The 72,089-nt window shown below is 38.5% G+C and overlaps 2 pseudogenes across 2 annotated transcripts; both read left to right on the plus strand.

Moving 5' to 3' along the window:
- Positions 1-41,711: 41,711 nt before the first annotated feature.
- LOC311615116 (ubiquitin-conjugating enzyme E2 L3-like) lies at positions 41,712-42,167 on the plus strand (annotated as a pseudogene). The gene has a single exon. The product of its transcript is annotated as a ubiquitin-conjugating enzyme E2 L3-like (transcript).
- An 877-nt stretch (positions 42,168-43,044) lies between these two features.
- On the plus strand, positions 43,045-45,158 carry LOC311615443 (COP9 signalosome complex subunit 2-like; annotated as a pseudogene). The gene is made up of 2 exons: positions 43,045-43,052; positions 43,883-45,158. The product of its transcript is annotated as a COP9 signalosome complex subunit 2-like (transcript).
- The last annotated feature ends 26,931 nt before the right edge of the window (positions 45,159-72,089 follow it).

A 72,089-nucleotide genomic window follows, 5' to 3' on the forward strand; every position in this document is an offset into this window, starting at 1 on the left:
ATTACAGACACATCTGCCCCAGTATCCAATATTCCTTTAAAAATTTTTCCATTGATATTTAAAACCAACTCTGATCTTTCCTGTTTGATGGCCTGTACCCAGTACACATCTGAAGACCCAAAACTCTGATTCCCTCTTTGACAATAAGTTTTGGTTTGCCCTGTTCTTACTAGTGGAAGCAAGATGAGCTGTGCAATCTGCTGTCCTGAATTAATGACTGTTATAGAATTTGGAGAGTGAGTCATAACCTTAATCTCTCCTGTATAGTCCTGATCTATCACCCCTGGATCCACCAATAATCCTTTCATGGTTGTGCTACTTCTCCCTAATAATATCCCCACTGTCCTTGGAGGGAGGGGTCCATACACTCCCCTGGGGAGAGCTTGCATACCCATCTCAGGAGTTAGTACTGTGTAGGTGGAGGTACTGAGGTCCAGTCCTGCGCATCATGGGGTTGCTCGGAACAAGCCATAAACAGATTTTCCCTGTTTGTCTGGGACTCCCCCTGTAGGGATTGTCCCTGAATGGCCCCATAACATTGTTGCGGGGCCTGGGGCTGGCCCCGCTTCCAGTTTCCCTGAAGGGGAGGCAGACGGTTTCCTTATAAATCAGTGACTGACTCACAATCTCTTGCCCAATGCTTTTCCTTCCTGCACCGAGGACATGTCCCCAGTGCCTTTGCCTGACTATTACTGTTCCCCTGGTTATTAGGACATTGAGCAGCTTGATGTCCCATCTGTCCACAGGAATAGCAACTGCCAGAGGGACCAGCAACTCTTTTTCTTCTGTTGTTGCTGGAACAGGACCTCCTTGACTGATTTCCCTTGTAGGGCCGCAGCCAAAGTGATGCCTTGTACATACGAAGGTCCTATGTCCGTGCATAACCTCACATAATCTGATAAGCTTCCTTTCTTTCTAAATGGTCTCAGGACTGCTTGACAAGTAGAATTAGCATTCTCATAAGCCAATTGTTTTAGAAGCATCATGCCAACATCACTGTCATTAATAAGTTTCTCAGTAGCTTCCAAAAGCCTGGAAACAAAATCTTGATATGGCTCATCAGAACCTTGTCTGATTTTTGAAAGATCTTCAGTCTTTTTATTGGAGCTAGGCAGCCTTCGCCAAGCTCTCTAGGCTGCCCTGTTAATTTGAAAATAAGTTCCTGGCTCATATTGCAACTGCTGATCAGTGGCCCTATACGCCCCTTCTCCAGCAAGCATGTCAAAATCTATAGGGTTATCTTGTGCCCTATTGAGATCTGCAGTGGCTTGACATTGCTCCACAAATTCTGATTCCCACAGCAGATAATCCCCGCCACTCAGGCAGGCTCTAGCCAGCTGCTTCCAGGTGGCTAGGGCTTCAAGCATCGCCTCAGTAAATGGAGCTGTAGGTCCATACTGGGCACATGCTGCCTTCAGATCTTTTGGCAACCGCCGCCTTCTGAAGGGCCCCCTGTAAGGGGGATGGGCCTGGAGCATAGGGAATATCCCTGTTGGGTTGTGCTGGAATGGCTAGTGGCTTAAAGCCAGGCCGCTCCTGCAAGGCAGCTATGACTGGCTGGGGAGGGTCGAATGGGATCAGCGGTGGAGGATCTATCCCCGCGATCACTGATGGTGGATATGATCCTATCCTCTCCACAGTTGGAACAGTTAAAGCCTTCGGATCCTTAGGACTCTCAGGAGAAAGTCTTTTCAGTACTTCTATTAACATCTTGTTAACTGCTCTCAAATCATCATCTAACACTGCTTTCCAGTCTGGCTCATTCTTTCTATGCTTAGCATTAATCATCAGCATCCAAGGCCCTGGATCATCATCATGATAATGAGCAGCCGCATCCTCTAAATCTTCCTGATCTTGAGGTATTAAGCCATTAAATAAATCATCATAATGATGTTCCTGGGCCAGCAAAAGTTTCTCCTTAGCCTCCTGATTTTCTGACAGAGGAGGTGGCATCAACTCTCCCTGATCTTGTGGAGCAGTAGGAGTTAACTCTCCAGTTTCTTTTAAGCTAGAGGTTGATGTACTCTTCCCTCTCCTAAGACCCTCAGACCACCAATGTCCTTCATGTCTGGGATCAAGGCAATCTCTAATTTGATTCCATAAAGAAAAGGTGTCTACTGGGACCTTCTTAGGTCCGTAGGCAGAATAATAGTCTTGTAATTTTATTCCCACTCTTCCCAGGTTTCAAAATCTACCGTCCCTTCTTCAGGAAACCAAGGGCACACTTCTACAAAATTTAAAAAATTCTCTAATTGTCTCTGCCCTGCCTTCATGCCTCTAGAACGAAGCAGACTCTTAAGAACTTGCACGAACAGCGCTCTGCTATTTCCTTGCCCATTATTTCTTACTCCCGACTATATTACACTCACTGCCCAACCCAACCTTACCTTAATCCAGACGCGTCCCCTTTGCTCCTTTGGCAGTGTCCTTTACCTTTGTCCCAGGTTTTCAGGTCCCTGTTCGGGCTCCACCTGCCGGAACCTGCTGGCAAGGAACAGTACCTGATTGAGGGGGTGAGGATGAGAAAAAAGAAAGACAGGAAAAGATGGGGTTAGGAGGACTGAGACTGAAGTCTGCAGTCCCAAATTTTATTTTTCCAACCTTTAAATACAATTCTGAAGGAGGAAATATTTATTTCAGGCAATCATACAGGTGGTCGTTTCTGCTAACATGATGAGTTTCTGTACAGATAAGGACCTGACCTTTTACAACTCCTTTTACAGTTCCTTCTGTGTCAGCAGGCTCCTATCAATTGTTTTACCCTAAAGGAAAGACATCTGCAGTTAGCAGCATTCCTAGGGGTAGTAGTAATTTTCCACTTAGGTTAATGGGAAAGGGGGGCACATGGAGAGCTGTGTCCTACACCCATGCCTGCATTCAGGCATATAGGATCCCTGCATTTCAGGGCAGCTCCCCACACCAATGCAGTGTTTTTTCATAATTTCACCATTTGGTATGTTGTTTGCTATAGGATGATTTGTAGATACCTCTTAATATTAGATGAAGAAAGTTCCCTTCTATTTATTTCTAGTTTAAGTAGGTTTTTTTTTTTTTTTTTTTTTTTCATAAACAAATGCTGGATTTTATCAAATGCATTTTCTGGGTTTGTTAAAATGATAACATTTTTTTTTAAATTTCTTTCTCCTAATGTAGTAAAATATATAATAATTTTCAATTGTTAACACTTTTTATTCCAGAAATAAAGTGAATTAGCTTTAATATATTACCCTTTTTGTTTTGTTTTGCTAATTTCTGCTGGTTGTTTACTTCTTATCAATTATAACACCGTCTTTTGTTTGAAGGACACTAAAACTTTGTTTCTGCATATAAGCACTACAAAAGTTTTCTCCCAATCTATTTTTCCCCTTTGGCCTTCTTTATTAACTCCCTGGACATACATTTTAACCATGAATTTAATTCATTTAAATCTGCCAATTTTTCCCTTTACAAATTATATTCTTTCTATCTACATAAGAAAATATCTTTTCAGCCCTTCCTGAAATCATATAAATAGTCTTTTAATTTGTGGTGATGTTTTCATTCACTATTTTATCCATTTATAATTTAATTTTCCATAAACTTACTCTTAAATTTCTAACTTTGTTTTACTTTTGACAGCCAATAATTTTGTTGAATAAACTACTCACTTGCCACTATATTGAAGTTTCATCTTGTCAGTTAACACACATTTGTTGAGGGCCTAAGCAGGTTTTATTCTATGGGATAAGGCAATGAAGTAGAGTTGCTGCTTTGTAGGAACTTTAATTCTAGCCGGGCAGACAGGCATTAGACACACAAAGAAATTAGTAGATTAAGTTCTGATATAGATAAGTCTATTAAAGAGATAAATAAGGTAACATAATAGAGATGGCACAGGGAAAAGCTGTTAGGTTAGGTAAGGGAAGGATTCTGAGGAAGTGATATTTGAGACCATAATATGAGAAGAAAATCATGACAATCTAGGAGAAATGTAACCCACGAAGAAGAAACAAAAACTATGTAGCCTTCAAGGGAAAAGCTCAAGGTGGTTAAAGTGTGGTAAATGAGTAGAAGAATAGTTACAGAGAATGGTTGCCAACAGATGATGCAGAACCTTGAAGACATGGCTTTTATCTGGTTGTATTGAAATGTGATTTGAAGGTTTTAAACAGGTAAAGTGGCATGACTTTTTCTTTGTTTTAGTTAGGTAAGTCTGGTATCTATGTGGATAATGTCCAATGAATCTCAGTGTTTTTCACTCAGGAATTTGCCAATTCTCATCATGAGTAATAAAGACTGAGCAGAAAGCAATTGCAGGAGGCTTGCAGGCTTATTTGGCTTGAGTACAAAATTTATAGTTCAGGGACTGCCAAGAATACCAACATTTGAGGTGAAGGAGTGCCATCCAGAGAAATACATTTGAAAGACTGCTTGCAATGTTTTCCTTAGGGTGTTCACCAAATCCTCAACTGCCTGTACAGAGGGCAGAATTTTCATAAACCATGTTTAAGGCAGTAGCTAGTACCATAAAATCCTAAACAATGGTTTCATACCTTGATCTAGTTGTTAAGGTCCTATAGTGCTGAAAAGAAGGGTATTTCAGTTCATGACTATCAAAGTAGAAAGTGCAAGATAAATATTTAAGGTTTGTAGTTGAGATCACAAGAAGAATATAAACTCTAGTTGCAAGAAAACCAGAAAAAAAGACAACAAAACCTAAACTCTCTTCCCAACTGGATCAGGGTGATTTTCTAGTACTCTATTTATTTGCTTACTATAACATAATTAAATTTCCTTAGATAAGATAAAATTAACCAAAGCCTCTGCACTTTTTATACAAGCATTAATAAAACATTTCCAAGCATGCTATAAAAAGGCCCAAATACTGACATCCAAGGGAAAAGAGAACAAAAACAGTACATAATTGATTCGTAAGCTGGAGTAACTATAAATATTAATAAATATCTATAATTAATATAACTATGAAAATAGAAAAAATGCTAAATTTTACCAAGGACCTAGAGTCTCTATAAAAGAGGAGCATGAAGATTACAGTGGTGCCTCACACAACGAACTTAATTCGTTCCAGGAGCAAGTTTGTTATGCAAAAAGTTCGTTATGTGAAACGCGTTTTCCCATAACAATACATGTTAAAAAAAAAATAATTCGTTCTGTAGCATAAAATATGCTAAGATGACATAAAAAAAGATAAATTTTTTGTTATTATTTTTATTTAGATACATCTAAAAACATAATTTAAAAAAAAAACAAACACATTTTTAAAAAAATGTGTGATTTAATTCGTAATGAAGAACGATTGCTGCGATACGTGCTTAAGTTAAGCGCAGTGACTAACGACTGCCTGCAGTGCCTGCGCGGAAGGATGCAATACATCGGCAGCGATCGTGGAAGCTCGGGCGAAGCAGTCGTGGAAGCTCGGGCAAAGCGGTCGTGGAAGCTCGGGCGACTTCGTTGTGTGAAACGAAGTTCATTGTATGAATCATGAAATGAAGTTCGTTGTGTGCAGCGTTCGCTGTGCAAGGCGTTCTTTATGTGAGGCACCACTGTATAAGGAAAAATAAAATAACTGCAAATTACAAATTCAAAAGATGTATCTCCTGAGATAATTTGATATGGCAGAAGAAATAATTAGTAAACAGGAAAATGGGGGGAAACGTTAATACTGAAGCATGAAAAAGAAAAAGGACTTAACATGCAAAAATGAGAATAAGAACCACAGGGAACATGGTGAAAAAAAGTATATTATTCATAACTGGCATTCAAGGAGAAGAAAAAAATAACCAAAAAACTCTAAAGGAAATATTGGCTTGGAATTTTTTGAGAACTGATGAATTATATCAAGCCATAATTTAAAGATGATCAAATAGCTCAAAGCAGTATAATTCCAAAGAAAGCCAAATCAGACACATATTTATAAACTGTTGAAAATCAAAGATGAGGAAATCTTAAAAGCACCTGGAATAAAGGGAAAGGCTCATAAACTTTAAAGAAGAGACAATAAAACTGACAGGTAAATCTTTAACAGTAATGGTGGAAGCCAAAATGCAATAGGATAGGATTTTTAATGAGCTAAAAGAAAATAACTTTTGAGTTAAAATTTTATACTCAGTGATCATCTGATTTCTGGAAAAGGTTTCCTCCAGTTCAAAGGGAGAAAGAAAAGCATTTTCAATAAACAGTCCAAGGACACTTGAATGTCATATTAATAAGGAAAACAATGAATATAAACCTATACGTCATATCAAGTGCAAAAATTAATTGCAGATAAATTGAAGATTTAAATGTGATATTCAAAACAATAATTCTGCCTGACCAAGCAGCCCACACTACGGCAGAGACCTCTCCTGGAGCTACGGACTCAGAGGGAAAACTACTCCATCTTGCAAAGAAAAGTGGATCTTATCTGAGGCCTGAAAAACGCACAACAGTGGAGACCACAGAACAGCTGTGACGCCCCAATTGGCACAAACATGTGGATTCAAGGGAGTTCTTTAATCACCCAGGGAAAGGACAGACACAACTACAGAACCAGACATCCTGAAAAGAGAGACCATGGGGAGACAAAGAAATAGCCCGCACATGAAAGAAAAGCAGGCATCACCAGAACAGGAAGTAAACGAGTTAGAGGCAAGCAACCTACCAGAGAAAGAATTCAGAGTAATGATCATAAGATGGCTAAAAAGAATGGAAGACAAATTTGACAATATGAGTAAGAACCAAGAGGAAATGAAGAAGAACCAAGAGGAAATGAAGAAGAACCAAGAGGAAATGAAGATGAACCAAGAAGAAATGAAAAATGACATAGCTACTGTAAAGAACTCAATAGAAAGCATCAAAAGTAGACTAGAAGAAGCAGAGGAATGAATCAGTGAGCTAGAAGACAAGATGGGAAAAAAAACACCCAATTAGAACAGCTTCTAGAAAAAAAAAATTAAAAAGCAGGAGGAGAGCCTACAGGAAATTTGGGACAATACAAAACAAAACAATATTAGAATAATAGGGGTTCCAGAAGGAAAGGAAACTGAGGAAGGCATTAAAAAAAAAACATTTCAAGAAATAATGACAAAAAACTGAGATAGAGAAGCCCACACAAATACAAGAAGCTCCCAGAGTCCCAAGCAAAATGAATCCCAAAAGACTGACGCCAAAGCACATTATAATTAAATTGGCAAACACCTTGTACAACGACAAAGTAAGAATCTTAAAACAGGCAGAGAGAGACAGAAAGTTACATATAAAGGAACCCCCATCAGACTAGCAACTGATTTCTCAACAGAAACTCCTCAGACCAGAAGGGAATGGGATGAAATATACAAAGTCATGCACAGAAAGGGTCTGAATCCAAGAATACTGTACCCAGCAAGGCTATCAATAAAAATTGAAGGTGAAATCAGGAGCTTCACAGGCAAAAAAAGACTAAAGGAATTTATCACCACCAAACCAGCAATGCAAGAAATGCTAAAGGGTCTACTGTAAAAATAAAGAAATAGGAAGTGAAGAAGTAACATGGGGGTATAGAATAAAAATGCTTCAAATAAGTACCTATCAATAACAACTTTAAATGTAAATGGATTAAATGCTCCAATAAAAAAGACATAGGGTAATGGATTGGATAAAAAACAAAAACAAAACAAGACCCATATATCTGCTGTCTGCAAGAAACCCATTTCAGAAAAAAAGCGCACACAGACTGAGGGTAAAGGGATGGAAAAAGTTTTTCCAGGCAAATGGAAAAACAAAAACAAAAACAAAACAAAACAAACAAACAAAAAAAAAACTGGGGTAGCCATAGTTATATCTGACAAATTAGATCTCAAAGTGAAGGACATAACAAAAGATGATGAAGGCCACTTCATAATACTATAGGGAGCAATCCAACAAGAAGAAGTAACCCTGGTAAACATACATACACCCAATACAGGAGCACCCAAATACATAAAAAAAAAAAAAAAAACCTGCTGGAGAACATTAAGGGAAAGATTAATAGCAATACAATCATAGTAGGAGATTTTAATACCCCACTGTCACCTTTGGACAAATCATCCAAATAAAAAATAAGCAAATAAACATAAATCCTAAATGACTCGCTGGACCAGATGGATTAATTGATATCTTCAAAACATTTCACCCCAAAGCCGCAGAATATACATTTTTCTCAAGTACACATGGGTCATACTCAAAGATAGATCACATGTTGGGACATAGGCAAAGTCTCTACAAATTCAAGAAGACAGAAATCATATTAATCATCTTCTCAGATCACAGTGGCATAAAACTGGAAATAAACTACAATAAAAATAATCCAAAGAAATCAAACACATCGAGACTAAACAGCATGCTATTAAACAAGGACTGGGTTACCAGAGAAATCAAGGAAGAAATAAAAAACATCCTGGCAACAAATGACAATGAAAACACAACAATCCAAAATTTATGGGACACAGCAAAAGCGATCTTGAGAGGGAAGTTCATAGCTCTACAAGCATACTACAAAAAAACTAACAAACAAACAAACAAAAAAAAAAACCAAGAAAAAAGTGGTAATAAATTATCTAACTCTACAACTCAAAGAATTAGAAAAAGAGCAATAAGAAAAGCCCAGTGTAAGCGGAAGGAAGGAAATAATAAAAATCAGAGCAGACATAAACGACATAGAGACCAAAGAAACAACACAAAAGATAAACAAAATCAAGAGCTTGTTCTTTGAAAGGATAAACAAGATTGATGAACCTCTACCCAGGCTAACCAATAAACAAAGAGAGAGGACCCAAATAAACAAAATCAGAAATGAAAGAGGTGAAATAACAACAGACCCCCCCAAAATACAAAGATTGTTACAAAATAATATGAATAACTCTATTCCAACAAACTGGACAACTTGGAGGAAATGTACATATTCCTAAAAATATATAACCTTCCAAAACTCAATCAAGAAGAATCTAAAAATCTCAATAGGCCAGTAACTTTGGAAGAAATTGAAACAGTCATAAAAAACAATCCAGCAAACAAAAGCCCAGGGCCAGATGGCTTCACAGGAGAGTTTTACCAAACATTCAAGAAAGAACTAAAATCGATCCTTCTCAGATTATTCCAAAAAATTCAAGATAAAGTAACACTTCCAAGCTCCTTTTATGAAGCCAGCATCACCCTATTACCAAAACCAGATAAAGACAACACAATGGAACAGAATTATAGGCCAATATCCCTCATGAACATAGATGCCAAAATCCTCAACAAAATTCTACCAAATCGGCTCCAGCAGCACATCAGAAAAATCATACACCATGACCAAGTAGGATTTATTCAGGGAATGCAAGGATGGTACAATATCCACAAATCAATTAATGTAATACATCCCATAAGCAAATTGAGAGATAAAAATCATATAGTCATATCAACTGATACAGAAAAAGCATTTGATAAAATCCAACACCCTTTCCTGATAAAAACTTCCAATAAGGTGGGAATAGAAGGATGATACCTCAACATAATAAAAGCTATATATGATAAACCCACAGCAAACATCATACTCAGTGGGCAAAAACTAAAACCATTTCCTATAAGAACAGGAACAGGACAGGGATGCCCACTCTCACCACTCCTGTTTGACATAGTACTGGAAATACTAGCCATTACAACTAGACAAGAAGGAGGAAAAAAGGCACCCAAAGTGGAAAAGAAGAAGTAAAGTTATCCTTATTTGCAGATGACATGATTTTGTACATAAAAAAAAACAAAAGACTCCATCAAAAAACTAATATACTTAATAAATGAATTTGACAATGTAGCAGGATACAAAATTAATGGCAAGAAATCTATGGCATTTCTATACATTAACAGTGAACTTACAGAAACAGAGGCTAAAAAAGCAATCCCACTTACCATAGCACAAAAAAAAACTAAGATACCTAGGAATAAACTTAACTAAGGAGGTAAAAGACCTATATGCGGAAAACCACAAGACACTGAAAAAAGAGATAGAGAAAGATGTAAACAGATGGAAGAACATACCATGTTCATGGATTGGTAGAATCAACATCATCAAAATGTCCATACTTCCCAAAGCAATCTATAGGTTCAAAGGATATATGCACCCCTATGTTCATAGCAGCATTAAAATACCAAGGGCATATTTCACAGACCTAAAAAGAACTCTCCAAAAATTCATCTGGAACAAAAAAAAGACCCCGAATAGCCACAGCAATTCTGAGAAAGAAGAATAAAGTAGGAGGGATCTCAATACCAGATTTCAAGCTGTATTACAAAACCACTGGTCTCAAAACAGCCTGGTACTGGCACAATAACAGACATATAGATCAATGAAATTGAATCGAGAACCCAGATATCAACCCAAATCACTATGCTCAATTAATATTTAACAAAGGAGGCACTAATATACAATGGATTGAAGACAGTCTCTTCAATAAATGGTGTTGGGAAAATTGGACAGATGCATGCAAAAGAATGAAACTAGATCACCAACTTACACCATACACAAAAATAAACTCAAAATGGATACAGGACTTAAACATAAGACAGGAAACCATAAAAATACTAGAGGCATCCTCAGGTACCAAAATCTCTGACATATGCCAAAAGAACTTCTTCACTGATACTGCCCCTAGAGCAATGGGAGCTAAAGAGAAAATAAACAAATGGGACTACATCAAAATAAAAAGCTTTTTTTTACAGTAAAAAGAAACCATCAACAAAACAAGAAAGCCCACTGTAAGGGAGAACATATTTGCAAATGTTATAACTGATAAAGGTTTAAACTCCAACATCTACAGATAGCTTATACAACTAAATAAAAGGAATATAAATGATTCAATTAAAAAATGGGCAATGGACCTAAATAGCATATTTTCAAAAGAAGACAGAAGGAAGGCCAAGAGGCTCATGAAAACATGCTCAAAGTCACTAATTATCCGAGAGATGCAAATCAAAACAACAATGCGGTACCATCTCACACCTGTCAGAATGGCCAACATCAACAAATCAACAAAGGACAAGTGTTGGCGAGGTTGTGGAGAAAAAGGAACCCTCCTTCACTGCTGGTGGGAATGCAGACTGGTGCAACCACTGTGGCGAACAGTGTGGAGTTTCCTCAAAAAACTGAAAATGGAACTCCCATTTGACCCAGTAATCCCACTCCTAGGAATATATCCTAAGAAACTAGAAACACCAATCAGAAAGGATATATGCACCCCTATGTTCATAGCAGCACAATTTACAATAGCTAGGATTTGGAAACAGCCTAGGTGCCCATTAGCAGATGATTGGATAAAAAAAACTATCGTACATCTACACAATTGAATACTATGTTGCCATAAAAAAGAAGGAATTCTTATCATTTGCAGCAATCTGGATGGAATTGGAGAACATTATGCTGAGTGTAATAAGCCAGTCAATGAAGTAAAAACACAACATGATCTCACTCATTTATGGATAATAAATAACATTATAAACTGATGAACAAAAAGATAGGTACAGCGACAGTAAAGCAGCAAACGGACTGTCAAATTACAGCAGGGAATGTAGGGAGATATGGGGGAGATAGAGATCAACCAAAGGCCTTGTATGCGTGCATATAAGCAAAACCAATGGACGAAAAACTCTGGGGTGGGAGCGCATGTATGGGAGTGCGGGGGGTGGGGGGGTCAATGGTAAGATATGTATACATATAATACCTTAATAAAAATTACACTATCAAAAATAAATAAATAAATAAAAATAAAATAAAATCATAAAAACTAAAAAAAAAGAAAAAAAAAGAAAACAATAATTCTGCAAGAGCACAAAGTATTTTCTTTAATCTGGGTTAGAGAAAACAGAGAACATAAAAACTATGAAGGAAAATAAATGCAAAATTTAAAAACACCATAGCAAGTTTAGAAAAACAAGCCAGGACTATCAAAGTAGAAGATGCAAGATAAATATTTAAGGTGGAAAAAATATATGAAATAACTGTATATGACAGTAGTACTTCATGGAGAACATATAAAAATTTATACAAATCTTTAATAAAAAACATAAATGAACAAATATTTGATCAGGCATTTCAAAAAAGAGTATACACAAGATCAATACAAATAAAAGGTACTCAGCCGAAACCAGTTTGGCTCAGTGGTAGAGCATCAGTCTGCGGACTGAAAGGTCCAGGGTTCGATTCCGGTCAAGGGCATGTACATTGGTTGTGGGCACATCCCCAGTAGGGGGTGTGCAAGAGGCAGCTGGTCGATGTTTCTCTCATCGACGTTTCTAGCTCTCTATCTCTCTCCCTTCCTCTCTGTAAAAAATCAATAAAAAATATATTAAAAAAATAAAAATAAATAAAATAAATAAAAGGTACTCAATTGTATCTAGACATCAAAAAATTGAAATTGAAATTACAGTGAAATACCACTACATACTTAAAAAAAAAGTGGTAAAATGAAAGTGATAAACATTGTCAAGGATGAGCAAGCATATAGATTATCTGACATTCACATAAATTTATTTTTATAATATATATTGGTACAACTACTTTGGAAATTTTTTTATTGTATTTACTAAAGTTTAATATACCACTATTATATGACCTTTATTTACCTCATAGGTATACACTTAAAAGTGTTCATATATTCATCAAAGACATGTCAATAAATATGTACAAAAATGTTCATAGTGGCAATAGCCCCAAACTCTAAACAATACACTTGTTCATAAATAGTTGAATTAATAGATAGTTAATTAAATTAATGCATTCATGCAATGAAATATTATAAAGCATTGGAAATAAAAAGTCTATCAGTACTTAATGATTCTCAGTTATTCAATGTTGAGTAAAATAAGTCAGACATGGTGACAGAAGATGGCACTGACAGGATGTCAGTGAGGAAAAAGACTGTGAGTGAGTGAGGGAGTGAAAGGGGAGTTTGTGGATGTCTGCGGTACATGTGGTTGTGAGTGAGGGACAGTTAGATCTTGCAGGACTCTCAGGGGCTAGTGGATGACACTCTCCTAGATAGAGAGGCCCTGCTACTGCTGAAATCACTCCTGGGGCAGCCAGCTCAACATAAACCATGCCATATTGAAGGGGAGAGCTGCTGTGACTAGGAACCCAGCCTTACCACCAGCCAGACTGGCTTTAGACACTACCCCGGATCCTTAGCCACTCTGTCCAAAGGCCTGCTGCCTCAGCTGCAGATTCAAAGAGTGTGGGCTCCTGTGGGTCCTGGAGTGCACCCCCCTGCCACTGGCCCACAGTGTCAGTCCCAGGCACTCTATGTCTGGCCAGTAAGTCTCGAACTATGCTCCCCTCCTGCCAAGCTAACACTGTCAGCCCTGGCCCTGTGCATCCAGGAATCAAGCTTCTGTCTGTGCTCCAAGACCACTGCATTGCCCTGGCCCCATGCATCCTGCCTGTGAGCCTCAGTCTGCACTCCCTGCCTGCTAAGCCCCAGGTGCCAGCCCAGGGCTCTATGCATCTCAGGACTTGGACTCTTCTGTGAGAGCAAAAGTGGGGAGCTAAAGAAACAACCCCCGAAGGAAAGAAAAAGAGGTGTCATAAGAAAAGGTACTAAAGAAAAAAAGAGGCATGCAGTATGTCAGAAAAAAGAATTAGAATAAGGTTTCATACAGTTCCTAAACTCTATGCTTTTTCAATTATGCTGGAGGAGAAAATCAACAATTTATGTAAGATTCAAGAGGAAATAAAATATTATATTACTACATTAAAAAACACAATGGAAGGTTTCAACAGTAGACTAGAGGAAGTGGAGGACAGAATTAGTGAATTAGAAGACAGGGCAGAAAAATACACCCAAAGAGGAAAGACTAAGGGAGCTTTGGGACAACATGAAATGAAGTAACATACGTATAATAGGGATGCCAGACTGACAAGAAGAGGATTAGAAAATCTATTTGAAGAAATAATGACAGAAAACTTCCCTGAATTGGGTGGGAAAAAAGTCACACAAGCACTGAGAGTCCGCAAAAAAATGAATCCAAAAAGACCCATACCAAGAGACGTAGTAATTACAATGGCAAACATTAATGACAAAGAAAGAATCTTAAGGGCTATAAGAGAGAGAAAGAAAGTTATCTACAGGGGAAGTTATATTAGACTATCAAATGATTTCTCAACAGAAATACATGAGGCCAAAAGGGAATGGAGTATACAAAGTGATGCAAAGCAAGGGATTGAATCCAAGAATACTCTATCCATTTAGGCTATCATTCAAAATTGAAAGGGAGCCTGGCTGGTTTGGCTTAATTGTTTAACATGTATCTATAAACCAGGAGGTCATAGCTTGACTCCTAGTCGGGGCACCTGCCCAGACTGTGGGCTCAATAACCAGTGTGGTGCATGTGGGAGGCAGCCTATCAATGATTCTTTCTCATCATTGATGCTTCTATCTCTCACTTCATCACTGAAATCAATCAAAAAATATATTTTTATATATTTTGTACACACACACACACACACATACACACACACACAAAAAGGCTAAGGGAGTAGTTTATCACTACTAAGCCAGCAATGCAAGATATGCTAAAGGGACTGCTGTAAAAAAAAGAAGAAATATAAAGGCAAGAGGAAACACGGTCACAAAGAATAAAAATGAGTACAAATAAGTACCTATCAATAATAATATTAAATTTAAATGGATTAAATGGTCCAATCAAAAGACATGGAGTAGATGGATGGATAAGAAAACATAACTCATACTTATGCTGTCTACAAGAGATCCACCTCAGAACAAGGGACTCACACAGATTGAGAGTGAAGGGATGGAAAAATATCTTTCAGGCAAATGGAATTGAAAAAAAAAAAAAAAAGCTGGGGTAGCAATACTTGAATCTGACAAATTAGATCTCCAAGTGAAGGACATAACAAGAGATAAGGAAGGCCACTTCATAATACTAAAGGGATCAATACAAGGAGAGGACATACCTCTGGTAAATATATATATGCTCCCAATGCTGGGGCATCCAGGTACATAAAAAAAAAACTTTTGAAAGATATCAAGGGAGAGATCAACAGCAATACAATCACAGTAGGTGGCTTTAATAGCCCATTGACATCACTGGACAATTCCTCCAGACAAAAAATCAGCAAAGAAACGTCAATCCTAAATGGTTCACTTGATCAGATGGACTTAATTGACATCTTCAGAACATTTCACTCCAAAGTTACAAAATATACATTTCCCAAGTACAATTGGACATTTTCAAAGTTATACCACATATTGGGACACAGGCAAAGTCTCTCCGAATTCAAGAAGATTGATAAAAATCAGGATAGTGGTTACTTTTTGGTAGATGTTTGCTAGGAGAGAACAATTGAGTGAGAAGAATTTGAATGTTGATAAAATTCTCTATTTTTATATCCGTATAGTTATAAGAGCCTTGACCTCACCTAAGGCTTCTCTGACTCCCCCACCCTTAGGCCACAGTTCACCAACTTCAGGGAGAGAGGATGTTTGAGAAATCAGCCTGTCTGGGTAGAAATGAGTGCAGGAGCATCTCTGTTCACTTCTGTTTCTTTGTAAATCCATTTCCGGTTTTCTACACTCTTTCTAAGGGTGACCTGGTTTTTGACAGCAAAAAGAGACTCCTCTATAGTTTCACGGCAGACCTCATGGACTGATTCTGTTGCCTCGCCCTCAGAAACCAGCAGGTGCATATGTCGTGTTCATGTTAAAACATTCAAACCTGTAGAGAACTTTTATGAGTTTACTTGAGCCAAACTGACACCACCAAAGAGCTTTCTGCATTTGAATGAAGCCTTGGACTGAGATCCATTGGAATGAATCACCCTGACCTCCTCTCCTCTAGCTTGCTCCCTACCCACCCCTACTCTCTGAGCCCAGGCACTGCTCCCCACAGAACACCCAGCGCCGGAGGGTGCCAGTGCCCTGCAGTCCCAGGGCCAACAACACTCAGCAATGGCGGGTCCTCAAACATCCTCCCTCCATGAAGTTGGTGAGCTACAACTTAAGGGTGGGGGGAGTCAGAGAAGCCCAAGGCGATGAAGCAAGCGTCCAGCCCTGACCCCAAAGGGCCTCTGGGAAGCACACGGCCTTCTACATGGAAGCTCAGCAAGCACGTCCCTCCTGGGCATCCTCTAGGCTTGCTGCTTAGGTTTTCTTTCCTTCTGTATCTGGAGGGAGGCTGAGGACCCACCATTGCTGGGTGTTGCTGTCCCTGGGACCACAGCACAATAGGCTGCAGGGTACTGGCTCCCAGATTGGACAGGGTGCAGGTTGGGTTGTGGGACCCACCCCCCTGCACAAATTTTGTGCACTTGACCTCTAGTCCTATCTGTAATAATAAAAGTGCAATATGCTAATTAGACCGGACAGCTGAATGACCTTCTGGACATCCTTCCAGACCTTCTGGATGAAGACACAGAGGTGGGAGCCAAGGCAGAGGCAGTTAGAGGTGATCAGGAAGGAAGGCAGAGTGGTTAAGGGCAAACAGGCAGCAGGAAAGCAGTTAGGGGAGATCAGGCAGGCAGGCAAGCAAGTGGTTAGGAGAGATCATGCAGGCAGAAGAGCAGTTGGGGTGACCAGGCCAGCAGGCAAGTGGTAAGGGGTGATTAAGCAGGCAGGCAGAGTGGTTAGGGGCAATTAGGCATGCAGGCAGGTGAGTGGTTAGGAGCCAACTGTCCCAGATTGGGCCTAAACTGGCAGTCAGACATTGCCTGAGGGCTTCCAGATTGCAAAAGGGTGCAGGCCGGGCTGAGGGACACCCCCTGTGCACAAATTTTGGGCACTGGGCCTTTAGTCCTATATAATAAAAGCCCAGTGACCATAATGGCAGAACAGCCAGAACGACCATGTGACCAGTCACTATGAGGTCTACTGACTACCTCTCAGTCACTTTTCCTGGCTGGCAGACTCCAATCTCCAATGCTGAACAGGGAACCAGGATGAGTATGTGTGTGTGTGTGGGGAGGTGGGTTTGCAAGTGGCGGCCTCCACCCCACTGGTTTCCCCACACACATAAGGTGAACGGTGGCTGAGGTGGGGCTGGCAAGTGAGCTGGAATGGCCAAACTCTCTGTCCCTTCCCCAGCTATCAGACTCCCATACCTGGATGGTGAATGGGGAACTGGAGTAGGTGGTGGCAGTGGGCAGGGATAGCTGCTGGTAGCTAGGGAAGATGGCCCTGCTCACAAGCTAGGCCTAGGGACCATACCTGTGCATGATTTTGTGCACCAGGCCTCTAGTTTTTCAATAAAACTAAAAATAAGACTTACTTTCTTAATTACTTTCAATTACATAATAGAGTCACCATGTAGTACATTATATTTCTGGGAATTATTTATCTTACTAGGGGCATCTTGAAAGGAACTGTGGGCCGCAAGGCTGTGGCAGGCACAGGGGCAGGACTCAGTCCATCCTCTATGCCACCGCCCAGCTTCTCCCACCATAGCTCCAGGTCTCCTGTCTGCCAGCAGCCCCACTCCTGCCACCACCAGTCCTACTTGCTGATAGCACCAGCCCCATTGACATCCACTGAGAGCAAGGAGAAATTGGGGAGCACTGTGAGAGGGTGCAAGTGGCAGCTGCTGCCCCAATCACCACTCAGGAGCAGGGGTAGGTGAAGAAGCCCTGAAGAACAATTGGGGCAGGTAGCCACTGCTCAAACCCATTCACAGCACTGAGTGATCAGGGCTGGTGCAAGCACCAGGAAGTACTGTGGTGCACAGGAGCAAAAAATTTTCAGTAACCACCAGGGGCTCACACCGATGACAGCTACTGCCCCTGCTCACCTGCACCACTATCCTGCTGCTGCCAATGCCTGCTATGTTCTGTGCTGTGCTGTCTTCTGCCAACGCCTGCCATGTTCTTCATGTGCATCCTGGTGGTCGTCACACATCATAGAGACCACTTGTTCAGTTGTTCTGTTCAATTGTTCAGTTGTCCTGCCATTCTGTGTATTTGCATATTAGTGTTGTGTATATATACTAGAGGCCTGGTGCATGAAATTCGTGCACAGTGGGGGGTGTCCCACAGATCAGCCTGCACCCTCTCCAATCTGGGACCCATTGAGGAATGTCTGACTGCCTGTTTAGGTCTGATCCAGTGGGATGTCTGGTGGGATCAGGCTTAAACAGGCAGTCGAACATCCCTCTCACAATCCAGGACTGCTGGCTCCCAACTGCTTGGCTGCCTGCTTGCCTTCCTGATTGCCCCTAACTCCTTCTGTATGCCAGCCTGATAACCCCTAACCACTCCCGTGACAACCTGATTGATGCCTAACTGCTCCCCTGCCAGCCTGTTTGCCCCTAACTGCCTTCCCCTTCAGGCCTGGTCCCATTCAACTGTTCTTCCCTTCAGGCCTGGGTCCCTCCCAACTTTCCTCCCTTGAAGGCCTGGTCTCTCCCATAACTTTCCTCCCCTGCAGGCTTGATTGCCCCCAACTGCCCTCCCTTGAAGGCCTGGTCCCTCCCAACTGCCGTCCCTTGCTTGCCATCGTGTGATGGCCATCTTGTGTCCACATGGGGCAGCCAACTTTGACCACATGGGGGCAGCCATATTGTATGTTGGAGTGATGGTCAATCTGCATATTACTCTTTTATTAGATAGGATAGAGGGCTGGTGCATGAGTGGGGGCAGGCTGGTTTGCCCTGAAGGATGCCCCAGATCAGCGTGGGGGTTCCCTTGGGGCTTGTGGTGGCCTGGGCGAGGGGTTAGTGGTGGTTTGCAGGCCGGCCACAACCCCTGGCAACCAAGTGGAGGCCCTGGTATCTGGGATTTATCCTCAACAATTGAAACTTTTTAGCCTGAAGTGGAGCCAAGCCTTCTGTTAGCTCCATGGTGATAGCCATTTCTGTTGGAATTTATTTATCTTCTATAATTGAAACTTTGTAGCCGTAAGCCGAGGCCTGGGCTGGCCAGGGTGTGTGGAAAGCTTGGCTTCCTCTATTACCTGGGAAACCCAAGCCTCCCTCCTGCTCCTTATGGCAGTAGCCATCTTGATTGGGTTAATTTGCATATTTGCTCCTGATTGGCTGGTGGGCATGGCTTGTGGGTGTAGCAGAGTGATGGTTAATTTGCATATTACTCTTTTATTAGATAGGATAGATAGCCAGAAATTGGTAACCTTGAACCAACATCTTTCTCTTTTTTTTTCTGGAATCATAATAATGCATAGATTGTTTCTTTTAATGGTATTATATAATCCATGTAAGCTTTCTTCAGTTTTAATTTTTTTTCTTTATGCTTCTCAGACTGTTTGATTTCAAAAGACCTGTTTTTGAATTCACTAATTATGTGTTCTGCTTTGTCCTATCTGATGTTGAGGTTCACTATTAAATTCCTCAGTTGTATCATTGTAGTCTTCAACTCTAGGATATCTATAAGTTATTTCTTAATGGTTTATATATTCTTATTGATCTCATTTCATTTATGCATTCTTTTCTTAATTTTATTTAGAAAATAAAATTTTCTGTGTTCTCTTGTAGTTTATTGAATTTCCTTAAGATGATTATTTTTGTCACACCAGTGCATATATCTTCATTTCATTAGAGTTAGTTATTGGAATTTTATTAGTTTCCTTTGATGGTGTCATGTTTAATAACTATTTATGATTTTTTTCAGCCTTGCATTGGTGTTAGCACATTTGTGGATGTAGGCACCCTTCTCAGTCTGTACATACTGACTTCAGCAGGCAAAGTATTTTACTAGTCATTATTCCCAGGGATTCTGAGTCAGCAATGTAGTGGTGTCACTGGGAAAGGTTGCTGCTGGGGACAGAGGTAAGGCTTGGTGCTGGGATGAGTAAATCAAAAGCCTGGGATAAAGGTGCTGAGCTCTACTATGACCCTGTGTTTACAACTGACTCCTGGAGCCTGGTTTTGAAAGCATTGATTGGGAGCCTGAAGCCATAGGAGCTGTCATGATGTCTAGCCATGGGAACTGTACTTTGCAGCCTTCTGGGAGCCTGGGTCACAGAAGTCATTTAGGACAATGGGAGCCGGCAGCTGAGGGAAGGAAGGCTCTGATCACCAACTAGGCTGAGGGACCCTACCCTTGCATGAGTTTCATGGACCATGCCTCTAGTTATTAATAACGAACTACAACATTCACTAATGACCAATTACTATAATTGTATTGCATTCATTTCACTTATGTGCCTTAAGCACAGGCACATCATTTCTCTCCACTAATACTAACAGTGAATATTTTAGCAGCCAATGGCCACGTCATTAGTCTTGGACTGACTTGTTTGGTGTGCACAACAGGAACTATTTTGCTTTCAGAGAACAAGAAAAATAGGTTTATTTGCATTACACTTGTTAGTTTGTGAAGTTATTCAGTATCTGGTAAGTTAATGTTCAAGAAAAAATATTAATTTTTATTAAAATTTTCTATTATTTTATGTTAATGATTACTCATTTATTTCAGCCCTTTGTATTCAGCATGTCTCTACTGAAATAAAACTGTTTCTATTGTTGCAGAAAGTACCAGGCGACAAGAGAACACAAAACCAGGCACTTGGAAGATTCAGAAAAGGCACTTTATTGCAGGAGCACCTGTGCTGTGGCCCAGGGAAATCAGTTCCCAAAGCTGAGTGCTGATCTCAGTGGCCTCTGATCTTATAAAGGGAACTAAGTTCTTTGTTCCCAGTTCCAGGGTTTTTCCTGGGCTTTTGCAGCCCCCCTATGATGATGGTAAGGGGGAGCTACAATCAAAGGACCCAGCTGGTGCCCACAGTTGGCCCTCCTATGGAAGCTTGGCATGATTTGTTGTCCCTGCAAGTACAATGAAAGAGCTTTTTCAAGGCTAGGTCATAGCTGGAAAGAGGGTTGGGGCTGGGAATCAGATTTTTCAAAGCTAGGGCCCAAGTGGGAAGGGGTTTAATTATGGGCTTGTAAGCATATGTCTCAGAATGCAGGTTTGAGGGTTCTAACCTAAGTTGCCTTACACTATGAAAATTGAAGCTTATTTTTTGCGGCCCACATAAACTTAAACCTTGTTTATTTGGGCCCTGTTTGACCTGCTTGCCTTACACATTCCATTTGGCTGTCTGGGCTTGGAGGAGTGGTATTAGGGGTTAAGTAAATATATATATTGACTTCCTCATTTTCTTGTTTCCATGCTTCATCTATGTGCTTTAATTCCTCACTTATAAAACCTGGCTCTTGTGAAAGTTTTTCATATGCAAATAATTGATCAAATGGATGTTAGTGGTGGGGGCCCATGGTAGCAATGTTACCACTTTGCTGATATTATCCACTGTATTCTCCTGATTCTTCTGAGGAGAGATGTTAAGTGAATTGAGCTATTTCTAATTAATTGGGTCAATAAATGAATTTTCAGATTTTTTTGTTTAATTTATTTATTTCTGTGCCATTTGTATTGGTCTGCCAACAGCTACATTATAGTAAATTTTAACATCTGACAAAGGAAAGTACCTCTCCCTATTTTTCTTTTCCAAGATTATGCCTTCACTGTGAATTTTTAAATACCTTTACTGATATCCCAAATTTAATCCCCAGTCATAATAGTATTACTATAGAAATCACATTTAATCTAGATACTGATTTAAGAATGATACGTATGTTACATTAAATTACCCTTCCAGAAAAATGATAGATTTTATTTTTTTTTCTAATTTATATTGCCCTTGTAATTTTTAAGTTAATCCTAGATGTTTTAAAGATTCATTACAAATGGTAACTTAATTGTTATGATTACATTTCTCATTATTGCAAAAAAAATCTATTTTGTACATTTAACATTAAACTGTCCTACTAACTTCTCATGTTTTCTAGAAAAGGTTCATTTTTTGCCTAGCACAAGATCAACTTATAGGTAATTGAGGTACTATAAGTATTTTGTCAATTTCTCCCTATAATTCTATCAGCTTTTTGCTTTATATATTTTGATGGCTATTTTGATTTGTTTAAAATGTTACATATTCCTGATGAAAGAAAACTGTTATTATTATGTGGATACAATTGCTATTTTTAGAATTTCCTAAAATAATTCACTGTATCATATCACTATAACAATCTCACTTTTCTGTTGTTCAGTATTTGTCCACAACATCTTTTTTCATCCTTTTCTTATTTTATTCTTTCTGAAAACTTATGCTTTAAGTGTTTCTTTGGCACATCCAATATAATAAAAGCCTTATATGAAAATTGACAATAATTCCAACACACAAGATGGCTGTCCCCATGAAGTCAAAGATGGCCACATTCATGTGGACACAAGATGGCTGCCACAGATGTCTAGCAGAGGAGGGCAGTTGGGAGCAACCAGGCCTGCAGGGGACGGCAATTCTGGGTGATCTAGCCAGCAGGGGAGGGCAGTTGGGTGGAACAAGGCCTGCAAGGGAGGGCAGCTGGGAGGGACCAGACCTGCAAGGGAGGGTAGTTGGGTACAATCAGGCCTGCAGGGAGGGGCAGTTGGGGGGGGGGGACAAGACATGCAGGCAAGGGCAGTTGGGGGGAGGGACCAGACCTGAAGGGAAGGGCAGTTGTGGAGGGTCAGGCCTGCAGGGGAGAGCAGTTTGGGGGTGACCAGGCCTATAGGAGTGGGCAGTTGGGAGGGACTAGGCCTGCAGGGGAAGAAAGTTAGGGGGGACAAGGCCTGCAGGGGGAGCAGTTGAGGGAGACAAGACCTGAAGGGGAGGACAGTTAGGGGTGACCAAGCCAGTAGGGGTGGGCAATTGGTGGCAACTAGGCCTGCAGGGAAGTTCAATTGGGAGGGACCAGGCCTGCAGAGGAGGGCAGTTGAGGGAAACCTGGCCTGCAGGGGAGGGCAGTTGTGGGGACCAGGCTGGCAGGAGAGAACAATTATGGGTGACTAGAACTGTAGGAGAGAGCAGTTGGGGAGGCAGGCCTGCAGGGGAGGGCAGTTGGGGGTGACCAGGTCAGTATGGGAGGGTGGTTTGGGATGACCAAGCCAGCAGGGGAGGGAAGTTGTGGGTGACCAGGCCGGCAGGGGAGGGCAGTTAGGGTCAATTGGGCTGGCAGGGGAGCAGTTAGGTGTTGATCAGGCTGGCAGGGTATTGGTTAGGGGGTGATCATACTGGCAAACACAAGCAGTTGGGAGCCATCAGTCCTGGATTGTGAGAGGACATTCAGACACCCCTCAATTGGGTCTTAACAGGCAGTGGGACATCCCTCGAGGGGTCCCAGATTGGAGAGGGTGCAGGCTGGGCTGAGGGACACCCCCCCACACACGTCCTATGTATGAATTTTGTGCACCAGGCCTCTAGTAACATATATTATTGTCAGTTTGGATAAAGCAATATTTTTATTCTAATAATTTATCATTTAACTTATGATAGTTGTCAAATTAGAAATGTGTTTGTTTCCCCAATTTTAGTTTTTAATTTATAGTTATCCTACTTTTTAGTTCTATTCGTTCTTTATATCCTTCCTTGCCTATTTCTGACTGTCTTGCTTTTCTTTTTGTTTTTTATTCACTTTGCTCTTCATTAAATTTTTACACTTATGGACACAATTTTACTTTCTTTAATGATTGCCCTTGAAATTTTTATTTAATTTTAAAATGTCCAAATTTATATAGCTTTTAAATATTCTAAACACAGAACAGTATTTGGTTACTATGACTTAAAAATGTTTTAATTCTAATGACTTTTTCCAAACTATTATTATTGTTTAGAGTTTATATACCTTTCTTTTTTTTTAAACCAACTAATTATACATTATTATGAGTTTTCTCATCCTCATCTTCCTCCTCATCATTAACTTTGCTAACAATATTTGGAAGAATTTATACACATATGTAATTTTATTCATTATATATCCCTTTTCAAATATCATTCTTCTGAGCTAGTTCTTCCTTATTTTCAGATGTACTTTATTTAATCAAGTCTCTTTGTGGATTTTTCTCAACATTATTGTTTATCTGCAATTGTATTTAGTAGAACCTGATACTTGGAAGAGACTGTTTCTGAGCATACAATTCTAATTTAAAAGTTACTTTGTTTCAACTCTTTTGAAGCAATTATTTTACTATTTATTTATTTATTTTTTTTTAGTTGGTGATGAGAAGTTACTGTCAGTATTATTGTCTTCCTTTGTTTTCCTTTATCCCTTTTTGCTGTAAAATCTTGTCTTTTATTGTTGAATCTTTAATTCCACTTATAGATTTTAAAATTTCACTTGGAATAAACCATTTTTGTGGGATTTATAGATTTAGATTTTTCATCAGCTATAAAAAATCATAATCATCGTCTTTTCTAGTATTGCTGCTCTTTGTATTCTATAATTTCCCCTTAAGAAACTTTGTAAGATATGTTAGACCTTCTCATTCAATGATCCGTATTTACCAATGCTTTATTTATTTATTTATTTATTTTTTTGTGTGTGTGTGTACCACTCCTGGAGGTACTGCAATACCAGATTGATGGGCAGAGTGGACAGAACAAGCTCCTATTCCATCTCCCTATTCCAAAAATACATCTTATATAATAAAAGCCTCATATGCTAAGTGTCTGGTCGACTGGTTGGCTGTTCTACCAATTGAAGCATAATATGCTAATGATATGCTGAGGTTACTGAACTGCTCACTATGATGTGCCCTGACCACCAGGGGTCAGACGCTCAGACCAGTAGGTTAGCTTGCTGCTGGGGTCCAGCTGATCAGGTGGGTCAGACACGCCCTGGAGCCCTCCTTGGGTCCCTCTCTGGCTGGACAACCTCCCACATCCCTCCCCAGCCCAATCATGCACCGGTGGGGTCCCTCAGCCTGGCCTGTGCCATCTTGCAATCTAGGACCCCTCAGGGGATGTCGGAGAGCTGGTTTCGGCCCTATCCCACAAGCCAGGCCAAGGGTCCCTACTGGTTTACAAATTCGTGCACCACACCTCAAGTTTAATATAATGTCCTCAGATAGAGGATGTATCAGATATTACACTGATAAGAACAGATACTACACTTGATCTTAGCCAAAAGGCCGAGAAGCAATTCAATGTAGTTTTTATTATTTATTTATTTATTTATTTTATGTGTACCATCCCTTTATCACTCTGTGAATGAATCTGGATAATTTCTATAGGTATATCTTTTTTTAATTAAATAATTTTATTGACTTTTAGAGAGAGGAAGGGAGAGGGAGAGGGGAATCAATGTGAGATCGGAACATTCATCAGATGCCTCCTATCCACCCCTTTCTAGGGACCAAGTCCAAAAACTGGGCATGTGCCCTGATTCAGAATGGAACTGGAAACTCCTGGGTACACAGAATGATGCCCAAACAACTGAGCCATACCGGCCAGAATGGTATATATTTTAATTTACTAACTTTATCTTTAGCTGTGTTGTGTATTCTGTTTATCAATTTACTTTTATTTTATTCTAATAATTACATTCCCAACTTATAAGTTCTAAAATATGCCAGTTTATTCCAACTAGTTTTTTGCTTGCTTATCTTTCCAATTGCATTCGTTTGTTTCTATGAAGCAATTCTTTTTTTGAAATATGTTTTATTGATTTTTTTACAGAGAGGAAGGGAGAGAGAGAGTTAGAAACATCGATGAGAGAGAAACATCGATCAACTGCTTTCTGCAAACCCCCAACTGGGGATGTGCCCAAAACCAAGGTACATGCCCTTGACCAGAATAGAATCTGGGACCTTTCAGTCCACAGGCTGACGCTCTATCCACTGAGCCAAACTGGTTTTGGCTATGAAGCAATTCTATAATCCATATATGAAAATGCCAATGTCTGCACAATTTGGTATCCAAAGCTGTTGCTTTTTGTTTCTGCTGACTATCACTTATAGTAGCTTTTTTTTCCTCAAGTATCTTGATTTTTTGAATTGTGGTATTATTGAATTTTAACCTGTGGATCGACTGCAAACATAAGTTGGTAAAATTTTCCTTAAGATATATATTTTTTTCTTCTTCTGCCAGTACTTGGGGCTGGAGGGATGCCAGACTTATATGACTGCTAAAACATTCTCCACAGTGTCCTGGTTTAGCAATATAATTTTGAGAAATTTTTATTATAACAAATGTGAAAGGTGAATTTAAGTCATTAATTTTATCACTATAAACTGTTATGTTTTTGGAATAACATGAAGTTTACATATGATTCTACTACTGAGGAAGAGGGTTATTTTTTTTTTCTTTTAAAAACACTGTAATGAAATAAACCTGTCAGAGAAAGGCAAGTGTCACATGATCTGACTCATATATGGAGTCTAATGAAGAAAAATAAATTTGAAAAAAATAGATCCAGAGACATAGAAGCATGGAACAGATTGCAGAATCTCAGAGGGAGGGTGTGTGTGTGTGTGTGGGGGGGTGCGGGGGGAAGGAGGGAAGTAGATCAACTAAAGAACTTATATACATATATGCACAGCTCATGGACACAGACAATAGGGTTGTAGAGGCTTGGGGTGGGAGGTGGAGATGGGGTATAGGGTCAATGGAAGAAATAAGGGGACATATTTAATATTTTCAACAATATCTATATTTCAAAAATATATAAATAAATAAAAACAGTGCTTATAATGAATATCATTTTATTTATAAATATATGTGACATATTGAAATGTATATGTTGGATTCTATGGTATGCTGTTTTCACTGTAGAAGATACTACTAAATTATGAACCAACAAGAGGCTCAGTGCACAAAATTCGTGCCTGGGGAGTGTGCCTTGAGCGATGTCCAACTGCCTGTTTAAGCCCTATCCTGGGAAGTTGGACATCCCTCTCACAATCCAGGACTGCTGGTTCCCAACTGCTAGCTTGCCTGCCTTCCTGATTGCTCCTAACTGCTTCTGTCTGCCAGCCTGATCACCCCCTAACCATTCCCTTGATAGCCTGATTGATGACTTACCGTTCCCCTGACAGCCTGATTGCCCCTAACTACTTTTCCCTGCAGTCCTGGTCACCCCTAATTGCCCTCCTCTGAAGGCCTGGTCCTCCATAACTGCCCTCCTCTGCCATCCTGGTCACCCCTAACTGCTCTCCCCTGATGTCCTGATCACCCCCAACTGCCTTCCCTGCAGGCCTGGTCCCTCCCAACTGCCCTCTCCTGCTGGCCATCTTATGGTGACCACCTTGTGTTGACATGGGGGCAGCCATCTTTGACCATATGGGGGCAGTCATCTTGTGTGCTGGAGTGACAGTCAATTTGCATATTACTCTCTTATTAGATAGGATAGAGGCCTGATGCATGGGTGGGGACTGGCTGGTTTTCCCTGAATGGTGTCCCAGATCAGGGTGTGGGTTCCCTTGGGACTTGGGACAGCCTGAGTGAGGGGCCTGTGATGGTTTTCAGGCTGGCCATGCCCCCCAGTGAACCAAGAGGAGGCCCTGGTATATGGGGTTTATTTATCTTCTGTAATTGAAACTTTGTAGCCTTGATCAGAGGCCAAGGAAGGCCAGGGCAGGAGGAAGTTTGGCTTCTTCCATCACCAGGGGCAACTCAAACCTCCTATTCTCTTTAGCTCTGTGGCTGCCACCATTTTTGTTGGGATTTATTTATCTTCTATAATTGAAACTTTGTAACCTTGAGCAGAGGCCAGAGTCGGCCAGAGTGGGCAGGAAGCTTGGCTTTCTCCATTGCTGGGAAAACCCGCTCACTCTGTGGCTGCAGCCATCTTGGTTTGGTGAATTTGCATACTTTCTCCTGATTGGCTGGTGAGCATGGCTTGTGGGTGTAGCCCAGGTACAGTCAATTTGCATCTTACTCTTTTATTAGTATAGATATGGTTCCACCAATTTGAATGTAGGATTTCTCATCAGTGAATTGGCTTTTCAGTTGGTTTTCTCATTTTTCTTGTTTGAATCTTAACCTTTGTTGATAGCATATAGATAACAAATTAGGCTTTTCCATTTGTGGTTTACCTTTTAACTTTATTATGATGTATATTACCATACCATATTTTAAAATTTAATGAAATCTAATTTATCAATATTTACCTTCAGAGACTGTATTTTTTGGTCTTGATTAGTAAACTTTTCTCTATTTCATGGTCAAACAGGTATTCACTTATATTCTTCCATATTTTTTTCTAGTGATTTAATGGTTCTTAATTTTACATTATGTTTTCATCTAAAATTTAATTTGGTTGTAGTATAAGTTTAAAATATTATGTTACTTTTCAAATATATGATATCTAATTTTTGTATCACTAAATAAATGGCCATTAGTGCCATTGTCATTTGTGTCATTGTAAGAAACATTCAAGCCTGTAGAGAATTTCTATGAGTTTATTTGAGCCAAACTGATAATTGCTGGTAAGTAAAATCTGCACTGATTGAGAAAATGTTCCAGAGAATAGCAGATTTGTGATCTCTGCAGTGCGGTGTCTGTGTTTTGAAGGGTCCAGGAAAGAAAAATTACTTTGACATTCCAGATATGCAAAAGACAAACAGGCTCAGTTAAGGTAAAGATTAACCTTTGTCAGGGAAAAATACTGCCCAGGGATATGACTGCCTACCATGAACTGCTTTTAGTTAGTTTTAATTTCAGACCATCCTATATGGTTATTTTCTGTCCCTCAGTTTGTAAGGTTCACTGTGAAGGCGTCACTTGAGCTTGTCAGGTGTAGTATGTTGCCCATTTTAATCTACATATGTAAAGCTAAATCTTTGATTCCTATATATAAATGAGATTTTTTTTCCTAGGCTCTTTACACGATTCATCTATTTATCTCTCCCTGCACCATTTTTACACTAACAAAACTTCTAAGTTGTTACAATATTACCTTTTGGAAAGTTTAATTATTGAGCACTATATACATTTATTCTGCTTTTATTTTTCAACTATCCACATGGTTTGTTCAACTTTTACTTTGCAAAATCAGTTTTAAAAAGTCTTATGTATCATGTGGTAAATATTTCTTCTTAGGATTAATTTAGGTTCTACAATAATTTCAGAATTTTCTTTTGATGGTTTTGCACAACTTTTGTTATTGTTTTATGTTTTATTTATTTTGTCCTTATCAATAGCATATTTAAAAATTTCACATGTTCTAATTATTAGTTATCAGTTCTTATTTGTTATATGTAATTTTATTATTTTTATTGTAGGTTTTTCCTTCTTTAACTACTAATGAAGTATTTTATTGTGCCTTACCCTCTGATTTGAAGTTATACATTTTAATCCTATTGTCTTAGTGATCACTCTAAAGAGTTTAACACATACAGGATACACAAAGACTAAAGTTAATCAATTTTCTATCCTCATTCTGAAGAAAGATCCCATTCAACCATGTAATCTTCACTAACTCAACTTCCATGTTACTTGCTATTATTTTTTAGTAATTCAGTTACATATAGTTTTGATAACCCTCAAATTGGCCCTTATCAATATTTTTGTTTACTAAAGTTACAACTTGTTCAAATCTACCTAAATACTTGTCAAATTTTTGGAAGATAATTCTCTATCTCACTCTTCTCTTTGGAGTTGCTTGCTTCTTTTTAAAATATATGTTTTAGTAGTTCTTTGAGAAAAGGATGTGAAATGTGTAAATTGTATTTATTTTATGTCACAAAATATCTTTATCCTTGCATTTTTATTTTTTATTATTTATTGTCTAAAATTTTACATATGTCTCATTTTCTCCCAATTGACCTCCCCACCGTGCAACCATTCACACCCCAAGCAAGTACCCACTGCCCTAGTGTCTGTGTCCACTGCTTATGCTAATATGCATGCTTACAAGTCCTTTGGTTGCTCTCTAACTCCCTCTTCCCTACCATTTGTCTCTGGATCTATTCTTATTCATCAAATTATGTTGATCATTATATCCCAAATATGAGTGAGATCATGTGATATTTACCTTTCTCCGACTGGCTTATTTTGCTTAGCAAAATGCTCTCCAGTTCCATCCATACTATTGCAAATTTTAAAAGATCATTCCTTGTTTATAGCAGCACATCATTCCATGGTGTATATATACCACAGTTTTTTAATCTACTCATCTGCTGATGGGCACTTAGGCTGCTTTCAGATCTTAGCTATTATAAATTGTGTTGCTATGAACATAGGGGTGCATATATCCTTTCTGATTGGTGTTTCTGGTTTCTTGGGCTATAGTCCTAGAATTGTGATCAGTGGGTCAAATGGGAGTTTCATTTTTAAATTTATGATGAAATTCCATACTGTCTTCCACAGTGGTTACAACAGTCTGCATTCCCACCAGCAGTGCACGAGGGTTCCTTTTTCTCCACATCCTCAACAGCACTTGTCATTTGATGATTTGTTGATGATAGCCATTCTGACAGGTGTGAGATGGTAATTCATTGTTGTTTTGGTTTGCATCTCTCAATGATTACTGACTTTGAGCATGTTTTCATATGTTTCTTAACCCTCTGTAATTCCTGTTTCGTAAAGCATATATTTAGATCCTTTGACCATTTTTTTTATTGGATCATTTATCTTCCTTTTGTTAAGGTGTATGAGTTCTCTGAAAATTATGGAGATTAAACTCTTATTGGGAATATAATTGGCAAATATATTCTCCTATTGAGTGTGCTTTCTTATTTTGTTGATGGTTTCTTTCGGTGTGCAGAAGCTTTTTATTTTGATGTAGTCCCATTTGTTTATTTTTCTTTAGTCTCCATTGCCTTAGGAGCTGTGTCTGTAAAGATATTGCTAGGACATATGTCTGCTATTTTACTGCCTATGGAGTCTTGTAAGATTTTTATAGTGTCTCATCTTACATTTAAGTCCTTTAGCCATTTTGAATTTATTTTTGTGTATGTGTAAGTTAGTGATCTAGTTTCATTTCTTTTGCATGTATCTATCCAATTTTCCTAACACAGTTTATTGAAGACACTGTCTTGACTCCATTGTATGTTCATACCTCCTTTGTCAAATATTAATTGAGCATAGTGGTTTGGGTCCATTACTGGGTTCTCTGTTCTGTTCCACTGGTCTATATGTCTATTCTTCTGCCAGTACCAGGCAGCTTTGAGAACCATGACTTGGTAATATAGCTTGATTTCTGATATTGTGATCCCTCCAACTTTGTTCTTCTTTCTGATGATTGATGTAGCTATTCGGGGTCTTTTTTTATTCCAGATGAATTTTTGGAGAGTTTGTTCTAGAACTTTGAAATATGCCATTGGTATTTTAATGGGAATTGCTTTGAATCTGTAGATTGCTTTGGATAGTATGGACATTTTAATGAAGTTGATTCTACCAATCCATTAATATGGTATATTTCTTTTTTCAAAGTAGATTTCTGAGTATAGGTCTTTTACATCATTGGTTAAGTTTATTCCTAGGTATCTTATTTTTATTTATTTATTTTTTTTGGTTCACTGGTAAATGGGATTTTTTTATATGTTTGTTTCTCTTTCTGTGAGTTCATCATTTGTGTATAACAACTCCATAGATTTCTGGGTGTTAATTTTATATCCTGCTACATTGCCAAATTTGTTTATTAGGTCTAGAAGTTCTTTGGTGGAGTCTTTCAGGACTTATATGAATAGTATCATGTCATCTTCAAATAAGGACAGTTTTACTGCATTTCCAGTTTGGATGCCTTTTATTTCTTCTTCTTGTCTGATCACTATGGCTAACACTTCCAGTACTATGTTGAATAGGAGTGGTGAAAGTGGGCATCCCTGTCTTGTTCTTGTTCTGAGGGGAAATTAGATTAGTTTTTGCACTTTAAGTATGATGCTGGCTGTAGGTTTGCCATATAAGGCTTTTATTATGTTAAGGTATGATCCCTCTATTCCCACTTTGCTGATAGTTTTTATCAAGACAGGGTGTTGGATTTTGTCAAATGCTTTTTCTGCATCAATTGATATGAATATGTGATTTTTGTCTCTCAGTTTGTTTATTTGATGTATCACATTTATTGATTTGCAGATATTGTACCATCATTGCATCCCTAGAATAAATTCCATTTGGTCATGGTCTAAGACCTTTCTGATGTAATGCTGGATATGATTTCCTAGAATTTTGTTGAGGATTTTAGCACCTATGTTCATCAAAGATATTGGCCTGTAATTCTCTTTTTGTGTGGTATCTTTATCTGGTTTTGGATTAGGGTAATGCTGGCTTAGTAGAAAGAGCTTCAAAGTATGCCTTCCTCTTGAATTTTTTTTGGAATAGTATTAAGAGAATAAGTTTTAGTTCTTCTGTGAATGCTTGGTAGAACTCCCCTAGAAAGCCATCCAGACCAGGACTTTTGTTTGCTGGAATATTTTTTATTGTTGCTTCAATTTCTTCAGTAGTTATTAGCCTATTCAGGTATTTTTTATTCTTCTTGATTGAGTTTTGGAAGCTTTTTCTTCTAGGAATATGTTCATTTTGTCTAGGTTGTCCATTTCGTTGGAATAGAGTTGTTTATAGTTTTTTTTTCCATAATCATATGTATTTCTGTGAGATCAATTGTTACTTCTCCTATTTTATTTTGGATTTTGTTTATTTGGTTTTCTCTCTTTGCTCCTTGGTAATCTGGCTGCAGGTTCACCAATCTTGTTTATCTTTTCATAGAACCAACTTTTGGATTTGTTGATCTTTTGTATTGTTTTTTTGGTCTCTATGTCATTTATATCTTCTCTGATCTTTATTATTTTCTTCCTTCTGCTTATGATGAGCTTTTCTTGTTGCTTTCTTTCTAACTCTTTGAGTTATAGGGTTAGGTAATCTATTACCATTGTTTCTTGTTATTTGAAGTAGGCCTGTAGAAGTATGAACTTCCCTCTCAAGACTGCTTTCACTGTTTCCCATAGAATTTGGATTGTTGTGTTTTCATTGTCATTTGTTGCCATGAAGCATTTTATTTCTTCTTTGATCTCTTTGGTAACCCAATCATTGTTTAACAGCATATTGTGTAGCCTCTAGGTGTTTGATTTTTTTTTATTGTTTTCATTGTAGTTAATTTCTAATGTTATCCCACTGTGATCTGAGAAGATGCTTGATATAATATATATCTTCTTGAATTTGAAGACATTTTGCCCATATCCCAATATGTTTGGAAATGACCCATGTGCACTTGAGAATGTATGTTATATGGCTTTTGGATTAAATGTTCTGAAGATGTCAATTAATTCCATCTGATCTAGTGTGTCATTTAGGGTTGATGTTTCTTTGCTTATTTTTGTTTAGAGGATATGCCCAGTGAAGTTTTTTGGGTATTAAAGTCCCCTACTATGACTGTATTGCTGCCAATCTCCCCCTTGATATCCTCCAGAAGTTTTACTATGTATTTGGGTACTCCTATATTGTGTGCATATATGTTTACCAGAGTTATATCTTCTTATTTAATTGGCTCCTTTAGCATTATGAAATGGCCTTCCTTATCTCTTGTTATGTCTTTCTCATTGAAGTCTAATTTGTCAGATATAAGAATTACTACCCCTGCTTTGTTTCATTTTCATGTGCCTGAAAATCCTTTTTCCATCCCTTCACCATCAGCCTGTGTAAGTCATTTATTCTGAGGTGGGTTTCCTGTTGACAGCAGTCATGTTTTCTTATCCACTCAGCTTCCCTATGTCTTTTGATTGGGGCATTTATTCAATTACATTTAAAATTATTACTGACAGGTACTTGTTTGTAGCCATTTTTATTTTTTGTTACTGTGTTCCTTCTTCCCTCCCTATTTTTCTTTTTATAGCATAGCCTTTACCATTTCACGCATTGCTGGTTTTGGTGGTAATAAACTTCCTTAGTCCTCTTTTGTCTGTGAAGCTCCAGGTTCCACCCTCAGTTTTGATCATTAGCCTTGCTGGGTTCTCTTGGATTAAGACCCTTGCTTTGCATGACTGTGTATATTTAATTCCATTCCCTTCTGGCCTGGTGAATTTCTGTTGAGAAATCAGTGGCTAGTCTGATGGGAGATCCTTTGTAGGTAACTTTCTGTCTCTCTCTGGCAGTCTTTAAGATTCTTCCTTTCTCATTGGTATTTGCCAATTTAATTATAATGTATCTTGTCAGTCTTTTGAGGTCATCTTATTTTGGACTCTGTGAGCATCTTGGAGTTGTGTGAGCTTTTTCTTCCCTATATCAGGGAAGTTTTCTGTCAATATTTCTTCAGAAAGGTTTTCTATTCCTCTCCTTCTGGAACCCTTATTATGTGCATGTTGTTGTTTTTTGCGTGTTGTCCCAAAGTTCCCTGAGGTGCTCCTCCTATCTTTTAAGGTTGTTTTTGTTTTTTTTTTTTTTTTTTTTTCTTTCTAGAATCTAGATGCTGCTCTGCTTGGGTATTTTTTCCTACCTTGTCTTCTAGTTCACTGATGTGGTCCTTTGCTTCTTCTAATCTACTCTTGATGCTTTTTATTGAATTTTTTTTTATTGCCACTCTGTCATTTTTCCTTTCTTCTTAGTCCTTCATTTCCTCTTCGTTCTTACACATATTGTTGAAATTGTCTTACAACCTTTTCAGTGTCCTTATGACCACTACTCTGAATTCTTTCTCTGACATGTTGCTTGCCTCCATTTTGTTTACTTCCCTTTCTGGTGATTCCTTATTTTGTTTTGTATGCAGGCTATTTCTTTGTATCCCCATGATCGCTCCTCTCAGAGTATCTGGTTATGTAGCTCTCTCTCTCCTGTGTTGACTTAAAGGCACAAAATACAACATAACAAGACACAATACACAGGGTACCAAACACAAATGTATTCACAATACTAATAACCTCAAATAAAAGTTACCACAAGAGCTAAGAGAATTAGGGGATAGAAAAAAAAATGCTATTAAGAAAAGGAAAAATGAGAGAAAAGAAATAGAAGAAAAAAGAAAGGGAAGAAAATAAATATGCATATGGGGAGAAAACTCCATTAAATCAAAAACTAATCAAAATAATGCAAACAACAAACACCCAGAGATGAATGTAAACAATAGACAACAACTATTCCAAAATGAAAATGACAAACACCCAAAAAACAAATACCCAGATAAATCTGAGGAGGCAGAGCTTATTTCCAGAAGGTAAGGTCAAGGAATTGAATAAATGAGGAAATAGCCACAATTCAGTATAAAATGAGTAGAAAGTTAATGAGTGCATAAGAATAAAAGTAAAAATCAAAATACAAAACAGTAAAAATATAAATTAAAAATGTATTTTAGAATATATATATATATATATATACACACATACACACACACACACACATATACATATATATATATATATATATATATATATATATATATAAATTTTCCCCTTTTATAAATCTATCTATATATTCATTTACTATTGTAAAAGGAGAATAGAGAGTCAATAGGCCTGAGGTGGTGATTGGAATTAATTAAGCTATTAGTAGAAGAGAACAAGTGAGGAGAGGAAAAATGGAAGAAAACAAAAAACCAAACTAACCAACAATCAAACAAACAACAATACAGATAGGAAAAAAAAAAAACTAAAAAAGAGGAAGAATAAAAGAAAAGAAAAGATAATTTTGGATAGAGAAGAGAGAAGTGTGTATGCATGGACTTGGAGCAGGGGACAGGAAATTAGATATATGTGTAAGATCAGTTTTTTAACACGGAGTAAAAAGAAAGCATAGAGAAAAACTAAAGCAGGAACAGGGTTAGAGAAATAGGACAATAAAGGGGGAAAGTGAGGAAGAGAGTGATGACATAAAGGAAAAATTGAGATAAAGTAAAATAATACTAAAATAAAAATAAAAATAAAATGTAAAACACTAATCCTAAAATAAAATAAAATATGAAATAAATCTTTAAAAAAGTAAAATAATAGTAGTTGTAGTAATAATAAATAAAAATGTAATAATAGAAAAACTAAAAGTAAAATCACTTGAGAAAAAAAATATTTGGTTTCTTACGTAAAAGATAAAAAATAAAAAAGTGATGTTGTGAAGGTTGTTCACTTTTTCTACTATTCTGCTTGGCATTTCTGTTTCCCATCAGGTAGTCAGCAAAATATTGAAGTTACCTTTGATCCACCACTCCCTATGTCATAAGCTATAATCCTGTTTTCAAGCAGAGGGGATCTCTCTGCTTCCTTTGTTTCTCAGCCTGCCTTTAGTTGTATTTACACAAAAGTTAATTTCTGATACAATCTCTGATTGGCAGTGTTTCTATATTAATATCTGGGTCTAAAAGGCCCCTCTCCCAGTGTTTAGATTTTTCTTTCCCTGCCGCACTTAATCCTGGGTGGGAGGGACAGACTGATCCAGAACTGGATTCCTATATATCTCTCCCCACTCTGATCCACAGTTTCTACAAAAACAAGTTTCCCCTGCAGTCTCAGTGAGTGTTTTTAATTGGAAGATCCTATGTACTGGACTTAGCAAGCAAAAGGAAGGAGGTTAAAAAAAATGAAAGACAAAGGGAACTGCACCTACTCACTTCTTTTTCCCCTGGCACTGTGCATATGGTATAAAAATTCAGGATGCCTTTCTGGGCCCAGCTCAGTTGTGTGCTGATATATAGATTCCCATTCTTCAAGTAACCCTTTGGACCCCACATTCAAGGGCTACACTGACCCCAACAGCTGCTGATTTTGTGCGGGGCAGTCTTCCTCTGAGACCATAGTCCCATTTCTCCCTCCAGCCTGGATCCCAGATTTTATCGTTCTCTAGGTGATATCTGACCTTTCCACCTACAGATTGCCTCACCAGCTGTGTTTAATTCACCAATTTTGGGTGGATGTTGTTCGGTTCAGCTGTTCCTTCTTTCTGCTCTGTGAGAAGGGCACAGGGCCCATCTGCATATTTGGCGCCAGTTTGTCTCCCCTGAACAGACTTTTTAGGTTCCCACAGTTGGTGAGGCTGGACCCCAAGTGTTCTGGGTTCGCAGCTGAGGCAGCTGGTCCCTGGGCTTTGTGGTTGTAGGGTACCAGGAGATATATGAGGTCTTTATGATTGAAGGTAAGCCTGTGCTTCAGATCACAGCTGGTCTCTGATCACAGCTGGTCTCTGATCACAGCTGGTCATCATCTTTGCAGTAGAGCTGCATTCTCTGGGAGAGATTTCATCGGTAGTAGAGGCTGCACAGCCAGGAGAACCTGGCCTGCCAGTTTCCAACAGTCCTGTGGAATATAGCTGTCTCTCTCTCACAAATACAGATACTCCCCACATGTCCATACACTCCCCTTTTGTCCTCTCACTTACAGACTATCTTGCAGTCTGCCATCCTCTTGGCTGCCATCTTGGATCTCTTGTCCGTGCTTTTATGTAATATTTATTTAGTGTATAGCAATCTAGGTTAATACCTATTATCTCTCAGTAGTTATGTTATTCCACTATTGTTTTGTGTGGTGCTTTTTGTTCTTGTTCTTGCATTGTATATGTTTACTTTTGCTTTGATTGGATATGTAGTGACATTTGACCATCCAATTATTTTTAATAAACAATGTCTCAATTATTTTCAATTTGTATCAAAGTCATAAAAGTTATAAAAGGAACATATATAAAATCATAAAATAACTAATTTAAGATAAATATAAAAGTCAAACTTTCTTAGTTGCCAAGGACATGCACAACCAATATATGAAGTCCAATCACAGTTATTTTAATGCAACTTAATGTGAAAGTGTGGTATTGTTATAGTAGTAGACACAAAGATCAAATTAAACATGAAAGAGAATCCATATATAAAACACATATACATATTAAAATTTTACACCAACAGCCGGGACCGGTTTGGCTCAATGGATAGAGCATCGGCTTGGGGACTGAAGGGTCCTGGGTTCGATTCCTGTCAAGGGCATGTACCTTGGTTGTGGGCAGATCCCCAGTAGGGGGTGTGCAAGAAGCAGCTGATCAATGACTCTCTCTCATCGATGTTTCTAACTCTCTATCTCTCTCCCTTCCTCTCTGTACAAAATCAATAAAATATATTTTAAAAAAATTTTACACGTAACAGAAGTAAGAAATTACATTAAAATTAATGTGATAAAATGAACTACTTAATAAATCCTGCTCAAACAAATTTGCTTTCCATATGGGAAAAATACCATTTGGCTTTTTTTCTCAAAGTATAAGCAAAAACCAAACAAGAAAGCAAATCCTTTAAGAATTTATATGTTTTTTAAATATATTTTATTGATTGAAGAAGGGAGAGGGATAGAGAGAAACATCAATGAGAGAGAAACTTCAATCAGTTGCCTCCTTCACACCTCCTACTGGGGATTTGCCCACAGCCAAGGTACATGCCCTTGACCGGAATCAAACCTGGAACCCTTCAGTCTGAAGGCCGATGATCTATCCATTGAGCCAAACCAGCCAGGGCAAGAATTGATATGTTAAAAAAAAAAAACCGAAAAAATACTTTGAATAACTGCATAAAAATAAACCAGAGCACACTTATGATTTCAGTCTAGGTATTGTATTCCTAAGAAAGTTGTGTAAACATAACTAATAAAAAACCAAAGACACAAGAACTACCTAAAAGAAAATATTGAAATGACTCCTACTTCTCCACCCTATGCTCCTTTACCTGAATACTCACAATGTAATAATCCTCTGTGTGAATTGCCTTTGATTCTGAAGAGACTACAAAACCATAAACAAGAGTCTGCAAGTCAGTGGCCTTTCAATTGCAAGAGCTCCACGGCAAGAAACCTAAAACACCTTGGCCTGTTTCACTGCACTTTCCCAGGGCTCCATTACCAAACACAATCCCTGACATCATTGTCTCAATTGCAATGAACAGAAACACTGGGAAAAGATTGCCCTCCCTCAAAGGTTTTGTGGAAAGCCTTTAACAGCTCAAATGTCCCCATATCTATCTTGGAAAAAGGGGCCCCAAACAAGCCCCTCCCAGGTTTGACAGGATTCCAAGTTATTTTCTGGTAAACTACTTTCAGTTACTCCCTAGAGTAGCCAAAAGGAAACAATGATTAAAATTAATGGAAAATGTCTGCCAAATTCTGGTAGATCCTAGGGTTACCTTCTCTACTTTATACCACACTATTTCCAGAGCCTGAATGTGGAATCTGGAAAAAGCCAATGAAAAGTGATAATTCTTACAAGTATTAATTCTCTAGGACCTCTGGTCAAGAGAGGAAATTAAGTTTACATGTGGTCTCCTGGTTTTTGAATTCGAGCTCTTGTGAATTTGATTTTGATGTACCCATTGGTAGCTGATCCTTTCTTTCCCAGAATTGACATAAGCAAAAGTCCGAACCAGTATATTAGTGTAGGTAGCTAGATATTAATAAAGGAAGGGAGCAATTGAAATCAGACATTATTAAGTATAATAAACTAGGGAACTAAATCGGATAACAAGCCTATTTTACTAGGAAGTTGCAGCATTTACAGGCACACATAAAGAGGATGGGCCAGCATTCAAATCTCCACAGGGTACAACCAGTCCACTCCCCAAACTATGGGGGAAGAAATAAACAATAAAGGGGAAGCCAAGATGGTGCAGGGGGAGATGCTTCTACTATGAGGCATAAGCAATAGAACAAAGATGCTGACCATAAGGGTCTGACATAGCCTGGGAAAAGGATCAGATCGGATAAGGGACACAGAACCTCAAAAGATCTAAGAAAGGGAATGTTTAGGCATGAGAATCCAAAACCAGCTCGCAAAGAATTGGGAAGTTGATTAGTTTGAAAGGGCACCTTGTCCTTCCCAAGCCCAAGGTAATATATAAACAGCCTAACAAGGCTCTCGCTCTCTCTCTCTCTCTCTCTCTCTCTCTCTCTCTGTCTTTCTCACTTACTCTCACTCAGTAACATGTGCTTTCCCCATTCATTCACCTCTTCTCTGTCCATAGCAGCCATGGGCCCTAGCAGCCACGCAGCAGGTAGCCACTGCAAGCTCCAAACTGACTAGAGCAGCACAATGGAAGCAAAAGTACAACTGGGAACAGAAACGATGATAGCCAGACAAGGACGGTGGCTAAACTGGACTAAGTTTTGATGTGGCATTGGATTTTGGGCCTCATGAAGATAAGATTTGACTACTTTCACATAAACCAGGCAAGAATGACACTGCTTTCACAGCAGAACAGAGCTGAACCTTGGACAATTCTTTGATTTCGTTTTTACAATAAATCTTACCACTAAACCTTATTCCCAAAACATAGTTCCTTGGAATGCTTTCCTTGCAACTCCATGAAAAGGCCTCATTTCCACCAGCAACATATAGAAAATTTTTATGAGTTTCTTTGAGCCAAACTGAAGACAATCAAGATCTCAAATGCTCTGGAGAATGATACTTGTGTATTTGTTTTTATTTTATATATACTAGAAATTCATGCAGGGAGAGAGGTTCCTCAGTCTGACCTATACCCTCTCCAATCTGGGACCCCTTGGAGGATGTCTGACTGACAATTTGGGATCAGGCCTAAAGGGGCAGTCAGACATCCCTCTTGCAACCTGAGATGACTGGCTCCTAACCACTTGACTGCCTGCCTGCCTGATCCTCCCAACCCCTCTGCCTGTCAGCCTGATCGCCCCTATATTGCCTCTCTGCTAGTTTGTTTGCTACCCTACCTTCCCTCCCCTGTCAGCCTGATCTCACCCCCAACTTCCCTCCTCTGTTGGCCTGATCTAACCCCCAACTGCCCTCCCCTGCATGTTTGATATCACCCTCAACTGCCCTCTCTTACTGGCCTGGTCACCCCCAACTGCCTTCCCCTCCTGGCCTGGTCACAACCCAAACATCCCTCCCCTGCCAGCTTGATCGCCCCTAACTGTCTCTATCTTGGCCCCCATCACCATGGCTTTGTCTGGAAAGAAGGCAAACTTCTGGAAGATGGCTGGTCAACCTGGTCTAATTAGCATATTTCCCTTTTATTAGTATAGATATATTATATAGGATAGGATTGCTTAAATGGGGGAGCAGTTAGACATCAATCAGGCTATCACGGGAGTGGTTAGGGGTGATCAGGCTGGCAGGCAGAAGCAGTTAGGGGCAATCAGAAAGGCAGGCAGGCAGCCAAGCAGTTGGGAGCCAGCAGTCCTGAATTGTGAGAGGGATGTCCGACTGCCCAATTAGGCCCGATCCTGGTTAGGCAGTCAGACATCCCTCAAGGGGTCCCAGATTGGAGAGGGTGCAGGCTGGGCTGAGGGACCCATGCCCCTATGCATGAATTTCTTGAACTGGGCCTCTAGTATATATATTAGAGAGAGAAGGACGGAGATAGAAACATCAATGAAAGAGAAACATCAAAATTGATCGGCTGCCTCCTGCACCCCATGCTGGGGGTTGAGCCCACAACCTGGGAATATGCCCTGATCAGGAATTGAACATACAAACTCTTAGTGAATAGTCCGTCACTGAGGCACATGGGCCAGGCAAGAATGAATATTACCTTTATACATTTGCAATTAAGGAAGGGATGAAAAAAATTAAATAAATATGGCATAAATATTAATAAAAAGTTTGATATATCTGCCCTGGTTGATGTGTTGTTGTCAGGTACAATGAAACCTGGTGGGATCAATTCCTGGTTAGGACACATACCTGGTTGTTCACTCAATCTCTAGTTGGGGCATGTGAGAGAGTCAACAGATCTATGTTTCTCTCTCACATTGATTTATCTCTCTCACTCAGCCAGAAATGCAATTAGGAATAACTGCTATTTTACAAATGAATGGGCTTTGTCTTATCATACACGTCTCATGGATAAAATTCTAAAAGAAAACTTATAACATTTCTGCATCTGTCTTGATTATATGACTATGTACATATACTACATATGTGTAATATTTTTCTGCCTTTGGATGGTATTGCTGAGTTAATTTGTGAAGAGTTCTATTTAATTGGCTTAAGGAGAAAAAAGTCTACAAAAATCAAGAATACTCAGAAATCGAAAGGAGTACCATCAGATCCAAGATGGTGGCCAGCAGGCTGCTGAAGGAGCTTGAAAAAATCCACAAATGTACAATGAAAAACTTCCTTACAGGTTGATGAAGCTCATTTACTGACTTGGCAAGGGCTTATAGTTCCTTACAACCTTCCATATGATAAGGTGCCTTAAGAATCAAAATCAGCTTTCCAGAAGAGTATGCATTCAAATCACTGAAGATCATATTTAAAACAATGATATATCACCCCAACATTCATGAAAAGGGACAGGTCTTTTGATCAGTAATTAGTGCTGAAAACTGGAAGGCAGCAACCAAAACTGACCAAGTAATCCAATCCCTCATAGCACTGATTTACAACTCCTATCCCAAGGACCCCTTTGGGGCTGATCTAGCTGAAGAATATTCTAAGGACCATAACAAGTCCTGTAAGAATGCTGAAGAGTTTACAAAGAAATATGGGGAAAAGCAACCTGTGGACTGAAAATCTGCCAGGGTTGATTCCAGTAAATGTGAGAGGAGACCCAAAACAGTGTATTCAGACACCCCCACAAAGCAAGGATTTGTGAAAAATAGACATGTCCCACCACCTGGCAGTTCCCTTGTGGCAATTACTGTGGAAACTTTCCAGTTTTCTGAATCAACAGTGGTCATAGACAAACTTTAAGGAAAGGATGAACAATTTAAGATGTTATTATTCTCCTTTTTTTGCTTTAAAAAATTCCTCCTCAGACTATTCCAGAAAATTCAAGAGGAAGGAACATTTCCAAGCTCCTTCTATGAAGCCAGCATCACCCTAATACCAAAACCAGATAAAAACAACAAAATGAAAGACAATTACCAATTACAGGCCAATATACCTCATAAACATAGATGGAACAATCCTCAACAAATTCTAGAAAATCAAATCCAGCATTACATTAAAAAGATCATACACCGTGACCAAGTAGGATTTATCCCAGGGATGCAAGGATGGTACAATATTTGCAAATCAATAAATGTGATACATCACATAAACAAACTGAGAGAAAAAAATCACATAGTCATATAAGTTGATGCAGAACAAACATTTGACAAAATCCAACACCCTTTCTTGACAAAGACCATCAACAAAGAGGGAATAAAGGGATCATAACTCAATATAATAAAAGCCTTATATGACAAACCTATAACCAACATCATACTTAATGGTCAAAAACTAAAACCATTTCACTTAAGGACAGGAGCAAAACAGAGATACCCACTCTCACCACTCCTGTTCAACATAGTTCTGGAAGTGCTAGCCATAGCAATTAGACAAAAAGAAGATATAAAGTTATGAAAATTGGAAAAGAAGATGTAAAGTGTTATTTGTAGATGACATGATACTGTACATAGAAACCCCTAAGGACTCCATCAAAAACATATGTAACTTAATAAATGAATTCAGCAATGTAGCAGGATACAAAATTAAAGCCAAGAAATCTATGACATTTTTATACCCCAATAGTGAACTTACAGAGAGACTAAAACACAATCACATTACCATTGCACCAAAAAAAAATTAAGATATCTAGGAATAAACTTAACTAAGAAGGTAAAGACCTGTACTTGAAAAACTACAGACACTGAAAAAGGAGATAGAGGAAGATATAAACAGATGGAAGATTATATTGTATTCATGTATTGGTAGAATCAGCATCATTAAAATGTCCATACAACCCAAAGAAATCTATAGATTCAATGCACTCCCCATTAGAATACTGAAGGCATATTTCACAGACATAGAACTATCTCTCCAAAAAATTCTACTGGAATAAAAAAAAAAAAGACCCTGAATAGCCACAGCAATCCTAAGAAAGAAGAACAAAGTAGGAGGGTTCTCAATACCAGATATCAAGCTGTATTACAAAGCCACTCTTCTCAAAACTGCCTGGTACTGGCACAAGAACAGACATATAGACATATCAATGGAATAGAATAGAGAACCCAGAAATCAACCCAAACCACTATGCTCTATTAATATTTGTCAAAGGAGACAAGAGCATACAATGTAGTCAAGAGCATACAATGTAGTCTTTTCAATAAATGGTGTTGGGAAAATTGGAGAGATACATGCAAAAAAAAGGAAACTAGACCACCAACTTACAACATACACAAAAATAAACTCAAAATGGATAAAGGACTTAAACATAAGAAAGGAAACCATAAAAATCGTAGAGGATCTCCCCCTTTCCTGGCCAAGCTGTCTGACTTGGAAGATGATTTTATGTGCGACAATGAGGAGGACTACGACTTGGAATAACACCGAGCCAAATGTGGATTTGGAAAATCAGTACTACAATTCCAAAGCGTTAAAGGAAGATGACCCAAAAGCAGCATTAAGCAATTTCCAGAAGGTTTTGGAACTTGAAGGTGAAAATAAAAAATGGGGCACTGAAACAATTGATTTAGATTAACTTCAAATTGACAAACTTTCCAGAAATTATGAACAGATATATACAACTACTGACCTATATTCAAAGTGCAGTCACAAGAAATTATTCTGAAAAGTCCATTAATTCTATCCTTGATTATATCTCCACTTCTAAACAGAATTCTGATAGACTGGTTTAAAACAAACACAAAACTTGAAAAAGTGTATTTGGAACAGAAGGAATATGGTCAGCTTCAAAAAATTTGCCAATCACATCAGTCCTGCCAGACTGATGATGGAGAAGATGACCTGAAAAAGGGTACACAGTTATTAGAAATATATGCTTTGGAAATTCAAATGTACAAGGCACAGAAAAAATAACAAAAAACTTTAAAGCTCTCAATGAACAGTCACTTCACATCAAGTCTGCCATCCCTCACCCATTGATCATGGCAGTCATCAGAGAATGTGGTGGCAAAATGCACTTGTGGGAAGGTGAATTTGAAAAGGCACACACTGATTTTTTTGAATCCTTCAAGAATTATGATGAATCAGAAAGTCCAGGAACCACTTGTTTAAAATATTTGGTCTTAGCAAATATGCTAATGATATCAGGAATAAATCCATTTGACTCACAGGAGGCCAAACTGTACAAAAAATGATCCATAAATTCTCGCAATGACAAATTTAGTAAGTGCCTATCAGAATAATGATATCACTGAATTTGAAAAGATTCTGAAAACAAATCACAGCTACATCCTGGATGATCCTTTCATTAGGGAACACATTGAAGAGATTTTGTGAAACATCAGAACACAAGTGCTCATAAAATTAATTAAGCCTTGCACAAGAATACATGTTCCTTCTATTTCTAAGGATTTAAACATAGATGTAGCTGATGTGGAGAGCTTGCTGGTGCAGTGCATATTGGTTAACACTATTTATGTCCGAATTGATCAAGTTAACCAACTCCTTGAAATGGATCATCAGTAGAGGGGTGGTGCCCGATATACTGCACTAGATTAATGGACCAACCAACTAAATTCTCTTAACCAGGCTGTAGCCAGTAAACTGGCTTAACAAAGAACAAGCTTTTACAGACATATTTAAGGTGACAGTGCAGAGATGTAATTCTTAAGAACTGGGAATGGAAAAACTAATGTCAACTGATGTGTCCTGAAAATTATTGGAGTTATGACAGAAGTGCTTTTTTTTTATCAGCTGGTTTGTGTTTTGCTGATGCATTTATCCCAAGAAAAAACAGCTTTAATCTCCAGAAGAAAACCAAAAGGCTGTAAACATCCAACATCATAGTAATTTGTCATGGGCAACATCACCAGAGAGAAGATTTTTGTCATGATTTTAAATACACTGACATGCTACTGTTGGTTAAATTTAAACATGTTTTACCTACAGAAATTCTCTCACAAATAACCTGCAATAACTTGAAATGCATATCCTTTTGAACACTTTATTTTCTCATATATAAATTAAAATGTTTGCTGCATTTTGCAAAATGTACCTACAGTGTAGTAAAGGTTTAGGTGAAACCCCATAATTATTACTGTCACTTAGGTTTCAAGCATAATTATTACTGTCACTTAGGTTTTCACTTTATATTTATTGCTATTGGAATATACCAGTGATTTTTTAAACTGTTTTTATTTATCAGACTGTCATCTCTGTCTCAAACCATTTCATTTTTATCACTAATTTCAATATTCATATGGATTTTTACTCCATCACAGCTACCCTTCCCCATAGCAACACCTAAAACTAAACCACCCTCAAGCTGGAATATGTAACCTCCTTCTTTTAAAGTTTGTTAGCTTTACTATAGATATTATATTTGCTCTCTATCCTTGTAGGGACCTCCAGTTCATTGACACAGATATGTTTTTCCCATAAATAAGCTTTCCTTTTTTTATATTCCCACACAATGAAGATTAGATTTATTCATGTTTAATTAACTTTATTCCATTTGCTCACCTTCTACTTATTCCTTTAGCCACTCCAATCTAAAAATTGCTAATGATCCAATCCAGTCCTTGCCATCGTCAAACTTTCTAAGCTTTTTTTATCCATTTTCAAATACTGGCCTTCTAGTGATCATTGGGGATAATCAGGAAGAAAAGGTATTCTGGAAGATATTATTAATGAAGTTTCCTATAGTTGATCTCAAAAAGCTCCCCACTCCTATTCTTTGATGTAATGCTTTATCTAAATTGGCATCAGAGTACACTCAACAAAAGGAAGCAAAGTATGGAAATTCTTTCTGCACACAAAGAAGTTGTATCTATTTTATGGATCAATAGTTTTTGCAACTTTATATGTCTTTCACATAGAATAACAAAATGAATTAAGAACATATTGAGAAATATCTTGCTATGTAGTACAAAAGCTAACTTAAAAATCAGTATATTTGCATGCAAGTGGTCTAAAATGCATTCATGAAATAACCATTGTTTTTAAATGGTTGATTTAGACTCCCATTAATAACATAATCAACTGTATTACAACAGCAAAAGTCAAAGGCCAACATGCAAAAAGTAATGAGTAAATACAATTTCTGAGGCACTGGAATTCAGCATACTACCTGAAACTTAGGTTCATAAACTGAAAATTATAAAATCTTTAAAATAGTACTAATAAATATTAAAAACAATTTCTATTTTAGGTCAATAATTGCTTCATTTATGCTTACTTTTATTAAAGTGATATTTCCTAATGGCAATAATGCTGATCTTAACATTTTAGCAACTTCACTAAAGAGCAATATTTCAACATAGTCATATTATGTATGAATACATTAAGAGAATAATTTGAATTGTGAATAGTTACTAATATTAGCAGATGCTTTAAATGCTTAAACATGTGTATTAATGTTATGTTTGAAATGAAAACATATTGGTGAATACTTATTTTCCCAAAATAGACAGACATATTGATATCTACAGCCATATCTACATCCATATTCCTATCTATATCCAAATGATGTAAAGATGATATTTGAAGAGAATGTATTCTTCAAGTGCAGTAGAATTATTCATTATAATTTCTTTTAAAATCTTTACATCTGCATAACAATGCAGAACAATCCTGAATTTGAATAAACTAAGAAACAATCATTTCAAAGTACTTTTGAATTATTGTAGCAAAAAGGGCATGTAATCTTAATCTTATAAGCATATTTTAGATTCTGTGATAAGGACAAAGATATTTTTCCAACAGCAAATAACTTTATGACTTCTAAAACTCTGTTTTCTTAATGTTTTAGATTAAAGGCCTCAAATTTCATTAAAAAAAATGCCAAAGCCGGTTTGGCTCAGTGGTGGATCATCAGTCTGTGGACTAAAGGGTCCCAGGTTTGATTCTGGTCAAGGGCATGTACATTGGTTGCGGTCACGTCCCCGGTGGGGGGTGTGCAGGAGGCAGCTGATCGATGTTTCTCTCTCGTCGACGTTTCTGGCTCTCTAACTCTCTCCCTTCCTCTCTGTAAAAAATCAATAAAATATATTTTTTAAAAATTCTACATAAGACTGAAATGATAAAAAATGCATCTCAACCCTACAATGTCCACACTAGTTGCAAACACAATGTGAGTACCTGTTTAGAATAAAGATAAATTGAGTCTGAGTGTTAAAGAAAGAGTAAGGAAAGCTAAGCTAATTAGTAATGGACATTACAATGATCCAAACAAACCTTATCATATGGTTTAAATTTCTGTTTCTATTTTTGCTGGTTCATTTAAATGTTTCCTTCTAACTGTGGTGAGCTAAGAGCTGAACTGTTTCAGTGTGACTGTAGTCACTATTTTCTCACTTCTTGCTGAGTACCTTGAACTCTGAAAATTCTTCAATCAAATTGACTTAGCTTCTATTTTTTTTTTTAACTTGGAAAGCATATACTTAACCTAGAGAAAGGTGATGTTTATCTACCCAGGGAAAGTTTTATTTTCAATAGACCTAGCTATATTTGAAGTGCAGAATTTCTTTTTTCTTAAAGCATATAAAAAAAAGAAAGAAAAGCATATGGGATTTTTTCCCTCTAGAAATTCAACAAGGTGAAGACTCAGATGGAGACATTCAATTTTTTTTTGCATTGAGATTTTAAGATTTCTCAGCAAATCTCCCTTACCTTCAGACCAAATATAGTCTAGAATAATTCTTTCAACTAACACATATTAGATGTTGCCAAGGAATGTAAATAAATAGGTCAAGGTACCTATCATCTTGTATTTTATACTTTATAGGGGCAGAATCATTAAATATAATAAAATAAATACCATATTAGCTCAAAAGAGAGGAGGGTTACTTTTTATTAGACTAAGTAGAAAATGCTAAATTGTGCTCTCATTTTAACTAAAATTTAAAATATGAATATTTTAGAATTCTTAGAAATTAGATAAAGTCATTCTAGGTTAAAATGATTAAAATATGGAAAGTTTTATTTTATTGATTTTTTTACAGAGAGGAAGGGAAAAGGATAGAGAGCTGGAAACATTGATCAGCTGCCTCCTGCACATCCCCTACTGGGGTAGCGACTGCAACCCTTGACCAGAATGGAACCTGGGACCCTTCAGTCTGCAGGCCAACACTCTATTCACTGAGTCAAACCGGTTAGGGCAAGAAAATAAGTCTTAAAATGTATGGCATATTTAGATAAATTTGGCTTGGTTTGTGGGATGCATGTAGGGCCTTTAATATTCTGCTGTGCAATCTGGACTTCACTTATTAGCAGAAAAACATTGGAGGTTTTCAAGTGGAGTAATGACAGAAGTGGATCTGTGAGTTAACAATAATATAGAGATATGCTGGAGAAATGAGAGGCCGATGGCAAGGTCATCAATTAAGAAGTTATTGAAATAGTTCAAGTAATGTATGATTGAGGCCAGAACAGTGTTGAGACCACCATTATACAGGGGATGAGTTGTAAACAAAGGCCACATGAAGTGGGTTAAGGAAAAGACATGAGGTTATTTGTAAACAAATGTTATATTTCTAATTTCCAGTCCCTGACATAAAATTACCAAGATATGTTTCTCTGTAATCTTTATTTTATCTAGGTAAAAACTAATATTATAAATTTGATATGTAGATTATATAAACTTAATATCCTTCAAACCTCACAGGTAGGAGACACAAAGGGTCAATATATATATTTTAGGTACCACTGTTGCTTTTGTGCTATCATGTTCTTTCTCTTTCTGCCTCTCTTACTTATCAGGTGAAACAAAAACATACATAAATGTACCATAAAATTTTTAAATTTAAATTATTTAATGTTTAAAGTATTACATATGTCTTCTTTTTCCCCCATTGACCTCTCCCCAACCGTTCCCACCCTCAGCACATGCCCTCATCCTTCTACTGTCTGTGTCCATTGGTTGTGCTCATATGCATACACACAAGTCCTTGGGTTAATCTCTTACCCCGCCCCCCCCACTCCCACCTCCCCTATCTCCCCTCTGAAGTTTGACAGTCTGCTTCTCTGTCCCTGGATCTATGTTTGTTCATCAGTTTATGTTGTTCATTATATTCCTCAAATGAGTGAGATCATGTGATACTTATCTTTCTCTGACTGGCTTATTTCACTTAGCATAATGCTCTCCAGATCCATCCATTTAAAAATATGAACCTGAAATTTTAAATATAAAATATTAGATTTAAAAAGGAGAATTAGACATATGATAATTCCAATGTTATGTGTCATGAAAAGTCTTTCGTTTGCTTATTTGTTGTACCTACTGAGCACACCTGAATTCTTGAACCAGCAATGATTTTTTTTGAACCTACCTCCCTACTCCCTTCCTGCTCCCCAGATGCCTCAAAATGCTTTCAGTTTTGGCAAGTAGTCTCTACTAGGCAACACCAGTCTCCATAAATAATCATAAAAATAGAGAAATACCTCACCATGATATAAGCCTCTTATCTTTTTCTCCCTCATTTACACTCTCCTTCATTATTGATCATTTCCTATAAGAAATACATTTTTACAAGAATTTTGATTAGGAGAACAAGGCATTTTTCTAGAAAAGTGTTCTTTCCTATTATAAGAGAATGATGGGAAAGCTTATTGTGCTACTATCTTCAGAATCTTACACTTTCATTTCTAATCATTTACTCGTAAGTCATTGGAGCAGTGGTTTTTAAAATTGAGTGCACATTAAAAGCACATTTGGAATCAGTTTCAAAATCAATTGTCTGTATCTATGCTTAAGACACTGATTCATTAGCTTTGGGCTCAGGCTCAGGAATATGTATTTCTTTGTTGCTGTTTTTATTTCTTTTCAATTACAGTTGACATTCAATATTAATTTTAGGTGTACAGTGTAGTTCTTAGACATTGATATGAACTGTTCCCCCTGATGTTTCCAGTACCCACTTAACACCATACATGATCATTATAATATTATTAACTGTATTCCCAATGCTGTACTTTTTATCTTCATTACTTTTTTGTACCTGCCAATAGCATTTCTTAATTCCTTCACCTTTTTCACACTCTTCCACTTGGCAACCATCAGTTTGAAATTTTAGCAAGTATCTCAAATGATCCTGATACTGATGAACCATCACCCATGATTTAGAAAACACTGACTTTGAAAATTATAAAAAGGGAAAATTTGTTCAGGCAATAAAATTGGCAGGTTTGTCATGGCTTTTAGGGTTGTAATTAAATAACAAAAGTAAGCCAGCCATAGCAAATAATTTTTAAATTGATAAGCTAACAATGGTGCTTTCATGTAGAAAATGGAATAATGACAATGCCATTCACTAGCATTGATTAAGTACTTGCTATGTGTGAGGCAATATTCTAAGATTTACATCTATTAACTAATTTAATTTCCACAATATCTCTTTGAGTTAGCTTTATTAGCATTTTTAATTTACAAATGAAAAAAACCCTGAAAAATAGAGAATTTTAATAAATTTGCCAGAGTTCATACTGCAAGTAAGAGATGGAGTAGAACAATCTGAAAAACAAAAAACAAAAAACTAATTATTTCTATACTATTTGAAGCCCATATTTTCCTTTTGTGTGAGCTCCATTTCTTCCCCTAATATTAAATTTATAGGGATGAAATAGAAAAGGACTTACTACTAATTACTGTAAATATGCAATGATGCATATAAAACTGTTAAAGTTACATTTTTTCTTTAAAAATTTTAGAAAAGAGATTATTTGTGGAATGATCATAAATATTATATTGAGATTATATTAGCTTCTAAAACAAGGCAATGATGAAAGTTATGTTCCCCATTCTTTGCCATCATATTACTTACCAAATCTGTACATATTTTATTTGATATCTGTATTCTACCCATATTTCCCATTCATATGCCATTCTTTTTTCTCCTCTGTGCCTTTGAACATTTCATTCTGTACGCCCAAAATGTCCTTGTCCCTCATTTTCACATATGCCAGCTCTAAAGATATAGTTCAAATTCATATTTTGTTGTAATTTTTTTAAAAAATACGTTTTTATTGACTTTTAGAGAGAGAGGAATGGAGAAGGATATAGGTAAAGAGAGAAACATCAATCAGCTGCCCCCTGCATACACCCCAACCAGGGATCGAGCCTACAACCCAGGCATGTGCTCTGACCAGGAATCAAACCTGAGACTTCTCAATACTTGGGATGATGCTCAATGAACTGACCCACACCAGCCAACGCAAATGCATGCTTTTAATTAAATAAAATGTGTGCATGCAAAGGAATAACAGAAACTTTTTATACTCACTTATATATAATTGCCCTCTTATTTTAGTAGATGGGAGAATAACATTTCTATTCTTCCTTGCAATTAGGCAGGGTTATGAGACTAGCTATGCCTAAACTTTCAAGTAATAGCTAATTGCTGGTACAAGACCTTCTAGTGTTTCATCAAAGAGTTCATGTTGAGGTGGTGAGACCACAAGATCAAAACAGTCTAAATTATTAAATATCTCTGAAGAGTCATTCAAATCCACAGAACCCTTCATGAATATGTGTTAAGCCATTGACAGTTTGGAGTTGTTATTTATTACAGTACCAGAGGCATGGGGGGGGGGGTTAGGGCAGCCCAGCTTGCACCTCTCCAATCAGGGGCCACTGGAGGGATGTACGACTGCCCATTTAGGATCAGTTGGACATCCCTCTCACAATCCAGGACTGCTGGCTCCCAAGTGCTGGCCTGCCTGTCTTCCTGATTACACCTAACCCTAACCGCTTCTGTCTGCCAGTCTGATCACCACCTAACCACTCCCCTGCCAGCCTGATCGATGCCTAACTTCTCCCCTGCCAGCCTCATTGCCCCTAACTGCCCTCCCCTGCAGGCCTGATTCCCCCTAAATTACCCTCCCCTGTTGGCCTGATCATCTACAACTGCCCTCCCTTGCAGGCCTGGTCCCTCCCAACTGCCCTCCCCTGCTGGCCATCTTGTGGTGGCCTTCTTGTGTCCACATGAGGACAGTCATCTTTGATCACATAGAGGCAGCCATGTTGTGTGTTGGAGTGACAGTCAATTTGCATATAACTTCTATTAAATAGGATTAGATAGGGTAGAGGCCTGATGCACAGGTGGGGAATGGCTTGGTTTGCCCTGAAGTGTGTCCCAGATCAGGGTGGGGGTTCTCTTGGGACATGGGGTGGTCTGGGCGGGGGGTCTGTGGTGGTTTGCAGGCTGGCCAAGCTCCCTGGCAACCCAAGTTGAGGCTTTGGTATCTGGGATTTATTTATCTTCTATAGCTGAAATTTTGCAGCATTGAATGCAGGCCAGGGCAGGCCAGGAAGTTTGGCGTCCTCAATTGCCAGGGAAACCCAAGCCTCCTGCTCTCTCCAGCTCTGTGGATGCCACCATTTTTGTTGGGATTGTTTTATCTTCTATAATTGAAACATTAAAGCCTTGAGAAGAGGCAGGGCAGGCCAGGGCAGGCAGAAATCTTGGCTTCCTCCATTTCCACGGAAACCCAAGCCTCCTGCTCACTCCATGACCACAGCAATCTTGGTTGGGTTAATTTGCATACTTGCTCCTAAGTGGCTTGTGGGCATGGCTTGTGGGTGTGGAGGAGGTATGGTCAACTTGCATATTACTATTTCATTATGTAGTATTATCTAGCCTATATTGACTAATACACAGACCTTTCTCAGTATGATTTTTAGATGTGATTAGTGAGTGGGGGGAAAAAAGGTGGACCTTAAATGTAGTATAGAGGGAGAAATGTTATTAGAGGGAGAAATGTTATAAGTTGCTAAATAATAGGGAGTAGTTATATGAAGGGAAATGAATAAACTAACTATATACACTGAGTAGCCAGATTATTATGACCACTCCATCAGTATTTCATTGGGCCACCTTTTGCTTTCAATACAGCAGCGATTCTTCCTGGCATTGACTCCACGAGATTTTGAATGGTGATGCAAGGAATCTGACACCATGCCTGATAAATAGCACTGTCCAGTTCTGTGAGATTTGATGGTTGTGAAACCAGCTGCCTGATGGCTCTTTTAACTTCGTCCCACAAATGCTCAATTGGATTGAGATCTGGTGATTGTGGGGGACACCTAAGCAAGGTAAAGTCTCCCTCATGTTCTTGAAACCACTCCTACACAAAATGAGCACATTGTCTCGTTGGAAGAAGCCATCTCCATTGGGTTACACCATCAACATGATAGGATGAACTTGATCAGCAATGATACTTAGGTATGTTGTGCTATTCAGACGTTGTTCCACATGAATTAAAGGGCCCAAATCATGCCAGGAAAACATGCCCCAGACCATAACACTTTCCCCACCAGCTTGAAAGTTTGTACTCATGCATGTGAGTGCATGATTTCATGCTGTTTATGCCAAATTCTCACTCTGCCACCTGCCTGATGCAAATGGAAGTGTGATTCATCAGACCACATGACTTTTTCCAATACTCAGCTGTACAATCCTTGTGTTCCTGTGTGAATTGGAGACATTTTATCTTGGTAACTGCAGACAGCAAAAGTGTTCAAACAGGCCTTTGACTTCCATATCCCATAAGATACAGTGTACAGCTAATTTGCTTACAAACCTCAGGTGGTCATAATAATCTGGCCACTCAGTATGTATGTGCTTCAAGTTGACAAGGGATGGACTTGTGATGGTTAATTTATGGTCAAGCTCACCTAATTAGACAGCTGCTGCTACCATTGCAAACTGTTCTGGGTGGCCAGCTATATAATTTATATAGATGTACAGATATATATAGATGTATTGGTAGATATAGATATAGATATAGATATAGATATAGATATAGATATATAGACATATGAATATAGAGTTGAGATTCCAAATATAAACGGTTGTATTTATAGTTAATATGGAAAAGAACAGTGCTGGGAACTCATAAAATAATAAAGTACTTTCAAAATAATGAAATTGGACCCTTTCTTCACATAAAAAAACAAACCTCAAAATGGATAAAAGATTTACATTTAAAAGGTTAAAATATACCAGTAAGAGAGACAAAAATGGCAGAAGAACAGACAGATATGTCCCAAACCTTGTCCCAGAGCAGATAGAATGAACAGCTGAAACAAATAACATCCAACCCAAATTGGCAAAGGAAACTAAGCAGGTGAGACAGTTTGCAGCCGGGAAGGGTAGAGGATTCTTGGAATAAAATAAAACGAAGGATCTGGGCAGGAGATTCTCCCAGACCTCTGAGCCCAGAGGGTCAGAGGGAACCTGCACAGTGCCAAGCCACATCCCTGGGGACACATAGCATCTGACGGTGGAAAGAAGGGCCACAGGACTGTCGGACCACAGGGGATTCTAGATCTGGGTCCACAGTCACAAAAGGCTGAACTCAGAGGGTGCAGCTTGAATGTCTGGCCAGACTGCACAGCACTAGCAGGGGAGGAGCATGTAGAGGCCCAGTTTTCCCCCTCTCTGTGGCCTTAGCCTTTCTTCACTGATCCTAGTTCACAGGACCTTTCAGTTACAGACACTTAACCCATGGCTGAGGTGAGAGAGAAGGTGTGGATTCTTGGAGTCTGGGGAGAGTAGGGGGTCCAGGAGAAGTGGCAGAGAGTCTGGCACTGAGTCAATCCTGAGCCTAGGACCTGGGTAGCCATTTTGTCCAGAAGAGATAGTCCCACCCTCCAGTTTCTAGGCAACCAATACAGCCACACCCAGATCCCACCCTGAATGATATTTTAAAAAAATCTAAATAGTCCCTGAGAGTCCAAAGGGACAGGCCTAAAGACAGTACAGAAGACTGGGATCTTAAGCCAGCCAAAGGAATGACACTTCACTTTTTCATTTTTATTTTTATTTATTATTATTATTTTATCTATTTTTTTCTTTTTTCATTTGTTTCCCTGTTTATATGTGTTGTTTTATTTTCTATTTCTTATTACATTATATTTTCCATCACTCTATTTTATTATTTTATTTTTTAATATATTTTATTGATTTTTTACAGAGAGATAGAGAGTTAGAAACATCCATGAGAGAAACATTGATCAGCTGCCTCTTGCATACCTCCTACTGGGGATGTGCCCACAATCAAGGTACATGCCCTTGACTGGAATTGAACCTGGGACCTTTTAGTCCGCAGGCTGACACTCTATCCACTGAGCCAAACTGGTTTCTGCATATTTTATTTTTATTTGCTATTTTTTCATACCATTTTTGAAATCAATATTTTGTAAATTTATTATTATTATTATTATTATTATTATTATTATTATATTCTCTTTATTCTTATCCAACCATCCCCTTTCTACTTCCTCTACACTGAACTGATGACCTCCCCATATTTATCCAATTCTTAACTTTATTTTCTGTATAAAATCTCAGCCTCTACAGATTCTGCCCCACCCTCTTTCTTGGGTGTTTGGTGTTTATATTTTTTTGGTTTATCTATTGGTTCTGTGGTGTTTTCATACACACACACACACACACACACACACATGCTCCTTTTTCTTCCTTTTTATTTTCTCTCTTGTCTTTTCTCTCTCTTTGATATCATTTGTGCTATATTTTCTCTCCCCTGACTCTTTTCTCAGGTAGTCACTCATAGTGGTGTCATTGGTGTTGTGAGTACATTTGTGCTTTGTTCTTTTGTGCTGTGGCTTGTCATGGAGGATTTTAACCTGTCTGGCCAGGAGCTAGACAGTGAGCCACATTAACCAGATACATGGAGAGGAAACTCCATTCACGAATGGTTTGATAACACCACAGATGCAACTACAGAGGCAAGAAGAAGGCGGCAGTAAGGGAGAGAGTATGAGTGAGGGAGGCAGCAAAAGAAGAGTGTGTGGTCATGTGGGATTTGTGTGTATGTATGTGAGTGATGCACAGTTAGATCCTGCAGGACCTTCGGGGGCAGGCTAACAGGGCTCACCTAACTAGGCAGCCTCTGCTACCATTGCAAACAATACCAGGAGGCTGGCTCATCCTCAGAGGCCTAGCCTTTTTGACATGGATAGCTGCTGTAACTGGGATCCAGGCCTCACCTCCATCCAGGTTGCCTCAGAGAACACCTGAAAATGTATAGCTACCCCTGCCAGGGTCCTGCTACCTCGGCTGTGTTCCCAAGGTCACCAAGTCTCTAGCTACCCTGCATGCAGGCTCCTGTGAGTTCAGAAGCATGCTCCCATCTGACTGGCCCAATGCTTAAGCCCAGGGAACTGCAACCATGTGAGAAGTAGACACTTGAGCAGCCTGCTCCTGTCCAAGGAGCAGCAGCCCCAAGAGCAGCCCACCCCAGGCCTAAGAGCAGCATCCTCACATGGCCTGCCCCTGTCCAAGGAGCAGCAGCTATATAAGTGGCCCCCTCCCCTGTCCAAGGAGCAGCAATGATGTGAGCAGCCTGCCGCATCTGAGGAGCAGTTGCCTTAAAAGCATGATTGAGGAGTGACAGCTCCGTACAGCCTGCCCCCATCCAAGGATCAGCAGCTGCATGCAGGCCGCACCCTGCACCTGTCCAAAGAGCAGCAGCTGCGCGAGCAACCTTCCCCTGTTCGAGGAGCAGCAACTGCAAAAGCAGACTGCCCATGTCTGAGGAGCGGCAGCCTTGCACAGCCAGCACTCGTATGAGGAGCAGCAGCCACACACAGCCTGCACTGATGAGCAGCAACTGGGTGAGCGGCCCACCCCCATCTGAGAAGCAGCAGCTACACGTGCAGTTCATTCCCGCCTGAGGATCAGCAGCCACGCAAGCAGCCCATCCCCACCCAAGGAGCAACAGCTATGCGAGGAGCCCACACTCATATGAGGAGCACCAGCCAAGCAAGCAACCTATCCAAGAAGCATCAGCCTCATGACCATCCCACCCCACTGAGGAACAGGAACAGCATGCAGCCAGCCCTGATCCAAGGAGCAGCAGCCATGTGAGCAGTTTGCCATTTTCCAAGCAGCAGCAGCTACATGAGCAGCCACCCCCGTCCAAGGAGCAGCAGCTGTGTAAGCAGCATCCTCCACCAGCGAGAAGAGACACCACTGCTGCAAATAGCACCCACCAGAGGAGCTGCTGCCAACTACGAAGTAGCCACTTCAGCAACCACCTGAGGAGCAAACATAGCCCGAGGAGCAACTTCCACCCAAGGAGCAACTCCTGCACAACTCAACATCTAGATCAGTAGGAGAGACAAAAAATGGGTAGACAAAGAAACCCCCAAGAGAAATAAAAGGAGGAATCATCAGAAAAGCAACTAAGTGAAACAAAGGCAAGACATATGTCAGAAAAAATAATTTAGAATAAGAGTTCTACATTGCTGCAGGTTGCCCAGGACCAAACCAGAGAGGGTTGTACCTGCATTACCACTATTTGTCCACCATCCAGAACTGAAATATCATTGCTGACATGTGCACATAAGGAACTGTTTGACATAGAAATTGGGACTCAAAAGAACTGTTGGCCCAGAAAGAAACTCACTACAGACTGATTCATTTGCCTCTCAGCATAACCATTATAGCTTGTCTCATTTTTGGTACTTATAAGTGTATTTCTAGTATCACATGATCTCACTCATCTAGGGAAAATAATGAACAACATAAACTGATGAACAAAAACAGACCTGGAGACAGAGAAGCATCGATCAGACTGTCAAATCTTAGAGGGAAGGTAAGGGAGGGTGAGGATAAGGGGGAGAGATCAACCAAAGGACTTGTATGCCTGCATATAAGCCTAACCAGTGTTCACAGACAACAGGGGGGTGGAGGCATGTGTGGGGAGGGGTTTGGGATGGGAATGGGGGGGATGAGGATAAATATGTAATACTTTAATAAAGAAATTTTTTAAATGTAAATAAAATAAAAATCTTTAAAAGAGTCATACAATTCATATACCTGATAGAGGAAAATTCAACAAGTAATTTAATAAGCAAGAATAAATGGAAGGAAAAAATCAATAATTTATGTAAGAATCAAGAAGAAATGAAGAGTGATATAGCTGCAATAAAAGACACCGTGGAAAATTTCAACAGTAGAGTAGGAGAAGTGGAGGACTGAATTAGTGAATTAGAAGACAGATTACAGGACCAAAAGACACACAAACTGAACTGCAATTGGAGAAAAATATTAAAAGACAGGAGGAGAGCCTAAGGAAGATATAGGACAACATGAAACAAAGTAACATAGGAATAATAGGGGTGCCAAACAACAGGAAGAGGAACAAAGGTTAGAAAACCTATTTAAAGAAATGATGTCAGAACACTTCCCTGCTGTGGGGAAGAAAAAAGTTACCCTAGCATGGAGAATCCCATACAAGATGAACCTGAAAAGATGCACACCAAAACACATCATAATTACAATGACAAATGTTCAGGACAAGGAGAGAATCTTTTTTTTTTTAAATATATGTTGTTGATTTCTTACAGAGAGGAAAAGAGAGGGACAGAGAGTTAGAAACATCGATGAGAGAGAATCATCGATCATCCGCCTCTTGTGCACCTCCTACCGGGGATGTGCCCGCAACCCAGGTACATGCCCTTGACCTGAATCAAACCCGGGACCCCCCAGTCACAGGCCAATGCTCAATCTACTGAGCAAACTGGCTTTGGCAAAAGAGAGAATCTTAAAGGCTCCAAGAGAGAGACTGAAAGTTACATACTTGGAGCTCCCATTTTATTATCAAATTATTTCTCAACAGAAACACATTAGGCCAGAAAAGAATAGAAGAAAATTTACAAAGTGATGCAAAGCAAGGGACTGAATCCAAGAATACTCTATCCAAAAAGACTATTGTACAAAATTGAAGGGGAAATAAGGAGCTTCACTGTAAATCTAAGGGAGTTTATCACTACCATTCCAGCAATGCAATAAATGCTAAAGAAATGGTGTAAAAAGAAGAAATAAAAAGGTAAGAAACAACACAGGCACAAAAAATAAAAATGGCTACAATTACCTTTCAATAACTTTAAACATAAATGGACTAAATGCTCCAATCAAAAGATACTGAGTGAGTTAATGGATAAAAAAAAATGAGAATATATATATATATATGAGACCCACCTCAGAACAAAGGACTCACAAAGTCTGAAATTGAAGGGATGAAAAAGTATCTTTCAGGCAAATGGAAATGAAAAAAAAAGGCTTGGGTAGCAATACTTATATCTGACAAAATAGACCTCAAAGTGAAGGCCATGACAAAAGATACAGAATGCCACTTCATAATACTAAAAATATTGCTACAACAAGAAGATATAACCCTGATAAATGTATATGCACCCAATGCAGGAGCAGCCAAATATATAAAACAACTCCTGGAAGATATCAAGGGTGAGATCGAAAACAATACAATCATAGTAGGGGTCTTTATTACTCTACTGACAGCACTGGATAAATCCTCTCAACAAAAAAAATAAGCAAAGAAACAGCAATCCTGAATGACTCACTAGACCTGATGGACTTAATTGACATATTCTGAACATTTTACCCCAAAGCCATGGAATATATGTTCTTCTCAAATGCACATGGGACATTTTCAAAAATAGACCATATACTGGATCACAAGCAAAGTCTCCCCAAATCCAAGAAGACTGAAATCATATCAAGCATTTTCTCAGACCACAATGGCATAATATTAGAAATAAACTACAACACAAATAGTCTAAAAAGTTAAAACACTTGGAAGTTGAACAGCATTGATTGAGTTACCAAAGAGATCAAAGAAGAAATTTTTAAAAACATAAAAACTAATGACAATAAAAACACAACAATCCAAAATCTATGGGACACAATGAAAGCAGTCCCAAGAGGGAAGTTTATAGCACTACAAGGCCTACCTCAAAAAACAAACAAACAAACAAAAAATAAAACAAACGAACAAACGAAAAAACAAAAAAACCCAAGAAAAAATGTTAATAAATCATTTAACACTACAACTCAAAGAATTAGAAAGAGAGCAAAAAGAAAAAAGAAAAGCTCAGAGTGAGCAGAATAAAGGAGATAATAAAGATCAGAGCATAGAGAGAAAAAACAAACAAACAAACAACAAAAAAAAACACAAACAAACAAAACAAAAGATCAATGAAACCAAGAGCTGGTTCTTTGAAAGGATAAACAAGATAAATGAACCTCTAGCCAGGCTCACCAAGAAGCAAAGAGAGAGGACCCAAATAAACAAAATCAGAAATGAAAGAGGAGAAATAACAATGGACCCACAAAAATACAAGGATTTTTAAAAAATAATATGAACAACTCTATTCTAACAAACTGGACAACCTGGAGGAAATGGATATGTTTCCAGAAAAATACAACCTTCCAAAACTCCATCAGGAAGATTCTAAAAATCTCAATATGCTGATAACTATGGAAGAAATTGAAGCAATCATCCAAAAACATCCATCAATCAAAATCCAGGGGCCAGATGGCTTCACAGGGTAATTTTACCCAAGATTCAAGGAAGAACTAAAACCTATCCTCCTTAGATTATTCAAAAAAATTCAAGAGGAAGAAACACTTCCACGTTCATTCTATGAAACCAACATCACTCTAATACCAAAACAAGATAAAGACAATACAATGAAAGGGAATTACAGGCTAATATCCCTCATGAACATAGATACCAAAATCCTCAACAAAATTCTAGCAAATCGGATCCAGCAGTACATCAGAAAGATTACACACCATGACCAAGTAGGATCTTTCCCTGGGATGCAATATCTGCAAATCAATAAAAGTGATACATCACATAAACAAACTGAGAGATAAAAATCACATAGTCATATCAATTGATGCAGAAAAGGCATTTGACAAAATCTCTTTTTAATTTGGAAATAAATAAATAAAACTACTTTATTCACAGATAATATATTTGTCTATGTAGAAAATTTTAAAAAATCTACAGAAAAACCCTAGAATTAATAAGTAAATTTGGCAAAATCCCAAAATACAAAATCAACATTTAAAAGTCAATTATTTGTTTTTCTTTATATTAGCAATGAATAATTTAAATCTAAAATATAAAAAAATACCACTTACAATAATGCAGAAAATAAATTTGTTACCGTATTTTCCGGCGTATAAGATGACCCCCTAATCTTTACAGTTAAAACATAGGTTTAGGCCTATATTCACTGTATAAGACTACCCCCCACTTCCGAGGCAACACCAGTTCTTTTTTTAATAGACCGCCTCTCTGACTCTGGCCAATCTGAGTAGGCTTTTTACTAGAACACAGTGTAGCTTCGGGTACAGAACATGTATAATTTGCATGCATAAAAACCGAATGGTGTCTGGTTCAATTCCAGATCAAAGGCAACTACTTGGGTTGCAGATTCATTTCTCTCTCTGTCTCTCTCCCCCACGCCACTATCTCAAAAAATTAATGGAAATCTTTCAAACAATTTTTGCCATAGATACTATTTTAAACAAAATAGAGGTTAATTATTCTCATTATTTATGTAATGAGAAGGTTCGAGGAATGTGGCTCCTGACTTTGGTTCACCTGCTCAGTGATAACAAAAGTTCCTTTTGTGTTATTTTGATATAAAGAGGAATGGAATATACAAATTGCTGATTGTTTTGCTATGGTTTTAATTGAAAAGGCTGAGCCAATGTTCCATCTGCTGAGCCAACCTATGCCTTTAGATATCTCTTCAGGAGATAAATGTTACTATGTTTATATTTCTCAGCTGAACATTGCTTAGTTCTTAGTCTTATGCAATAGTGTAATATTGCTCTTGGTTTATTTGTATGACAAAAGTGTGGATGCCTGTATATTCAAGTTTTTTCTCTCCTTTTCATATTTTTTTTCAATTTAATAAATCTTTATTGTTCAGATTATTACAATTGTTTCTCCTTGCCCCCCCCCCCCATAGATCCCCTCCACCCGGTTCCCACTCCACACTCTGTTTTTACTGTCCTCATCTATAGGTGTATGATTTTTGTTCATTCTCTTTCCATACCCCCCACACACTTTGCCCTGAGAATTATCAATCAACTCCCATTCTATGCCCCAGATTCTATTATATTCACCAGTTTATTCTGTTCCTCAGATTTTTAATTCACTTGAGTTTTAGATTTACTTGTTGATATATTTGTATTTGTTGTTCATAATTTTTTATCTTTACTTTTTTCTTCTTCTTCTTAAAAAATACCTTTCAGTATTTCATATAATACTGGTTTGGTGGTGATGAATTCCTTAAGCTTTTTCTTGTCTGTGAAGCTCTTTAATTGACCTTCAATTCTGAATGATAACTTTGCTGGGTAGAGTAATCTTGGTTGTAGGCTCTTGCTATTCATCACTTTGAATATTTCTTGCCACTCCCATCTGGCCTGCCTGGTTTCTGTTAAGCAATTGACAATTGTATGGGTCGTCCCTTGTAGGTAATTAACTGTTTTTCTCTTGCTGATTTTAATATTCTCTCTTTGTCTTTTGCCCTTTGGATTTTAACTATGATGTGCCTTGGTGTGGTCCTCTTTGGGATTCCTTTTGTTTGGGGTTCTGTGTGCTTCCTGGACTTGTAAGTTTATTTCTTTCACCAGGTGGGGGAAGTTTTCAGTCATTATTTCTTCAAATAGGTTTTCAGTATCTTGCTCTCTCTCTTCTTCTGGCACCCCATAATTCTAATGTTGGTAGCTTGAAGTTGTCTCAGAGGCTTCTTACACTATGTTCAAATTTTTGGATTCTTTTTCCTTTCTCTGTTGAGTGTTTTTTTGCTTCTTTGTATTTCAAATATTTGACTTGATTCTTGAGTTCCTCTAGACTGCTTTTGGGTATCTCTAATATATATTTCAGTCAGTGTATATTTAATTTCTAATTAGTCCTTTATCATATCCTTGAGGGTCTCATTGAATTTATCAGCCTTTTCTAGGAAATTCTTGAAGAACCTTATGACTGTGGTTTTGAACTCTTTATCCAGACATTTGTTTTCCTCCATTTCTTTCATTTGTGATCAGTTTCTTTGTCTCCACATTTTCTCTGCTTTCCTTAGTTGGTAGGGTGGCTTTGTGTCTAAGTGTCCTATATGGGCCAGTTGGTCAGTCTCCCAGTTACCTGAGTTGGACACTCTTGGTGCACCCCTTTGTGGACTGGATGTGCAGCCTTGTTGGAGTTAAGTCTTAATTGTTGTTGATGTTACTGGGAAGAATTGACCTCCAGGCCAATTGGCTGTCAGGACCCACTGTGTCTATAATTGAAGAACTGCTGTGCTGGAGACATGCTTATGGAGGTGGACTTGCCTCAGTGGGGCATTGGTGCTCACTGAGTCTTCCTCTTGAATGTGTCACTTATAGATGTGAGGAGTTGAAATCTGGTGTCGTTTCACACTGACCACTAGATACACTAGCTTCTGGATCTCCAATGGGGTGCAGGTTAGCTACAGTCTGAGGCCACCTAGCAGGAGCTACAATGAGAACTATAGTTTTCTTCTCTTTGCTTGGGGTTTGGATGTTTTGGAGCTGTCTGACCAGAGCTTGTTAGGTTAAACTGTGATAGGGAAGGCCATTTATATGCAAAAGCCACTGCATGGAGCTTGGGTGTGTTTGTAGATTGTGTGGGGTGTGGTCTAAGGGAGTCATTAGGCTAGGGCGTGGCAAACAGCAATGGCTTTCAGTCAGCCATTTTCAAGTCCCCATGTCCCGCACCCCAGCGCAGTAAACAATGATTGCTGGGTGCATCTCTGTAAGAAAGCTGCCCTCACTTTCCAACCCAATGGCAGACAGTCCAGCTTCTCCCCGTAGGAGTTTGGGTCCCCTTCTTTCCCCAGGAACTGAAGTTCAGAGTAATTGGGATCTTGTCCCCCTTCAGGTTGAAAGAAGCAACGCACCCAGACACCTGCCTCCAGCCTGATTCGTTCACCTTTGTACCTCAGCTTTTCAGCGCTTGTGCAAGTCTCAATGTTCTTTTCTCTTTCCTTCTAGTTCTAGAACTTCCATTCAGTCAACTTTCCAGTGGTTCTGGGTGATAGACGTTTTGTCTTTTAGTTGTAGTTTTGAAATTGTTGTGCAAGACAGCAGTTTAGGTGTTCACTTATGCTGACATCTTGGTTTCTCTTTTTCTCTCCTTTTTAAATTGATGTATAATTGACATATAACATATTAGTTGTATCACATATGATTCAATATTTGTATACACTGCAAAATAAAAAGCACAATAAATCTAATTATAAACTGTCACCATATATATAAAGCTAGTGACCAGAATGACCAGAACCACAGTATGAGTGTTTGTTATGATGCCAGCCAACCTGCCTGATTGGGGGCAGGGCCAGTGGCCAATCTCCCTCGGCCGCTCCCCATGGCTGGCCAGACCCCTGATCGCCCCCCCCCCCCGACCCAGAAGGCCAGTTGATCCCCACCCATGCAAGAATTTGTGCACCAGGCCTCTACTGAAATTATAAATGTATTTTCTTATGATGATAATTTTTAAGGTTTTACTATGTTAGTTATTTTCAAATATAGGCTGGGGCAAGCATAGGTTTACAATTGTTCATATGGAAATAATAAATAATAATATATAAATAAATTCTGTGTTTTCTATATTCACAACTATAAACCTTCTTTTACCTCACCCTGTATGCAATATAATTTTATTGATTATAGTCAATATGCAATATATTACATGTTTATGACATTTATTTTATAACTAGAAGTTTGTATCTTTTGACCCCCTTTACACATTTTGCCCTCCCCAAAATTCCTTGCTCTCCAGCAACTACAAATTTAATTTGTGTGTGTGTGTGTGTGTGTGTGTGTGTGTGTGTGTGTGTGTTATAGATTCCACATACAAGTTAAATCATACAGTATTGGTAATGTCTTTCTCTGTCTGACTTATTTCACATAACATAATGCCCTCAAGGTCCATCCAGGTTGTTGCAAAAGGCAAGAATTTATTCTTTTTTATGTCTAGTAATACAGTATTCATATATTACATATATGTGGCATATGTGATTGATATCTATCACATATTCTTTTTTCAATCATATATGATCTTTTATTCCAATACTGCTAGCAGTATGGAAGAGTAGCAGGCCATCCACAAACATCTGCTCTGTATTCCTCCATTATCCAGCTGCTTATCCTATATAATAACAGCTTAATATGCAAATTATCCCCTCCACTGGGAGTTCAACCAGGAGTTCAACTGTTCACTATGACATGCACTGACCACCAGAGGGCAGCACGAAACATTGCAGACATGAAGATGCTGTGCTGGCAGCAGGTGTCAGTGGAGGTGTTTCTGGCCCCAATGAGCCCAGACAAGAGCAGAACCATGGAGGGATGGTGGGGCAGGTGAGCGGGAAGTGCCAGGCCAAGATGGGTGCACGCAGGGACCTGTGGCAGTGGTGGGGAATGGGGCCACCACCTGGCTGAGGGAGCAAGGCAGGGGGGCAGCCCCAATTGATTGTCTCAAAGATGGCGACCAGTAGCTGGCAGGTCCTAATCACCCAATTAGGGCTGGGCCCTAGGCTGGGATGGGGAACTGGGGGGTGGGTGGTGGTGACCAACCTCCCACTGCACCCCGGTGGGAGGCTGCGACCTCTTACTGGCTACCTGGAAGGCAGAAGTGATGGGGATAGAGGTGTGGTGAGAATGTGAGGTGTCCACCAAACTCACTCTCATTTCCCCTGCTACTCTCCCCCAGGATGCTAAGGCTCATGCTCCAGTAAAGCCCCCATGCTCAGGTACCAGGTGCCTGCGAGGAGCCCACCCCACACTCGCATGACCTCTCCTGGGTGAGCGAGGTTGCATCCACAGGGACAGCAGGGGCCAGTCAGACTCCTGTGGTTTTGTGCAGGAGTCAGTCTGCAAGAATGGCCAGGATAACGTGTGCTGCCTGTCTGGCTTCCATATGGCACCCCTGGGCATCCTAGAGGCTCATGCTGCACCCCAGCCCACGGTGTCCAGCCATGCTCACCACATTTCTACATGGGGACTTGGGTGCCATGACTCAGGTGGAGGGGGGTGCTGCCCAGGGCCCAGAGGTCAGCTGGGAACTGCCCTTCCATGCCAGAAGCTAGTGCTTCAATTGCTGGCCAGGCCTAGGGACTGCAACCATGTAAGAATTTCATGCACCAGCCTATAGTATAGGATCAAAGGAAAAAGATTACATGGGGAAATAACCAAAGGATTTGCTAAATGGGCAATTGACAGGTAAGCATAGGGCTGGGGATATTCAAAGGGCTTAGTGATATGCAAAAGAACTGGGGGTCTTCTAAGCCTTTGATTCTGAGGGCTGGAACTTCTGGTTTCAGCAGCAAAGTTGTTAATCTTTCCATAATAGGCAGCTCCAAATGGGAAGGATGGGCTGCATTTCTGTGAGGTCCTATCATATATTCTTTATCCATTCATCCATTGATATATAGTTAGGTTGTTTCCATACGTTGGCTATTATAAATAATGCTGCAATGAGCATAGAGGTACATACTGTATATCTTTCTAAATTAATGTTTTTGTTTTCTCTAGATGAATACCCAGAAGTAGAATTACTGGATTATATTGTAGTTTTATGTTTATTTTTTAAAGAAACCTTCATACTGTTTTTCATAGTAACTTTACCATTTACATTTCCATTAAAAAAAATTCATGATGGTTTCCTTTTTACCAGATTCTCACCAACACGCAATTTCTTGCCATATATATATATATATATATATATATATATATATATATATATATAATAGCCATTCTGAGAGGTATAAGGTGAAATCATATTGCAGTTTGTATTTTCCAAATTAGTGAGGCTGCGCATATTTTTTTCATGGTTTTATTGTGGCCATCTTTATATCTTCTTTGAAAAAAAAGTTTATTCAGATCTTCTGTCCATTTTTTTGTTGGATTTTTTGTTTTTAACTTTTTGCTTTTGTGTTGTATGAGGTCTTTAAACAATTTGGATATTAACCCCTTATTACACGTATGATTTGTAAATATTTTTCCATTTAATAAGTTGTCTTTCACTCTGATGGTTTTCTTTGCTGTCCAAAGCTTTTTAGTTTAGGTAGTTCCACTTATTTATTTTTTTCATTTAGAGACAGATCCAAAAACTTATTGCCAAGGCTATGTCAAAGTAAAACATGAAAAAAACACCTTTCAACTTTTAACCATTAGATGTGATGTTAGCTGTGACCTTTATTATATTGAGATATATTTTTCTCTAGTCTATACCCACATTGATGACAGTTTTTATCATTAATGAATGTTTAATTTTGTCAAATGTCTTTTCTGCATCTATTGATTGTCATATTATTTTTATCTTTCATTTTGTTAATTGTTTGATTTGTGAATATTGAACCATACATGCAATTCTGGAATACATTGCACTTGATCATGATGAATGGTCCATTTAATATATTGTTTAATGTGGTTTGTTAATATTTTGTTGAGGATTTTTATATCTATGTTTATCAGAGATATTAGCCTGTAATTTTCCTTTTTGTGTGTGGTGTCCTTGTCTGGTTTTGCTATCAGAATAATGCTGACCTCATAAAGGGATTTTGGAAGCATTCCTTTCTCTTCAATATTCTGGAGGCGTTTGAGAAAGATAGGTATTATATCATCTTTGAATGTTTGGTAGAAATAACAAGTGAAGCCATCTGCTCTTGGACTTTTGTTTGTTGAATGGCTTTTTATTATTGACTAGAGGCCTTATTCACGAAATTTATGCAAGGGTATTGGCCCCTGCTCCCTCCTGGTGTTGCTGCTGCATCCAGAGCGGGGTGGGGGGGGGTCCTCTGCTACCTTTGCCACAGCCCCCACCCATTGCGGTTTTGTCTGGAAGGATGTCCGGAAACATGTTTGGTCTAATTAGCATATTATGCTTTTATTATTATAGATTGAATCTCTTTACTAGTAATCAGTCTACAAAGTTTCCTATTTCTGCATGATTCAGTCTTAGAAGATTATATAGTTCTAGGAATTTATTCATTTCTTCTTTTTTTTAATAACCATCCTTTATTAGATTAGGAATGGGAAAATATGCAATGATTCCAAGTGAACTAGTGAACTCTTGGAACTCCAATTGTTTTCAAAGTATTAGATGAAAATAATTGCAATTACATTATTTCTCAGAAGAGGTTGGAAGCCACAAACCTTGACAAGTGGTCAAAACAGGTTTATAAAAACTGAAATCCTCCAGGCTTTAAATAATTCAAATTACATGTTTAAAAATTATGGGAAAAAGTAGATAATAATGAGGACAATAATATTAAGTTTAAATAAATTACTTAACAAATCTAAAAGTAGGTTAATGATTGAGTTTTCAAATAGTTCGCCACACCATGTTCTTACTTTACACTTAGGTATTTTTTAAAATTTCTTTATTGATTATGGTATCACATATTTGTCTTCATTCCCTCATTTCCATCCCAAACCCCTCCCCACATATGTCCCCACCCCCCTGTTGTCTGTGACCACTGGTTAGGCTTATATACATGCATACAAACCCTTTGGTTGATCTCTCCCTTTTCCCCTACCTTCCTTCTGAGGTTTGACAGTCTGATCGATGTTTCCCTGTCTTTGGGTCTATTTTTATTTATTTATTTATTTATTTATTTAATTCATTTATTTTAGTTAGTCCAATCGGTTGGCATATAATTGTTCATAGTTGTTCATAGTTGTTTATAATTGATCATAATTGTTTATGATCCTTGTACTCCTCTAGTATCAGTTGCAACTTCTTTTTTTTTCTGATTTTATTAATTTTAGCCCTCTTTTTTTTTTTCATAGAGTCTAGCTAAAGATTTGTCAATTTGAGATTTCTTCAAAGAAGATGTACAAATAGCTAGTAACCACATAGAAATATGCACATCATCAGATTTTGGTGATATGCTGCACACTCATTGAAGATACTAAAAGCCATTGAATTGTACACTTTACAGAGGTGTATTGTGTGGTATGTATAATAAATAAATTATTATATTAATTTATTAATATTTACAGATTTATTAATCCCTTAATAAATCTGTAAAAAAAAATGAATGAGGATAAATTTCTCTTGTGCAGAATCCTAGGAGAAATAAAACATTTGAGATCTTGCTTCCCAGCAATTATGATCATTTTTGGCTCAAATAAACTCATAAAATTAAAATATATATGTATCCTAGGATTATCTGTACCTGAAGAAGTATCCTCTCTGTAGTGGAGATTGGAGGTAGAGCCCATTCAAAAAATATTTAAGGAAAAGCAATTAAGATAACTCAGTAAGAGGGGATTTTCTTACAATGGTATGAGCCTGGAAAAAATTTAGTACCGTATGTGGGATAGTCCTAAATTATTATGTTTAAAATCAAGCCCTCAAGATATCATTAATGACACAATTTGATATTTGATATGTGAAATTGATTTCTAACTATGTTTAGATAAGTGGTATTGTGTGTTATGTTTACACCATCCTACCCACAATGCCAAAATTTCCCATCCTTACTGTCCTATTCAAGAAACAGTTCTTCCTTTAAGGGTAAAGAACTTAGGGATCCAAGCTTTGTGAAGCTATAAGATAAAATGAAGCAGTCCTGCCCTGGCAGGTAAACCTGTAGTAAAATCTGCTCACCATATAATCAGAATCATATTTGAGAAAAGAGCTACTTCAAACTTTTCTTCACACACAGTATTCAACATGTATTTAGAACCTCATCCTATCTAATAAAAAAGAAACATGCAAATTGACCATACCTTTGCTACGCCCACAGCCAATCAAAGTGAATATACAAATCAATCCAAACAAAGATGGCAGTTAGTTTGCATATGCAGGTACTGAGAGTCCTGGGTCCCGGAAACATCCTCCGGACCCAGGCCGTGCCTGGCCTGTAGGCTGGTGTTTAGGTCCTGAATGGCAGGGGTCTCAGAACACCCCCTGGCCACTCAGAGTCTATGGGTGCAGGCACCAAGTGGCCTGGTGGGGTGGGAACATCCTTATGTCGCCATAGGGGCAAGAGGAAGTTCCCGCCCTGTCCCCAGCTGCTTGCAAATGCTCCTGCACTAAGTGGCAGTTTGGGTCCACCCCCCCAGCCCAGTGCCCACAAGGGAGGGGAGTGCTGGCTGCTGGCCTCTGGGATGTGCAGAGACCTTGGTGGCCACTGCTTCTTGCTGCCCAGGGTCCCTGCATGCCCACTGCAGGGTCTGGGTTCAATTCTGATCAAAAGCATGTACCTAGGTTACAGGCTCCTCCCTGGCCAGGGCCCAGGTCAGGGCTCATGCAGGAGGCAACCATTCAAAGTGTCCATCTCACATTGATGTTTCCCTCTGCCTCTCCCTCACTCTAAAAATCAATGGAAACATATCCTCAGATGAGGATTAAAAAAAATGTCATATCCTATGAAAGATACATCTTGAAAATACCTAAAGAAAGTTGTCATTTTTTCACAGTGAAGGGACTAGAGTCCATGTTGATGAAAACATCTTGGTGGCTGCAGTGGCTAGCAGTGGCTGCAGCAGTGGGGTAATGGGGTTGGTGCCTTCCCTTGATCAGCCAGGTCTCCTGATATCCCTTGAGGAGTCCCAGATTGGAGAGGCTGCAGGCTGGGCTGAGGGACAAAACCCGCCCCCCCTACACCGGGCCTCCAGTATTAGTAATAATTACAGGCAGTTAGGAGAATCATCATCATTACCAAACCTAACATCCTTGAATCATTCCTTCCATGATGTCAATAAGAATAATTTCCAGTGCAGATTATGGGTGTTTTGTCTCTATATGTAGAAATTTTAATTTAAATAAGATTAACAGATCATAAGAAAAAAAGTAGCAGGATGGTCCTTTTTTGTGAATATATAATCTAACTAGAGGCCTGATACACAAAATGCATGCAAGAGTAAGCTTTCCTTCCTCCAGATGCCTGCACCAGCTTCCCTCTGGCACCTGGGATACAGGCTTCCCTCTGGCTACCAACAGGCACCAAGGACCTGGGCTTCCCTTGCAGCATAGCCCCGGCTTCATCCAGAAGGTCATCCAGAAGGACATCCAGCCTAATTAGCATTTTATGCTTTTATTATTGTGAATACCTACCTGAATTATGTCTTTGTCATTTTGTTTGATAATAGAATATTTATTAGCCCTACAAAACTACTTGATACTTTAGGATATGTATATTAAAATAACTAAATGAAATAAAATAACCATGTTTTATACTTAAAAGTTCATTCAATGCAATAGTTCTATTTGCTTATCTAGGTTATTTATTAGATAAAAATATTGCTAGGTATTTTGTTCCAGTAATGACTGTAGTGGGAATGGAGTAGAAGTTAAAATTTTCAATTAACATTTTTCCCAAAGGAAAACATCTAAAATTATGGTGTGTCCAAGCAACTAATTTAATTTTCTAGCTTATTTTCATTTTCATTATTTAAACCCAATAACCAGAAATAAGAACCATATTAGGACTGAATACCAGCTACTTAATATTTCCACCCACAGCCACTTTTACTAAATAAAGGATTTATGCTGTCAATACATGATGAATTTTTATTATTTCTATATTAATAATTTTCTCTGATATTTTCTGTTAATGATAAATGAGGTAATTTTGTGTCATTCTTTACAGTGTTGCACTTTTTAAAAGTGGATAATAATTATTTCAAATGGAAAACAGAGAGCTCTCATTCTTTACTCTTC

Source organism: Pipistrellus hanaki (assembly GCF_964339955.1).
Source record: "Pipistrellus hanaki genome assembly, chromosome: X".
Classification (NCBI taxonomy): Eukaryota; Metazoa; Chordata; class Mammalia; order Chiroptera; family Vespertilionidae; genus Pipistrellus; species Pipistrellus hanaki.